The 72,089-nt window shown below is 46.3% G+C and overlaps 3 protein-coding genes across 3 annotated transcripts; 2 read left to right on the top strand and 1 right to left on the bottom strand.

Moving 5' to 3' along the window:
- The first annotated feature begins 28,860 nt into the window (after positions 1 to 28,860).
- On the top strand, positions 28,861 to 29,589 carry LOC140856037 (uncharacterized). Its single transcript, XM_073253218.1, has 3 exons — positions 28,861 to 29,009; positions 29,084 to 29,334; positions 29,449 to 29,589. The coding sequence occupies exons 1-3, from the start codon at positions 28,883 to 28,885 to the stop codon at positions 29,479 to 29,481; spliced, it is 411 nt and encodes a 136-aa protein (XP_073109319.1). The 5' UTR covers positions 28,861 to 28,882; the 3' UTR covers positions 29,482 to 29,589.
- Positions 29,590 to 45,814: 16,225 nt separating this feature from the next.
- Positions 45,815 to 46,602, top strand: LOC140856036 (uncharacterized). Its single transcript, XM_073253217.1, has 3 exons — positions 45,815 to 45,957; positions 46,032 to 46,282; positions 46,397 to 46,602. The coding sequence occupies exons 1-3, from the start codon at positions 45,831 to 45,833 to the stop codon at positions 46,427 to 46,429; spliced, it is 411 nt and encodes a 136-aa protein (XP_073109318.1). The 5' UTR covers positions 45,815 to 45,830; the 3' UTR covers positions 46,430 to 46,602.
- Positions 46,603 to 63,868: 17,266 nt separating this feature from the next.
- On the bottom strand, positions 63,869 to 64,778 carry LOC140856035 (uncharacterized). Its single transcript, XM_073253216.1, has 3 exons — positions 64,585 to 64,778; positions 64,207 to 64,490; positions 63,869 to 64,016 (listed from the first exon to the last, which is right to left on the bottom strand). The coding sequence occupies exons 1-3, from the start codon at positions 64,706 to 64,708 to the stop codon at positions 63,978 to 63,980; spliced, it is 447 nt and encodes a 148-aa protein (XP_073109317.1). The 5' UTR covers positions 64,709 to 64,778; the 3' UTR covers positions 63,869 to 63,977.
- Positions 64,779 to 72,089: the final 7,311 nt, after the last annotated feature.

Raw genomic sequence — 72,089 nt, 5'->3', positions numbered from 1 at the left:
TACATACATATATATATATATATATATATATATATATATATATATATATATATATATATATATATATATATATATATATATATATATATATACGTACATATATATATATATATACGTACATATATATATATACATACATATATATATATACATACATATATATATACATACATACATATATATATATATACATACATATATATATATATACATACATATATATATATATATATATATATATATATATATATATATATATATATATATATATATATATATATATATATATATAGCATTAAATAAATAGCATTGACTTATACAAAAGGAAGTAGAAAAATTATAGAGACACCCCTCTAAGTTTGGGCCATTTATACTTAGACTTCAAAAGTTTAAAAAGTGGAAAGTAGCCACCAAAACTTTAAACTCATTCTAACGTAGGCTTGGCAATCGATGCTTATTACAAAACTTTATCACGTGAGATTCACAAGATAATTTTTTTAATAAAATTTTAGAATTGTCCTTCTCACTAATCTTAGTAAAAAGCTCTTGTTTTGGGAGGAACTAAAAGAAAGGGGAGAGAGACTAGTGCTTTGAGATATGTGATAGTGGATGAATGATAAAGGACTGAATATTCTAAAATTTATATGGGCACATAAATAATAAAGAATGGAGTGCTTTGATATCTATACAGGAAGATTAATTAAAGTAAATATAGTACTTTGAAATTTATGCATTTGAATGGATGATAGAGTACTTTTAGATCTACATAGATGGATGAATGATAAAGAATAGAGTGCTTTAAAATCTGTACAAATAGATAGATGATAGAGGATAGATCACTTTGGAGCACTTTAAAATCTATGTAGGTGGATAAATAATAAAATGAAGTGCTTTAAGATCTATATAAGTAGATAAGTCATAAAGAATGAAATACTTTGAGATCTGCACTAACGAATGGATGATAGAAGATGGAGAGCTTTTGTGTAAATGGATGAATGATCGAGAATATAATGTTTTAAGATCTATTTAAATAGATGGATAACAAAGGATGGACCACTTTGAGATCTATGGAAGTATATGAATGATAAGGGACAATCTCTCTGAATCAAGGATATGTTTATTTTTTTTCTCACTTCTTTAATGATGTTATGATGTAGATAGATGGTTGTGCCATGTTGCAATAAATTTGAAGTTTAGGTAGCTAATTGATACTTTTTAACATTGGAGGACTAGTAAAGAGTCCAAATTTGAAGGCATGCCTCTGCAATTTTTTCTAAAAATTATATTTTTAAATTATATTTTCGACAAACTAATTTGTAAAAATATTTTTTTATCCACTTAATAGTAATATAACAAATTAATACCTTCAAATATCTTGGTTAATTGTTAGTTATTTCTAGTAATGAAGACAAATAATATTGTAACCTCCAATAGCATTACATTAAACCAATTAATGAATACCATGAAATGTTGCATTGATTAATGTGACGTGTATTTTTGGTACAGAATGTGACACACGTATGGTATACTTGATGTGTAACTATGCCAATACCAATCATCATGTCCATAGCAAATCTTGATTATCCATATTCATAAAGCTTATACACTTTGTTTGATCAGGAGTAAGCGTTTGATTTGACTTTAGTTATCAATATTCACACTGATCTATCAAATTAGTTGAACTCACTGAAAATTTTGGCTCTATCATGTACTACATGTACTAAAGTGGTTATGGCTCAATACACCATATTTATTTGCAGCTATGGTACCAAGATATGAAACATTAGACATTGCAATGCCAACATCAACTACACTTTGCATTAATCTCACTTGGCTTGTCCACTAATGATATTTCCTAGCATAAGTTCGGATCTAAAGAGGCATCTCCAAGCAGTCATCATTTCATGACCTGTCATACCACATGAAAATATGGAATAACTTACTACATATCATTGACATAGGAAGTCCGGTATCCACAGTAATGGAGAACTTATGGACTTCTTTGGAAAAACGAGTGATCCTAGAATAAAGTTCCATCATGCTTGGGATGCACTCGCACAAACTTGGATCTGATATCTTTAGAAGGATCAGAAGTATTTTTTTGCTATGAAGCCGAATACCAAATGTCATAACACTTTGCTTTTTTGGAGGGGACAAGCTTCCTTCCTACCTTTTCAAAACAATATAATGCAGCCGGTCTCGTCCATATCTAGCATCATTCCAAGGGCTGAAATTTAAACTCTTCAAACCCCTTAATTTCCCTCTCCAGCCTCCTATCTAGTCTTCATGTTTTCTAATTTCTGTCCCCATTTGTAAATTGCTTTGGTTCATTCGATAAAATATATATGGATCAATAGTTTTACCCTCTCTTTCTTCCAAAAGCCAAAAGAGGATCCCCTAATGACATATTAAATTAAGCTCCTTATCAGGGTTGGAAGCCGATCAAATATAATCCGACTATATCTATTTCTGAATCTAGTTTAGTTCGGATTCGAATATATAGCAATTGTAGTATCCGATGAGATCCAGATCTAGATTTGGATACGAGGTTATAAGTCTTGCTGGATTAGGATCCAAATTTGGATTTTGCAGATTTATCCAATTTGGATATGTATATTCGATAAATATAACTCTTGGCCACTAAGCTAAACTTGCTTTCTAGTTTCTGTCGGTGGCTTGTTTAACTTTTCATATGGACACTAAGTTTTGTATCCATTTAATATATTGCATCTGCATTTGTATTTGTTAAAAAAAAGATAAAAATGATGATATACTACTATTTGATCCGTTTTCAGCCTTACTCTGGATCTTTTACCATAAGCTGTCCTAGAGGTCCATATTGTTCATCTCATTGTTGTGTTATATCTATTCAGCTCATACATTAGTAACAAAAAATGAATTTAGAATAAGCGAAAGTAGAAAAGCTAAGAGCACTCTATTCCTCCACCTCTATCCAACCATGATGCACTAGTAGCCTTCCTCAGTGGCAACCTTCATTTACCATGGGGCCCATTGCTCTTCCCCAACCACTTCCCTCGGTTGTTCAATCTTGTGTTCCTATTCGTTGATGACCATACTATGTTTTCCTTTCACCTTATTGCTGCCGACACCCAACTCAACCATTCCGGCCTATTTGTAAACGGGCGAAAAAAAAAAATTCATGCCCAATTCATTATTTCATTGATGGTCCATCCCTATTACTATCTTAGTTGTTGGGTATAAAATATCCACAGCCGAAATCCTCAGCAGAACAGCTTCGCCCGGACTCCTACGGGAGCCGGGCTCCGCCATCGACAGCAGAGCAGCTTCGCCCGGACTCCTACGGGAGCCGGGCTCCGCCATCGACAGCAGAACAGCTTCGTCCGGACTCCTACGGGAGCCGGGCTCCGCCATCGACAGTAGAGCAGCTTCGCCCGGACTCCTACGGGAGCCGGGCTCCGCCATCGACAGCAGAACAGCTTCGCCCGGACTCCTACGGGAGCCGGGCTCCGCCATCGACAGCAGAGCAGCTTCGCCCGGACTCCTACGGGAGTCGGGCTCCGCCATTGACAGCAGAGCAGCTTCGCCCGGACTCCTACGGAAGCCGGGCTCCGCCATCGACAGTAGAGCAGCTTCGCCCGGACTCCTACGGGAGCCGGGCTCCGCCATCGACAGCAGAACAGCTTCGCTCGGACTCCTACGGGAGCCGGGCTCCGCCATCGACAGCATGACAACTTCGCCCGGACTCCTACGGGAGCCGGGCTCCGCCATCGACAGCAGGACGGCTCCGCCCGGACTCCTACGGGAGCCGGGTGCCGCCCTCAGTCTCCGACCTCAGTATCAGCTGCTGGAGCCGGACTCCACCCACGACCTCAACCGAAAGGAGGACCCCTCCCGGACTCCTACAAAGGCCAAACTCCGACCACTGCCGAGCCTCGATCAACAGATCCGCGCCCCTTGGCAGATCACAATAACAACCATGATCCTGTTCCACTTCCTGTAGCGGATTCCGTGCGGCTCCATCACCCCCTGCGGCAGACCTATTACTCTCTGACAGGCTGTGTCAACGGCCACGATGCTGCTCCATTCCCTGCGGCAGGTGCTGCACGATCCCACTACTCGCTGACAACTAGCGGCAACGGACGCCGCTCCACTACTTGCAACAGGTCCTACGTGGCGGGCTATGACGATAGCCACGGGTCTACCCCACTATCTTTCGCAATCAATTCTCCTGACCATGGGCGGCCCACTACCAGGCGGTTACAAACGTCGCCATCAATCCGTTGCCTCCTCCGCTTATAAAAGGGGGACCCAGATACGTTATTCTTTAAGCTCATTCTTCTTTATCTCAAAACTCTGCTAAATTCTACGTTCGAGCACTCTATTCTTGTTGAGGCAGAGAACTGACTTGAGCGTCGGAGGGTCTTGCCGGAGCAACCCCACCTCCGGTTTAGACTTCCCTTGCAGGTCCCGACGGCGACCGCGGCTTCCCCGACTCCAGCTTCTCCGGCACAAGCGGATTTTTGCACTAACAGGATTGACGCTAGAAGAAGGGCCTGAACCTTCGCAGCACCCTTATTCTTGAAGGAGCGCTCTACGGACCCGCTTCCGGCCATCTTTTCCGGCACCCAATCCTCTTTTCCCCGTCCGATGCCCTCTCGCGAGGTTTCTGCACGACTACCTCCAGCACTGGTCGCCGACAAAGGGTGGCCAGGCGACTAGTCCCAGCCGGATTCCGTCAATGTCATCTCGGGGGAATCCCGACAGGAGGCAATCAGCACATCAGCTGCGCCCCTCAAGCGGCAAAAAGTTGAAGAACCCATAGCCTTCACTGAAGAAGACGCCCAGGGAGTCCAATTCCCTCATAACGATGCGGTCGTAGTTTCTTTGAACATAGCAAATTATGACGTCCGTCGCATTCTTGTCGACAACGGAAGTTCGGCCGACATCTTATTTTACAGTGCCTTTTCGAGAATGGCCACTCTTGGCGATCATTTAAGGCCGATTTGCTCCCCCTTGATAGGGTTTACTGGTGACGCCATTCCAACGGAAGGAATGATAGCTTTAACTGTGACCGCGGGTCAGCATCCAAAGCAGTCCAGAGCCCTGATGAATTTCCTGGTGGTAAAGGCACCATCTGCCTACAATGCAATTCTTGGCCGACCCGGCCTCAATGCCCTCAGAGCCGTTGTTTCGACCTACCATTTGAAATTGAAGTTTCCCACCGACAAGGGGATCGGAGAAGTCCGGGGAGACCAAGCGCTGGCCAGGCACTGCTACAACATCGCCCTGCAAAGGAGCGATCTAGCGGACCTCTGTCCGGTCGACGGGTTGGATGCGCGCGATGACCTCACTGAAGAGAGGGGTGGTCCGATCGAGGACCTAATACCAATTCCTTTGAATGATGGGAATGCGGAGCATGTGGTGTTAATTGGCTCCAACCTGGAGGAGGGGGTGCGGACGCATCTCGTGGATTTTCTCTGAAGGAATGCGGACGTTTTTGCATGGGTCCCGACGGATATGCCGGGGATTGACACAGAGGTCATGGAACATCATCTGGCGGTCGACCCTAAACATCGACCGACAAAAGAAAAAATCTGGAGTCATGCCCCGGAGAGGCAGAGGGCAATAGCTGAGGAAGTAGATAAACTTCTCAAGGCCGGATTTATCAAGGAGGTCAATTATCCTGAGTGGATCTCCAATGTTGTCTTGGTCAAGAAAGCAAACGGCAGGTGGAGGATGTGCATCGACTTCAAAAAGCTGAATAAGGCTTGCCCAAAAGACAGCTACCCCCTTCCCAGGATCGACCAACTGGTGGACGCTACCTCGGGCCATGAGCTTCTTACTTTTATGGACGCGTTCTCCGGCTATAACCAGATTAGAATGGCATCGGAAGATGAAGAAAAGACAGCTTTTATCACTAATCGCGGCCTTTACTGCTACAGGGTTATGCCGTTCGGCCTCAAGAACGCGGGCGCAACCTATCAACGACTGGTGAACAAAATCTTCAAAGAGCAGATCGGCCGAAACATGGAGGTTTATGTGGACGATATGCTCGTAAAAAGCAGGTCTTCCGAAAATCATGTCGCCGACCTCGAGGAGACCTTTGGCGCTCTTCGAAAGTATAGAATGAAGCTGAACCCGACCAAATGCGCCTTTGGGATAACCTCAGGAAAGTTCCTGGGCTTCATGGTATCGGGGCGCGGGATCGAGGCCAATCCGGAGAAAATTCGCGCCATCCAAAATATGACTGCCCCAAGGTCGATCAAGGAGCTTCAGTGCCTCACAGGAAGAGTTGCGGCTCTTAATCGCTTTGTCGCGAGGTCGGCCGAACGATGTTTGCCCTTCTTTCAAACCCTCAAGCAACCGAAGAACTTCTGTTGGACCTCTGAATGCCAACAGGCATTCGAAGAATTAAAAAGCTACCTTAGCTCGCCCCCACTGTTGGCGAAGCCCGAGCCTAAGGAGAAACTATTTTTGTACCTGGCAGTCTCTCCCACAGCCCTTGCAGCTGTCCTTGTTAAAGAGGAAATGAAAGTCAGCGACCGGTCTACTACATTAGTCGCGTGTTGAGGGACGTCGAGACCAGGTATACTAAATTAGAAAAACTGACCTACGCCTTGTTGATTGCAGCTCGGAGACTCCGGCCTTACTTTCAAGGGCACACGGTGACGTTACTCACCGACCAACCGATCAAGGCGGTTTTACACCGAGCTGACACCTCTGGGAGAATGGCGAAATGGGCAATCGAGCTCACAGAATTCGACATCAACTACAAACCTAGATCGGCAATAAAGGCCCAAATATTGGCAGATTTCATAGTAGAATGCACCATCCCCGAGGAGGCCGAACCTGAGCAAAGCAAAATTGACGGCCTGAAGACTCAACCGAACTCCCCCGACGAAGAAGCCGGTTCCTCCGATAGCTTTTGGACCCTCCATGTGGACGGATCTTCCAACATGGCAGGCGCGGGCGCGGGCCTGATCTTGACCAGCCCGGAGGGAGTCGTCGCGGAATACGCTCTGCGTTTCGAATTCCCCGCAACAAACAATGGAGCGGAATATGAAGCTCTGATCGCAGGATTGAGGATCGCCAGGGAGCTTGGAATAGATCAACTCCGGGTGCACAGCGATTCCCAACTTGTGGTGGGGCAAGTCAGCGGGAGCTTCGAAGCGCGGGAGGACAGTATGGCCAAATATCTTGAGAAGGTGAAGGAGTTCACCCCTGCCTTTGGCAATTTCGACATCAGGCAAATTCCAAGATCGGAGAATACCAGAGCCGATCTTCTCTCCAAACTGGCGACATCGGCTCCGGTCGAATTACCCAAAGGCGTCCTCTTTGAAGTTTTAAAACAGCCGAGTACGAAAGAACCGCGGCTCATAATGGAGATCGACCACGAGCCCAGCTGGGTCGACCCGCTGATAACCTATCTGAGAGATGGGATTTTCCCCCAGGACGCGAAAGAAGCCTGGAAACTCCAAAATCAAGCCTCCCGGTACATCCTTTATGAGGGCAAATTGTACAAAAGATCGTACTCTTTGCCCCTCTTGAAATGCCTCCGACCCTCAGAAGCTGACTACGCTTTATGGGAAGTACACGAGGGAGCTTGCGGAAGCCATTTGGGTGTCAGGTCTCTATCCCACAAGCTACTCCGCCAAGGATATTACTGGCCAACAATGCATCGTGATTCAATCGAATATGTCAAAAAGTGTGATCGATGCCAGAGATACGCCAACGTCCAGAGACAACCAGCTACCGAGCTCACACCCTTGAGCACCCCATGGCCTTTTGCGCAATGGCGGATGGATATTCTTGGCCCCTTTCCCATGGCGTCTGGTCAAAGAAAATTTCTCCTTGTAGCAATTGACTACTTCACCAAATGGATCGAGGCCGAGCCACTAGCCAAAATCACAGAAGCGAAAGTGCAGGACTTCGTCTGGAAATCGATCGTGTGCAGGTTCGGTTTGCCCAGAACCCTAATCACTGATAACGGACGGCAATTCGCGGGAGCCAGATTTGCTGAATTCTGTGAAGATCTAAACATCTCCCACAACTTCACATCAGTGGCCCATCCTCAGGCGAACGGCGAAGCTGAGGTAACTAACAGAACCCTTTTGCAAGGGATTAAGACCAGGCTCGAAAAAGCAAAAGGAACTTGGGCGGACGAACTTTATCATGTGCTATGGGCGTATCGAACCACCCAGAGGTTGCCTACAGGGGAGACTCCCTTTGCTTTAGCCTTTGGTACGGAAGCCGTCATCCCGATCGAGCTTAAACTCCCGTCGGCACGAGTCGTGGCATTCGACGAACCCCAAAACGCGCAAAGTCTCAGAGCCAACCTCGACCTACTGGAAGAAAGGCGGGAGGTTGCTCAGGTTCGAATGGCGGCCTACAGACAGAAAGTTGCCCGATATTACAACGCCCGAGTCAAGAACAAGGCATTTAAAGCAGGGGACCTAGTGCTCCGACGAGCTGCTGTCTCACAACCACAGGGCCAGGGGAAGCTTGCCCCAAACTGGGAGGGACCTTATGAGGTCAAAGAAGTAGTCCGGTCTGGAACTTATTATCTTAAGGAGCTCGGAGGAGCCGACCTCCCGCGACCTTGGAGCTCAGAAAACTTACGGATGTACTACCAGTAATTTCGTCCTAATCAAAAAATGCGTGCCCATTTGTCTTAGGACAATTCAAGCAGACTGTATCAAAAACGAGAGGGCAACCTTATAAAAGTCGAAGGCCCGGTTCTTTTAGACCGGATGGGGGGAGAGGCCTTGCAACGCCCTAATGTGCCCCCACAGCCCTGTTAGGGACAGGAGGAGAACCTCGCCCTAACTTGAGCAAAGTCGAAGGCCCGGTTCTTTTAGACCGGATGGGGGGAGAGGCCTGGCAACGCCCTAATGTGCCCCCACAGCCCTGTTAGGGACAGGAGGAGAACCTCGCCCTAACTTGAGCAAAGTCGAAGGCCCGGTTCTTTTAGACCGGATGGGGGGAGAGGCCTTGCAACGCCCTAATGTGCCCCCACAGTCCTGTTAGGGACAGGAGGAGAACCTCGTCCTAACTTGAGCAAAGTCGAAGGCCCGGTTCTTTTAGACCGGATGGGGGGAGAGGTCTTGCAACGCCCTAATGTGCCCCCACAGCCCTGTTAGGGACAGGAGGAGAACCTCGCCCTAACTTGAGCAAAGTCGAAGGCCCGGTTCTTTTAGACCGGATGGGGGGAGAGGCCTGGCAACGTCCTAATGTGCCCCCACAGCCCTGTCAGGAACAGAAGGAGAACCTCGTCCTGACATGAGCAAAGTGGAAGGCCCGGACTCCTACGGGAGCCGGGTTTCTACGCCAAAGAAGACTTCATCCGGACTCCTACGGGAGCCGGGTTTCTACGCCAAAGAAGACTTCATCCGGACTCCCACGGGAGCCGGGTTTCTACGCCAAAGAAGACTCCATCCGGACTCCTACGGGAGTCGGGTTCCGCCGCCAAAGAAGACTTCATCCGGACTCCTACGGGAGCCGGGTTTCTACGCCAAAGAAGACTTCATCCGGACTCCTGCGGGAGCCGGGTTCCAACAACAAAAAAGACTTCGCTCGGACTCCTACGGGAGCCGGGCTCCATCGCCAACATCAGCTACAGGACAACTCCACCCGGACTTCTACGGAAGCCGGACTTTGCTTATGATTTCGATTGCAGAAAAACTTTGCCCTGACTCTTACGGGAACCGAGCTACCCCAACTTCAGGAGGGCTTCTCCGTTCGGATTATCAAGGGAGCCGAACTTAGCCCCGACTTCAGCGGAGAGAAATCCAAGCGCAAACCTGACAAGTGGGTATCTCCGAACGGCATAAAAGCCGAAAAGGAGCTCAGCGAATGACGACCCCACATGAACTGAAGAGGGCGCCGACGACCTTGGGACGACAAAACACAGACAAAGAGAAGGAAAGAAAAATGATGAAGTTCGACAGACAACTATTTAACACAAGATACAAACAAGGTACCAAAATCACTTTTTCATTTAACAGAAGTACACGTTACAAGACCTAGAGGGTCAGGAAAAAAGAAGATGAAAAAGAAGATACACGTCATCGCAAGTCTCGCGAGCACGGTTCGGGCAGGACGAACCGGAGGTCGCTCCGAGCTACGAACTCCGTCTCTATCCTTCTCAGTCGCATTCTCCAGTGCGTGTAACAACTCTCGCCCCATCTCGCCTCATTCTGTTCCCCAAAGTCCCAACCTTAGCGGGAAAGGGGTGGGATAGATCTCCGGAGGCGGTGAGGGCAACGACGGCAGTAGCGAAGACCTGTTTCAAGAAGAACCGTAGCCACTTCAGGAGCGATTGCGACACCAGAGATGTGCCTCATCTTCGAATGCACCACGACGGCCGCCACCCGAGACGCTCCGGCAAGGTCGGCATGCGTTACTTTCACCGCCCCCGCAACAAGTTCTACTGCCCCACCGTCGACGCCGACCGCCTCTGGTCTCTCGGCCCCGACGGCGTCAAGGATCCCGTCATGGCTTATGACGACTGCTCTGCCCTCTTGACCGGTATCACCCCGCCTTGCCACTCTGAAATTCGCGGGCAGAACTTCACCGACAGCCCCCGTTATTAAACCTCTGTTGTTGAATGAATTCTTCCTTGGGCTCCCTTTAGAACGACGGAGATTCTCACCGGCCGCCGTTCTCCTCCTCACCTTCCTCCAAGCCCTAAAAATTCCCTCAAGAACAGCCTCCCGAGTAGAGGACATGGTGCGAGGGAAGGAGACAAGGACTGGGGCGAGAGAAGCAAAACACTCAGACGGAAAGAAAGCGCCAGGATGAAGCCACGAAGGGACTGAGGGGTTTAAATAGCCGACGGATCCTGGCGCAGTTATGGCGGCGTGTATTCCCGGGCCAGCTGATGTGTGCCACGTGTCGCGCTTATCCCCTTCATCGCCATCGAGGGTTGACCGCTCACAAATTCCCGCAGCACGACGCTTGGGATCGCGTTTCAACGGAGATTCCAAAAAGACTCTTCAGATCGCCTTCACCGAAAAGCAGACTCTGACATGCGCGCATTAAATGTCAAAATATCTGGGGGCGGCAGTGCGCAGAATTCGAAGGGGCGATTCCGGCTGTGCGCATCTCTCTCTGTGCGTACTTTCTTCGCTTGAAATTCAAACTCGAAAGTAGGGGGACTGGTGTTGGGTATAAAATATCCACAGCCGAAATCCTCAGCAGAACAGCTTCGCCTGGACTCCTACGGGAGTCGGGCTCCACCATCGACAGCAGAGCAGCTTCGCCCGGACTCCTACGGGAGCCGGGCTCCGCCATCGACAGCAGAGCAGCTTCGCCCGAACTCCTACGGGAGCCGGGCTCCGCCATCGACAGCAGAGCAGCTTCGCCCGAACTCCTACGGGAGCCGGGCTCCACCATCGACAGCAGAACAGCTTCGCCCGGACTCCTACGGGAGCCGGGCTCCGCCATCGACAGCAGAGCAGCTTCGCCCGGACTCCTACGGGAGCCGGGCTCCGCCATCGACAGCAGAACAGCTTCGCCCGGACTCCTACGGGAGCCGGGCTCCGCCATCGACAGCAGAGCAGCTTCGCCCGGACTCCTACGGGAGCCAGGCTCCACCATCGACAACAGAACAGCTTCGCCCGGACTCCTACGGGAGCCGGGCTCCGCCATCGACAGCATGACAACTTCGCCCGGACTCCTACGGGAGCCGGGCTCTGCCATCGACAGCAGGACGGCTCCACCCGGACTCCTACGGGAGCCGGTGCCTTCCTCAGTCTCCGACCTCAGTATCAGCTGCTGGAGCCGGACTCCACCCACGACCTCAACCGAAAGGAGGACCCCTCCCAGACTCCTACAAAGGCCAAACTCCGACCAATGCCGAGCCTCGATCAACAGATCCGCGCCCCTTGGCATATCACAATAACAACCATGATTCTGTTCCACTTCCTGTAGCGGATTCCGTGCGGCTCCATCACCCCATGCGGCGGACCCATTACTCTCTGACAGGCTGTGTCAACGGCCACGATGCTGCTCCATTCCCTGCGGCAGGTGCTGCACGATCCCACTACTCGCTGACAACTAGCGGCAACGGATGCCGCTCCACTACTTGCAACAGGCCCTACGTGGCGGGCTATGACGATAGCCACGGGTCTACCCCACTATCTTTCGCAATCAATTCCCCTGACCATGGGCGGCCCACTACCAGGCGGTTACAAACGTCGCCATCAATCCGTTGCCTCCTCCGCTTATAAAAGGGGGACCCAGATACGTTATTCTTTAAGCTCATTCTTCTTTATCTCAAAACTCTGCTAAATTCTCCGTTCGAGCACTCCATTCTTGTTGAGGCAGAGAACTGACTTGAGCGTCGGAGGGTCTTGCCGGAGCAACCCCACCTCCGGTTTAGACTTCCCTTGCAGGTCCCGGCGGCGACCGCGGCTTCCCCGACTCCAGCTTCTCCGGCGCAAGCGGATTTTTGCACCAACATTAGTAAAGGGAAATATAATAGCGTGTAAAAAAGCATATACATTTGCAAAATAATAACCTCTCAATCATAGATAATTCATTGGCTATTAGGTTTTCCATTTTTATTGAAATATAGAATTTTTTTGCAACGCAAATTCTAATATTTATGACTTCGACTTTAAGCTGCTCCGTATTTCTATAAATTTGTAAACAATCGTTAAAAACTTATTTGGAACCATACATGCCCAGTTGCTTCCACTTTTCTCTTAAAAAAAATAATGTATGAATTTTTATATTTTAACATGCTTGATTTACCGGTGTCTAGGTTGCAGATCGCATGCATAATTCATCTATTAAATAGGGATGGCAATGAATTAGATATGAGTCAAGTCGGCCAATATCTGTTCCCATATTGTAATTAAAAATCATACCTATTTCTGCTCCATAACTGCTCTAGGTCAGGTACGGTCGGATAAAATAGGTTATACTGGTCGAGTAGAGAAGATGAGTTAGGTTAGGTCGAATTGGGTTGGGTAAAGAATTTATCATTCAAACATTCTAAAATAATCATACATTTGGATTGGGAGATTACAACTAAGATCATATTGGACCGAATCAGGATAAGGCACACCATTATCTGTACCTAATCTTAACTCGCTTCGAGTATTTTACGTGGAACCTATACCTATCTCGGGGTTTAAATGAGTCGGGTAAAATCTGCGCAAATTGGGTCAGATATCCCATCTATAATTGCCACCCATGTTGAGGGAGACTTTGTTTGGTTAGTACCTAAATATCAAAAGATAAGTTAAAAATACTGGAAGCTATTGCAAGTAGTGTCAACAATTTATAGAACTAGAGATTGTTTTGGACGTGATATAGATTAATGGTAAGAAGGATCCACACTGAGCTATACCACATTGCGGGCCAACCCAGCCCAACCAGACTTCTAAGCGGGTTATGTTGCGTCCTAAATTTCTGGCCTGATAAAATTGAACTGTGCATGGGCCGATATGTTGCGAGTCCACTTACCCAGCCCAATGGAGCCCGATGTTTGTAAAATGTTTCTATGCTTTTAGATATTGATATAACATTTATTGAATAAATACAATACTATGTCTAGCGTCTAAAAATATGTATGCATTAGCAATATTGCAGGAAGTATTCCTCAACTCACGTGCCTGTCATGTAATTTATGGAAACCGTCAAGAAGGTCAGAAGGAGAAGAGGGATTACTTAATTCATCTATGATTTGTTTATTGGGGCAGCCCAAGTCGAAATGTAGCTCATTGAGCTAAACTCGAGCCTCGTACGTCTTGCTAAGCCCAAACCTGGTTGAGTTTGTGACGTTTTATCCCACCCGACGTGCATCCCCAATGTGTAACACGTTGAAACAAGGAGTGCTCCCCATATATTGAAACAGGGGAAAGCAAAAGACCCCACCCAGATTTGAGGGGTGGAAGCCGGTCATCGTCCCTTCCCCTCCTCCCAGGGAGAATGACCAAAAATAGCGCCGTGTATGGATTGGAGTCAGCTCTCTGAATAATGAGCACTCCCCCTCTAACACCACCCTCCACAAGGACCCAACCCCATCCCCACCCCCATCCAACTCCCTAGACCAACTACGTGGTAACCTTCTTGACTACACCGATACTCTGTTTCTACTGCCCTGCACTAGCTATTCTTGTAGCAGCGCTCACGAGTGGCAGCTCAGGTATATCTTTACTACTGCTTAACGCCAAGGACCGAAACATCAAAACCTATTGTGGCCACTGGCATCGCGTCGGCACCGAAGATCTGTTAAGGGATGGCTACAAGCAGACAATCAGGTTTATTTCACAACAACATGGCCCCACGAATTGGGTCATGGTCGAGTACACCCTTTATCCCAATACGAGCGACAAAAATATGGTGAGAGAAGGAGTTCATGCATGACTTTTGTAAAAAGAACAATACCACATGAATTAGTTTATGATGCACATCCTAACTAATCTTCTAATGGTTGATGCTGCCTTTTCGTTTGGTTCCAATTGAGTGCAGAAGGCCATCTGCGCAATCCAAGAGGAGGGAAGCTCAAGGCACTAGGTCGCTTTGGCCGTTTGGGTTATGTTATTTGTGTCATGTAGTAACTTTGGGTTCAGCCATTAGATCTGGTCCAGGATGTGGTCGTAGTTTTTATTCTTTTTATTCCTTTTTTCCTTATGGTTGTATCCTCTATGGTTCTGCAGCAACATATTTGCAGTTCTATCTTCTATGTGCAACAGCTGTTGTTTTATTTCTTTAATTACATCGATTTCTAGTCCTGCTGCTCAGCAGCGCAATTCCATCTAATTAACCTCTTTAGAATAAGGGAGATCAAGAAAAGCACCAAAAAAAAATATATGATTTAACCTGTTATCTTGATTTCCGCCACAAGAGTTCTTTGGACATTAATTTTTTTTTGTATCCATTTAACATTGTATCCACATTTGTCTTCGAAAAAAAGGGATAAAAATAATAGCATACTAATATCCAATCCAACCCCACTCCCGATCTTTTACTGCAAACAGTCCTAGAGATCTGTATCATCCATTTCGTTCCTGTCTTATATCTATTCAACTTGTATATTTACAAAAAAAAAAAAAAAAAAAAAAGCTTAGAATAAACAAAAATAGAAAAACCTAAGAGCACTCTATTCCTTTATCTCTATCCAACTATGATGCACTAACTGGCCTTCCTCAACAACGATCTTCATTTATCATGGGGCCCATTGCTTTTCTCCAACCACTTCTCTCAGTTGTTCAATCTTACATTTCTATTCGTTGATAACCGGACATTGCTTTCCCTTCACCTTATTGCCGTACCAACACCCACCTCAACTATTCCGACCTATTTGTAACAAGGTTAAAAGGAAAAATTCAAGCCCAATTCATTATTTTAAGGATGATTTATACTTAATATCTACTTTCTTAATAAATAAAAATGCAAAATAATAACCTATAAATCATAGATAATTTGTGGGCATATTTGGTTACCTATTCCTATGGAAATACAGAATTTTGTTGCAATACAAATTCTATGATTTATGACTTCGACCCTGAGTTGCTCTATATTTTTATAAATTTCCAAACCTACAAAATCTTCTTTGGACACCGTGCATGCGCAGCTTGCTTCCTTTTTTCTCTTGAAAGAAAAAATGATGCACGAACTTTTATATTTTAACGTGCTTGGGGTAACGAATCTGTCTAAGACTTTTCTTGGTTGGATCCTATACTTTAACAAAAAAAAGTTAACAGTACCGGAAGCTTTACCAAGTAGTCTCTATGAACTATAGAACCAAAGATTGTTTTAGACTTGATATGGATTAATGGTAAGAAGGATGCACATTGAGCTAGACCAGCTTGCAGCCAGCTCGGCCAAGCCTGACTTTTAAGTTGGTTTGTCTTAGGTCATAAATTTATGGCCAGATAAAATTGGACTGTGGCTGCGCCAACGTGCTGTGAGTCCATTGACCCAACCCTATGTAGCAGATGTCTGTAAAATTTTTCTATGCATTTGGATATGGATATAATCGTTGTAGTATAAACATGATCTAGCCTCTAAATTATGTATGGATTAGCTATCATATTTTTGGGAAGTATTCTTCAAACTCATCCACTTATCAAGTTACTTATGGGCACTTTCAAGTACGGAGAAGAAGAGGGATTATATAATTCATCTATGATTTGCTTCATGGGGCTAGCCAAGTCAAAGCATAGCTCATTGTGCTGAACTTGAGCCCAAAGCAAAGTTTGTGATAAATTTATACAACCTAGGGCTGAAAGTATAAGATCGGATACGGATCGGATATCAGCATATCCATATTCATATTTGTTTTATCTAATGAATATAAATACGAGATATTATTCAGATGCAAAAATATATATCCATATTTATTTTAATCAGATTCAGATATAATTTTGATACCGAAAGTGTTGATATAATTCCGAAGATAAGTTACACAATTAAACTTCATGACTATAAGATCAAAAATATTACTAAACAAATGGTAAATCAAGTTAATAACATGTCTGTTGGGTGTAAAACCCCCCAGTCGAAGTTCGTGTCCGGAGTGACCCCTCGGGGATTCTACAGGAAAACTTCGTCTGGACTCCTATGGGAGCCGGACTCCGTCTCCAATTTCGGCTGCGAGCAAACTTCGTCCAGACTCCTACGGGAGCCGGACTCTATCTCCAATTTCGGCTACAGGCAAACTTCGGACTCCTACGGGAGCCGGACCTCGTCCCCGACTCCGGCTGCAGGCGGACTTCGCCCGGACTCCTACGGGAGCCGGGCTCCGCCCCCGACTTCACTTACAGGTAAACTTCGTCCGGACTCCTACGGGAGCCAGACTTCACCCACAACTCCAATTGCAGGAAGACTCATCCGGACTCCTACGGGAGCCGGACCTCGTCCCCGACCTCGACTGCGGGAAGGCTTCGTCCGGACCCCTACAGGAGCCGGGCTCCGTCCTCGACCCCGACTGCTGGTATACTTCATCCGGACCCCTAAGGGAGCCGGACTTCGCCCCTGACTTTGATTGTAGGTAGACTTCGCCCGGGCTCCTACGGGAGTCAGATCTCGTCTCCGGCTCCAGCTGCGGGAAGGCTTCGCCCGGACTCCTACGGGAGTCGGGCTCCGTCCTCGACCCTGACTGCTGGTAAATTTCGTCCGGGCTCCTAAGGGAGCCGGACTTCGCCCCTGACTTTGATTGCAGGTAAACTTCGTCCGGACTCCTACGGGAGCCGGACTTCACTCACAACTCCAATTGCAGGAAGACTCATCCGGACTCCTACGGGAGCCGGACCTCATCCCCGACCTCAACTGCGGGAAGGCCTCGCCCGGACTCCTACGGGAGCCGGACTCCGTCCCCGATTCCGACTGCAGGCGGACTTCGTCCGGACTCCTACGGGAGTCGGGCTCAGCCCCCGACTTCACTTACAGGTAAACTTCATCCGGACTCCTACGGGAGTCGGACTTCACCCACAACTCCAATTGCAGGAAGACTCATCCGGACTCCTACGGGAGCCGGACCTCATCCCCGACCTCGACTGCGGGAAGGCTTCGCCCGGACCCCTACGGGAGCCGGGCTCCGTCCTCGACCCCGACTGCTGGTAAACTTCGTCCGGACCCCTAAGGGAGCCGGACTTCGCCCCTGACTTTGATTGTAGGTAGACTTCGCCCGGGCTCCTACGGGAGTCAGATCTCGTCTCCGACTCCAGCTGCGGGAAGACTCCGTCCGGACTCCCACGGGAGCCGGACCTCATCCCCGACTTCAACTGAAGGAAGACTTCGTCCGAACTCCCACGAGGGCAGGACTCCGAGCCCCTCTCAGACGGGCAGCTAGCCACCCCTCTCCGCCAGGCACTCCAGCCGGACTTCGACCGATAAGTCTGGACCCCCTGGCAGGCCACAGTAACGGCCACGATTCTGCTTCACTCCCAGCGGCGGATCCTACGCGGCTCCATTACTCCCTAGCAGGCCGCAGTAACGGCCACGATTCTGCTCCACTCCCAGCGGCGGATCCTATGCGGCTCCATTACTCCCTGGCAGGCCGCAGTAACGGCCACGATTCTGCTCCACTCCCTGCGGCGGATCCTGTGCGGTTCCACCACTCCCTGACGAGTCACGACAACGAACGCCGCTCCACTCCCCGCAACTGATTCCACGTGGCGAGCCATGGTGGCAGCCACGACTCCACCCCATTACTCTTCATGATAAATTCCTCCTGGCCCTGTACGGCCCACGACGAGGCGATCATAAACAGTCGCTATCAATCCGCTGCTCCCCCTGTCTATAAAGGGGGACCCCAGATATGTTATTCTCTAAGCTCTATTTTCTATCCCAAAACTCTGCTAAAATTTTCGTTCGAGCACTCCATTCTTGTTGAGGTAGAGAACTGACTTGAGCGTCGGAGGATCTTGCCAGAGCAACCCCACCTTCGGTTTAGACTTCTTTTGCAGGTCCCGACGGCGACCGCGACTCCCACGACTCCAGCTTCTCCGGCACAGACAGATTTTTGCACCAACAGGATTGGTGCTAGAGGAAGGGGCTGAACCTTCGCGGTACCCTTATTCTTAAAGGAGCGCTCAACGGGACCGCCTCTGGTCATCTTCTCCGACATCTACTCCTCCTTCCTCCACTAGATCCTCGCCCGATGCCTTCTCGCGAAGCATCCACACGACGATCCACGGCCTCTGCGGCCAGATCTCAGGCTCCGGCCTCGCCTCCAGCTTCCCAGGCCCCGCATCCTCCGGCAACGACGGCTGGCATGGAGCGGTCGGACAATCGACCTCCGACGGATTTCGCCAACACCATCTCGGGAGGATCCCGGCAGGAAGCAACCAATGTACTAGCCGTACCCCCCAAGCGACAAAAGATTGAGGAGCCCATAACCTTTACTGAAGAAGATGCTCAGGGAGTCCAATTCCCTCATAACGATGCGGTTGTAGTTTCCTTGAATATAGCAAATTGTGACGTCCGCCGCATTCTCGTCGGTAATGAAAGTTCGGCCGATATTTTGTTCTACGACGCCTTCTCAAGAATGTCCATCCTTGACGGCCATTTGAGGCCGATTAGCTCCCCTCTAGTAGGGTTTACCGACGACGCTGTTCCGGTGGAGGGAACGATAACTTTGACTGTGGCCGCGGGTCGATATCCAAGGTAATCCCGGGCTCTGGTAAATTTTCTGGTGGTGAAGGCGCTGTCAGCCTACAACGCAATCCTCAGCCGACCTGACCTCAATGCTCTCCGAGCCGTCGTATCAACCTACCATTTGAAGTTGAAATTCCCTACCAACCAAGGGATCGGAGAGGTCAGAGGAGACCAAGCCCTGGCCAGACACTGCTACAATATAGCCTTGCAAAGAAGCGACCAATCCGACCCCTGTCCAATCGATGGGCTAGATGCTCGCGACGACCTCACTGAAGAGAGGGGCAGCCCAATTGAAGATCTGGTACCGATCCCCTTGAACGACGGAAATGCGGAGCATGTGGCGATGATCGGCTCCAACCTGGGAGAAGAGGTGCGGACGCATCTCATCGATTTTCTACGAAAGAATGCGGACGTTTTCACTTGGGTTCCAGCAGACATGCCGGGGATTGACACGAAAATCATGGAGCACCGCCTGACCGTCGATCCCAAGCATCGACCGACAAAAGAAAAAATTCGAGGTCATGCACCAGAGAGGCAGAAAGCGATAGCCGAGGAAGTGGACAAACTCCTTAAGGCCAGATTCATTAGGGAAGTCAATTACCCCGATTGGATTTCCAACGTTGTCCTAGTCAAAAAGGCAAATAACAAGTGGAGGATGTGCATAGACTTCAAAAAGCTAAATAAAGTCTGTCCAAAGGACAGCTACCCTCTGCCCAGAATTGATCAACTAGTGGACGCGACCTTGGGCCATGAGCTCCTCACTTTTATGGATGAATTCTCCGGCTATAATCAAATCAGGATGGCACCGGAAGACGAAGAAAAGACTGCTTTCATTACTAACCGTGGCCTTTACTGTTACAGGGTCATGCCTTTCGGCCTCAAAAATGCAGGCGTAACCTACCAGCGGTTGGTGAACAAAATCTTCAAGGAGCAGATCGGCCGCAACATGGAGGTCTACGTGGACGACATGCTCGTAAAAAGTAAATCTTCCATGAACCACGTCGCCGACCTCGAAGAGACCTTCGACGCCCTCCGAAAATATAAAATGAAGCTGAACCCAACTAAATGTGCTTTCGAAGTGACCTCAAGAAAGTTCCTGGGCTTCATGATATCGGGATGCGAAATTGAAGCCAATCCGGAGAAAATTCGTGCCATCCAGGAGATGGCCGCCCTAAAGTCGATAAAAGAGGTTCAGCGCCTTACAGGGAGGGTAGCAGCCCTGAATCGCTTCGTCGTGAGGTCGGCCGAACGATGCTTACCCTTTTTCCAAACCCTCAAGCAGCCGAAGAACTTCTGTTGGACCCCTGAGTGCCAACAGGCATTCGAAGAACTCAGGAGCTACCTCGGCTCACCTCCGCTGCTGGCGAAGCCAGAGCCTGGAGAGGAACTGTTTTTATACCTGGCGGTCTCTCCCATGGCTCTCGCAGTAGTCCTTGTCAAAGAAGAAGCAAAAGTCCAACGACCGATCTACTACGTCAGTCGTGCATTGAGAGACGCCGAGACCAGGTATACTAAATTGGAAAAACTGACTTACGCCCTGTTGATTGCAGCCCGGAGGCTCCGACCCTACTTTCAAGGGCACACCGTAACGCTGCTCACCGACCAACCGATCAAGGCGATTCTACACCGGGCGGATGCCTCCGGAAGGATGGCAAAATGGGCGATCGAGCTCACAGAATTCGACATCAACTATCGACCCAGGCCAGCAGTGAAGGTCCAGATATTGACGGATTTCATAGTGGAGTGTACTATCCCAGAGGAGGCCGAACCTGAACAAGGTGAAATTGACAGCCTGGAACCCCGACCGAACTCCCCCAAAGAAGAAGCAGATCCCTTTGATTGCTTTTGGGCCCTCTACGTGGATGGGTCTTCCAACATGTCGGGCGCAGGCGCGGGCCTGATCTTGATCAGTCCAGAAGGAATCATCGTGGAGTACGCTCTGCGCTTCGAGTTCCCCGCAATAAACAACAGAGTAGAATATGAAGCTCTGATCGCAGGACTGAGGATCCCCAAAGAGCTGGAAATAGATCGGCTCCAGGTCCACAGCGACTCTCAACTAGTAGTGGGACAAGTCAACGGAAACTACGAAGCGCGGGAGGACAGCATGGCTAAATATCTTGAAAAGGTAAAGGAGCTCGTCCCCGCCTTCAGCAGCTTCAACATCAGGCAGATTTCGAGGTTGAAAAATATCAGGGCCGACCTTCTCTCTAAGCTGGCAATGCTGGCTCCGATCGAACTACCCAAGGGTGTTCCCTTTGAAGTACTCAAGTGCCTGAGTACGGAAGAATCGCGGCCCGTGTTGGAAATTGACCACGAGCCCAGCTGGATCGACCAACTGATAACATATCTCAGAGACGGGGTTCTCCCACAGGACGCGAAAGAAGCTCGAAAGCTCCGAAATCAAACCTCCCGATACATCCTTTATGAGGGCAAGTTGTACAAGAGATCATACTCTTTGCCCCTTTTGAAATGTCTCCGGCCTTCGGAAGCTGACTACGCCTTGTGGGAGGTGCATGAAGGAATCTGCGGGCTAGATCTTTATCCCACAAGTTGCTCCGCCAGGGATATTACTGGCCGACGATGTATCATGACTCAATTGAATACGTCAGAAAGTGTGATCGATGCCAGAGATATGCCAACATCCAGAGACAACCCGCCACCGAGCTTACACCCTTGAGTGCCCCATGGCCTTTTGCGCAATGGGGGATGGACATCCTTGGACCCTTTCCCATGGCGTCGGGGCAGAGGAAGTTCTTCCTGGTAGCGATTGACTACTTCACCAAGTGGGTTGAAGCCGAACCACTGGCAAAAATCACAGAAGCAAAAGTACAAGATTTCGTCTGGAAGTCAATCGTATGCAGGTTCGGTCTGCCAAGGATCCTAATCACTGATAATGGGCGACAATTCACGGGAGCAAGATTCATCGAATTCTGTGAAGATCTAAACATCTCCCACAACATCACATCAGTAGTCCATCCTCAGGCGAACGGCGAAGCTGAAGTGACCAACAGAACCCTGCTGCAGGGGATCAAGACAAGGCTTGAAAAGGCGAAGGGAACTTGGGCAGACGAACTTTATCATGTGCTGTGGGCGTATCGAACTACCCAAAGACTGCCCACGGGGGAGACCCCCTTTGCTTTAGCCTTCGGAACGGAGGCCGTCATCCCAATTGAGCTTAAACTCCCGTCGGCACGAGTCGTGGCATTCAACGAACATCAAAATTCGCAAGGTCTTAAAGCCAACCTCGACTTGCTGGAAGAAAGGCGGGAGGTAGCTCAAGTTCGAATGGCAGCCTACAGACAGAAAGTCGCCCGCTATTACAACTTCCGGGTCAAGAATAAAGCTTTTAAAGCAGGAGATCTAGTGCTTCGACGAGCCGCTGTCTCGCAACCTCAGGATCGAGGGAAGCTCGCCCCAAACTGGGAATGCCCGTACGAGGTCAAAGAAGTAGTCCGGCCCAGAACTTATTACCTCAAGGAGCTCGGAGGAGCAGACCTCCCGCGACCATGGAGCTCGAAAAACTTACGAATGTATTACCGATAACTTTATTTTAAATAAAAGTTGCATATCTACATGTCTCCCCTCTTGGCACTAGCTTATATCGACAGGGCAGTCAAAACAAACTGTGTCGGAAGTAGGAGGGGAACTTCGTCTCGACAAAGTCGAAGGCCCGGTTCTCTTTAGACCGGATGGGGGGAGAGGTCCTGCAACGCCCATATACGCCCCCACAGCCCTGTTAGGGATAGGAGGAGAACCTCGTCCTAACTTGAGCAAAGTCGAAGGCCCGGTTCTCTTTAGACCGGATGGGGAGAGAGGCCCTGCAACGTCCATATGCGCCCCCCCACAGCCCTGTTAGGGACAGGAGGAGAACCTCGCCCTAACTTGAGCAAAGTCGAATGCCCGATTCTCTTTAGACCGGATGGGGGGAGAGACCCTGCAATGCCCATATGCGCCCCCACAGCCCTGTTAGGGACAGGAGGAGAACCTCGTCCTAACTTGAGCAAAGTCGAAGGCCCAGTTCTCTTTAGACCGGATGGGGGGAGAGGCCCTGCAACGCCCATATGCGCCCCCACAGCCCTGTTAGGGACAGGAGGAGAACCTAACCTCGTCCTAACTTGAGCAAAATTGAAGGCTCGGTTCTCTTTAGACCGGATGGGGGGAGAGGCCCTGCAACGCCCATATGCGCCCCCACAGCCCTGTTAGGGACAGGAGGAGAACCTCGTCCTAACTTGAGCAAAGTCGAAGGCCCGATTCTCTTTAGACCGGATGGAGGGAGAGGCTCTGCAACGCCTATATGCGCCCCCACGTCCCTGTTAGGGATATGAGGAGAATCTCGTCCTAACTTGAGCAAAGTCGAAGGCCCGGTTCTCTTTAGACCGGATGGGGGGAAGGGTCCAGCAACGCCCATATGTGCCCCTACAGCCGCGTTAGAGATAAAAGGAGAACCTCATCCTAATCAGAGCTGAAACCTGTTGCGACAGAAATAGGAAAAGAACCTCACCCCAACATCAATTAAGGTCTAGTCATTCAAGACCAGATGAGAAAAAGGGGGACCTTCCCCAGCGGCCCCTTCGCAATAAGACTCTGTCCCGACTCCTACGGGAGCCAGACTTCGCCCTCGACTTTGATCGCAAGAAGACTCCGTCCGGACTCCTACGGGAGCCGGAACTTCATCCCCGACTTCGACCGTTGGTAAGCTTCGTCTGGACTCCTACGGGAGCCAGATTTCGTCTCTGACTTCAATTGCAGGTAGACTCTGTCCAGACTCCCACGGGAGCCGGACTTCACCCCGACTTCACCTACGGGAGCCGGACTCCCGTAGCCCCACCAAGAGCGGAGAAAAAATCCCACTCGAAGAAGAAAAAGGGGGGAGGGGTTAAAAAGGAAAGCGATGGACTACGTCAGCGACGAATGGAAAACAAACAGCGTTAAAGATGCAGAGAACCCCGTCTCAGCAAGGATTGGGGTTCTTATCAAGAACCCCAGCTCTCAAAGAAGCTCTCAACGCAAGCCCGAGATGAGATGACTTCCTCAGGGTGACGGAAGCTCAGATCTCCGAGCCCGAGCCCTGATGGGGGGCACCGAACCCGAGCGGCCCCAAACAAATCTGCAGCCACGGACGAAAAGGATGGGTCGATACGATGACAATCGGGTACCTCCGAACGATGCAAAGGCCGAAAAGAAGCTCGGCAAGCGACAATTCAACATATGAGTAAAATAGGTAGCAGAAAATTCTCTTCTCATATTATTCATCAAATATACATTATAGAGCCATTAAGATTGAGGGAGAAGGATAACTGAAAGGCGAGCTGATGTGACAACAACCGGTAACCTACGGACGACGTCAAAAAAAAAAAAGAGAGAGAAGAAAAGAAGAGAAAAAGAGAGAAGAGAATACAACAATAACAATGGTAAAGGAAAGAAGTTCGGCAGACAACAATTCAACGCAAAGTATGGACGAAGTAACAAAATCTCTTTCTCATTTTTCGATTAACAAAATGTACGTTACAAGACCCGGAGGGCCAGAAAAAGAAAATATTATTACAAGACTCGAAAGGGATACACCGGAGGCCACTTCAAGCCATAGACTTCTCTTCCCGATTCTGTCCTTCCCAGCAGCATTTTCCAGTGCGTGTGATAAGCCTCTCGGCTCTCACCCTCCGCCTCGTTCCGCTCCATCTCCGAAATCCCAACCCTAGGGGGAAAAGGATGGGATAGAATTCAAGGGGCAGCAAAGGCAACGGCTGCGGCGACGACGACCTATTTCAAGAAGAACCGGAGTTACCCCAGAGGCAGCGATGGCACTGGAGATATGCGCCACCACCGGGTGCTCCACGACAACCACCGTCCTAGGTGTTCCGGCAAGGTCGGCATGCGCTACTTCCACCATCCCCGTAACAAGTTCTACTGCCCCACCGTCGGTGCCGACCGCTTCTGGTCCCTCGGCCGCGACGATATCAAGGATCCCGCCACGGTTTGTGACGACAGCTCTGCCCTCTTGACCGGTGTCGCCCCGTTCAGCTACTCCGAAATTCTCAGACGGAACGTCTTCACCGGTTGTCCCCATTATTAAACCCCTGTTGTTGAAGAAATTCTCCCTCGAGCCCCCTTTAAGGCGACGGGAACCCTCAGCGACAGTTTGACAACCGGAGAACTCGCAGACCGCTGTTCTCATCCTCTCACTCTTCCTAGTCCGTGGCATCCTCTTGAGGTTGGCCTCCGGGGCGGAGGCCCCGGTGGGAGAACCCCTCGGAGAGACTCGGGGGACTGCAGACGGCGGAGAGCCGACGGAGATGGCAAAGACCGGCCGAAGGACGCTCGGAGTCGGAAAGGGCACCGATGGAGTGGCTGAGTGGTTAAGCTCTCAGGCGGAAGAAAGGCGTTGACCCTCAGGCGTAGTGAAGCCCCTGGAGGAAAGGCGGGGGCTTAAATAGGCAACGGAGCCTGGTGCAGTTATGGTGGCAGATGTCCCTAGGCCAACCAGTGCCCACCACGTGTCCCACTCACTGCAGAACATGATTGACCGTTCGCAGACTTTTATGGCGTGACGCTTATGATCACGTCCTGGTGGGAGTTCCGAAAAGACTCTTCGGGTCGCCCTAATCGAAAAAAGGCTCCAACATGCGCGCATTAAATGTCAAGATTTCCGAGAGCGGTCGTGTGCAGAATTCAAGAAAACGACTTCGGTAGTGAAAATTTTCTGTATTTCCTCCGATCGAAACTCGAACTCGAAAGTAGGGGGACTGGTGTTGGGTGTAAAACCCCCCCAGCCGAAGTTCGTGTCCGGAGTGACCCCTCGGGGATTCTACAGGAAAACTTCGTCCGGACTCCGTCTCCAATTTCGGCTGCGGGCAAACTTCGTCCGAACTCCTACGGGAGCCGGACTCCGTCTCCAATTTCGGCTACAGGCAAACTTCGGACTCCTACGGGAGCCAAACCTCGTCCCGGACTCCGGCTGCAGGCGGACTTCGCCCGGACTCCTACGGGAGCCGGGCTCCACCCCCGACTTCACTTACAGGTAAACTTCATCCGGACTCCTACGGGAGCCGGACTTCACCCACAACTCCAATTGCAGGAAGACTCATCCGGACTCCTACGGGAGTCGGACCTCGTCCCTGACCTCAACTGCGGGAAGGCTTCGCCCGGACCCCTACGGGAGCCGGGCTCCGTCCTCGACCCCGACTGCTGGTAAACTTCGTCCGGACCCCTAAGGGAGCCGGACTTCGCCCCTGACTTTGATTGTAGGTAGACTTCGCCCGGGCTCCTACGGGAGTCAGATCTCGTCTCCGGCTCCAGCTGCGGGAAGGCTTCGCCCGGACTCCTACGGGAGCCGGGCTCCGTCCTCGACCCTGACTGCTGGTAAATTTCGTTCGGGCTCCTAAGGGAGCCGGACTTCACCCCTGACTTTGATTGCAGGTAAACTTCGTCCGGACTCCTACGGGAGCCGGACTTCACCCACAACTCCAATTACAGGAAGACTCATCCGGACTCCTACGGGAGCCGGACCTCGTCCCCGACCTCGACTGCGGGAAGGCCTCGCCCGGACTCCTACGGGAGCCGGGCTCCATCCCCGATTCCGGCTGCAGGCGGACTTCGCCCGGACTCCTACGAGAGCCGTGCTCCGCCCCCGACTTCACTTACAGGTAAACTTCGTCCGGACTCCTACGGGAGACGGACTTCACCCACAACTCCAATCGCAGGAAGACTCATTCGGACTCCTACGGGAGCCAGACCTCATCCCCGACCTCAACTGCGGGAAGGCTTCGCCCGGACCCCTACGGGAGCCGGGCTCCGTCCTCGACCCCGACTGCTGGTAAACTTCGTCCGGACCCCTAAGGGAGCCAGACGTCGCCCCTGACTTTGATTGTAGGTAGACTTCGCCCGGGCTCCTACGGGAGTCAGATCTCGTCTCCGACTCCAGCTGCGGGAAGACTCCGTCCGGACTCCCGCGGGAGCTGGACCTCGTCCCCGACTTCAACTGAAGGAAGACTTCATCCGAACTCCCACGAGGGCAGGACTCCGAGCCCCTCTCAGACGGGCAGCTAGCCACCCCTCTCCACCAGGCACTCCAGTCGGACTTCGGCCGACAAGTCTGGACCCCCTGGCAGGCCACAGTAACGGCCACGATTCTGCTCCACTCCCAGCGGCGGATCCTACGCGGCTCCATTACTCCCTGGCAGGCCGCAGTAACGGCCACGATTCTGCTCCACTCCCAGCGGCGGATCCTACGCGGCTCTATTACTCCCTGGCAAGCCGCAATAACGGCCACGATTCTGCTCCACTCCCTGTGGCGGATCCTGTGCGGTTCCACCACTTCCTGACGAGTCACGACAACGGATGCCGCTCCACTCCCCGCAACTGATTCCACGTGGCGAGCCATGGTGGCAGCCACGACTCCACCCCATTACTCTTCATGATAAATTCCTCCTGGCCCTGTGCGGCCCACGACGAGACGATCATAAACAGTCGCTATCAATCCGCTACTCCCTCCGTCTATAAAGGGGGACCCCAGATATGTTATTCTCTAAGCTCTATTTTCTATCCCAAAACTCTGCTAAAATTTTCGTTCGAGCACTCCATTCTTGTTGAGGCAGAGAACTGACTTGAGCGTCGGAGGGTCTTGTCGGAGCAACCCCACCACCGGTTTAGACTTCTTTTGCAGGTCCCGACGGCGACCGCGACTCCCACGACTCCAGCTTCTCCGGCGCAGACGGATTTTTGCACCAACAATGTCTATATAATTGTATATTTTTTTAAAAAATTAATATATATTATATAAAATTATATAGAATTACAGATAGATTCGGATATTGGGATGTGAATCGAATAGTTTTTTATTCATATCCACATCAATTTTTTTTTTTATGAATATGAATATGTATATGGATATTAATGGATCCTTCAATTTTTATGCATATATATAAATTGATTTAGATAGAAAAATAGATCCGAATATTATCGATATCATTTTCATCTTTAATGTAGTCTAACCACCGCATACACCATGCATCACGAGATGGACGGCTGTATATGTATGCATCGCACAGCTCGCATGTGCGTATGGCCGTCCACCGTGCGTTAGGTGCATATATGCACGATGCATGGTGCACCACTGAAGACCCGCGCTCGGATAAAAAATATATTAAAACGTGGGACCAGGGTCGGGATTATAAATAATGAGGGGTGGGACCCGGGCACACCTCCCCCCCCCACCCCGCCCCCCCGCCCCCAGGGAGAGCGGCGGAGAACAACCCCCACCCTCTTGCAAAATCCATCCCTGTTGTCTAAGGAATGGAGTCAGAGAACAACAGATGGGTGGGACCCGGTCATCGCCCCGCCCCCTCCCCCCGGGGAGAGCGCCAGAGAACAACCCCCACCCTCTTGCAAAATCCATCCCTATTGTCAAAGGAATGGAGTCAGAGAAACGAGCACGCCCCTCTAGCACCACTCTTCCCTCTCCTCAAGGACCCAACCCCTCTCCCTCCTTATCCCCACCCAACTCCCCAACTCCAAAGGAGGAGGCGAGACCCTTAATCCTCTCTCCCGACCTTGCTCCAACTCATCGCCAAATGGAGAAGGCCTGCCCTGTCTCTAACGACCTGCCCTGTCTCTAACGACCCTCATTCCATCTCCCCAGGGAGAGCAGACCTCCTTCCTCACTGGAGTTCCCTCTCCCCATGCGGAGCAAAGCCAAGAGGCTCTTTCTTCCCCTATTAAAAGCACCTCCGAGCCATGGCCTTCTCCATCTCTTCATCAACCATTGTAGCGATAGAAAAAGAAGCAGAGCATGTCCTTCAACGATCAACAGATTCTGAGGTTCCTCCTCGACTACACTGGTGGCCATGAGCTCTCCTCATTTGGAGCCATTGATCCAGTTTACGATCCTTACGACTGGGGGCCTCATCGACTTCCTTGTAATCTTCTCCACTCTATCGATACACTGTTGTTTCTGTTGCCCAGAAATCTTCCTCACTAGCTTTTCTTGCAGGGCATGGCAGCTCAGGTGTATCTTATTACTACACCAATAACGCCAACCGAAACAACGAAGTACGGCCAGTCCAGGATGGTAGTGGCTGCTGGCGGTGTTTCCGCGGAAAAATAGCGATCAGGGATGGACAGGGGAGCAATGCCGTTATGTATAAGAACATGTTCAAGTTTATTCCACTAGGAAATGGCGGCCGTAGGAATTGGATCATGACGGAGTACACCCTTCATCCCAACATGAGTGACGGAAATAAGGTGCGAGGGGTTCATGCATGATTTTTATAAACTGAACGTTGCCACATGAATTAGTTTACGATCCACATCCTAACTGCATCTGCTTTTTGGTTTGGCTCCAATTGAGTGCATCAGGGCATCTGCGCAATCCAAAAGGAGGGAAGCTGAAGGACGTAAATAACATCAGGGCAATTGTTGTTTACGTGGATTAACATATCATGTAAAACCTTGGGGTTCTATTGTTGGATCTGGTCGAAGATTTTGTTTAAGTTTGTGTATTTTTTTTTTTTGCATGGTTGTAACCACTGTCGTTTCGCAGTAATATATTTGCAGTTCTATCTTCTTTCTTGAATTACAATGATTTCTAGTCCTAATGTTCCAAAACGAGAACATATCCATCTAATCAACCAGCAGCTTCAGTTCGGGTGCTGGATCGAATAGGGGCCAAATCAAGCAAAGTTATAATAATACATTGCCATTTACGTCGAGCATGCTAGTCCCAAAAAAAAAAAAAAAATTTATCAATTGAAGGGGAGGAGGAATAGAAGAGGAATGCTGGAGCTAGAACTGCGTCTAGTCTAGAGCAAAGTGGCGGCAAGACCATTCCAAGTCCTAGTTGGTAGGGAGAGAGAAATAAGGACCTCGCCCCTCCTAGTGGAGAGGGAATCATAGGGAGCAGGGAACACGACCACCTCTTTAGAAAGTGGGGTGAACTAGGAAAAATCCAAAGATTCAGTCCCCACCTTGGGAAAACCTATGACTTCGTATGTCATCTTGATTCCTGCCCCAAGAGTTCTTTGGTGGCGACCGGTTGGGGGGTGGGGGGTTGCGGCTGCGGTGGAGGTCGAGTGGTCCTGTCACCCATGCGTACCGTCCGTGGGGTGGGCCATATCCTCGTTTTTTTTTGGTACAAGCCATATCCTCGTTGACCCGCATACAAGTCGAGAGCAACTGGTGAATTTGTTGTTTGCTGACTTAATTAAACTGCCAAAAAGAATTTTCTAAAATAATAGATTGTCCTTTTACTTCCTTTTCCGGTTCCGAACATCTAAATAGTTTTGTTACTGTGGATACTACAGAACAGACGTCTCAGCATGTCAATCAGATACAGGGCAAAAGCACTTGCACGATTGTACTTTTGATAATTAAGATTAGAAAACTTGATTGTAATGAACATATAAATTATATTAACAAGATAATTAACTGCATAAAATTAGGTGTGATCAAAAGTACGTAGATTCGTTAGATATAAGAATAATTATAGAAAATGACATAGTAGTCATAAGATAATTTCAAATTTGGCCACATTATCTGGTGATCTTTATGCAATCGCATCTCAAATCAATTATAAAGACTAGCCAATCCAATTGGATCGGACCATGTCTAGCCAGCTGAGACGAGAGGGTTGACCCTCCTCTAATATTGAAATTAGGGGTGCTTAATTGCAAACAAGAGGAGAGTAAAGCAACGCTCCCATCCTTCTGGCTCCCAAGCTTACCAGCAAATTTGGTTTTAGCATATCTAGCCAAACAAAGCTCAGAAAGAGAGAGCCTCAGCTACACTTTCTAACTCCCCCACCCCTAGTCGAAAGTTGTCAATGAATCTGTTTACCCACCAACTCTCCCTATCCCTAGTTCTATCTAATCAGATGAAGCTCTGGAGGCCATAAATAATTCAACTTCAAACATCATTTCAGTTTCATCCTAAATTATGTTCTTTAATGATTCACTTGATTCTCTTTACCCAAAAAAAAAAATCACTTGATTCTTAAAAGTATATTTTATATGCTAAACATCATTGTCAAAAATGTTGAATATACTATTTTTCTTTCTAAGAAAGGAATATACTGAATATTACTAAACAACATAATTATTATAAACTAGGTCAAAAACAACTTATGCAAATGAGGTTATAACTGAATGTGAATGTTAAACTAATCTATAAAAAATAATATGACCAACCTAGAGATTTTAAGATAATTTTCCTAACACCCACAAAAATTGCCCTTTTAAGGCTATAATATCTTGCGAAAATTTGGAGGGCACAAAGCTATCCCTTTGTGTAATTATAACCTAGCATGGTGGTTGCATCCTTAAAAACTTGCAAAATAACGGCGGCCTCAAGTGTCTGCCTTTTCTGTTGGCAATACTAATAACCATCACCCTGTAACCAGATGATGGACCAATAACATGGTTGTCTTACCTACAATGGCCGGTAAGACAAAATTTAAGCATAACCTGCAATTGCAAGGGAAAGAAAAAAAGGTTCACAAAAATTTTATCCTGAGGCCACCAGCGACTCTGCCGGATTGCCCCCACAAATATGTTCCTCTTTCTTCCCCTATGTTCTACCACCACCGTGCCAAGCCGCCAACTCCAAGCTGAAGCTCCATTGCGGGCCTCGATAAAGCTATAGACTCTCTTGTCGGCCAAGCTTTTTTCCCGTCATTGCAACCAGATCTTGCCACCACTATTTCTGAACAATTGGTAGTGTTGGGGATTACCGACCGACCCCACTCATGCCGATTGAACATCGGGCCTACATGACCGACCGATCGATTTTGCCGACCGACCGACCAACGGATGCCGTTACCGACCGATCGACGGCAATCGACCAATCGAGGATACATCGGTCGGGCAGACCTTTTCCGCTCTCCCGACCGACTGCACCAGGGAGTCCGATGCCCGACTCCCGCGACGGGCCCGACCGACTGTCGGAGGAGTCCGAACTTCCACCCGACGCCCCTCAGCTGGCCACCGACCTATGGTCGGTCGGCTCTTCCAACCGCTTAGGTCGGTCGGCTCTTCCAACCGCCGTACTACTGCCAAAGACTGTCAGTCCTGACAACAGCATGCGGCCCTGCCGCTAGGGGCATTATCCTACCTAAGACATGGGTCAACCCTAGCGATTGGACAGTCCCACGGCGATTTGACACCTTTACGGCGACTCTGACAGTCTTCAGTGAGTTAACAATTCTTCAATTGTCCGCGCCATTAATGACGGCGCCATACCACGCTCCACTATATATATCGGGGAAGGCAACAGTGCTAGAGGTCCCTTCGAAACTCTTGGGCTTGCTCTCTCTCTCTCCCTCTCTCGCTGAGCTCCTTATTTTTTTCTCGCTGTTGCCTAGTCTCCTCGCTGACTTGACCGTTGGAGGGTCCCCACCGGAGCCATCTCCGGTCAGTGTGGACTTTCTTTTGCAGGCGCTCGTTCTCGGCGACCAGGCGATGAGGGGATTGGCCGCAACAGGTAGTTTAGCCAAAGATGCATGTACATGCTCACCTGTATAATTGCTGATATTTTTTGTATGTAAGTATGTGTGTGTACCGTGTGTGTGCATTACACACTAATGAATGAGATAAATAATTTTTTAGGTTCCTCGTGCACTATCATATTAATCCCATAGAATTCTATCCAAAGCGCTACCGGCTCCACAAATTCCCAACCGAGGACCCATCATCTCACTGAAGCCTTGGATACCATCGGCCGAACCCAGCAGCCAATTTGCATTGCTGGGCCCATCTGGCCTCGACAAATCATTCAAAGATAGTAAGACTTGCACCTAAATGTTATCACGCTAAACAATGGAGCCCCAACATCTGATTAGAAGGATTTCAGATCTCAATGGAAGTGGCTCAAAATAGATTCGGCGAGAAAAATATAAGAGAGCAAACAAAGCATGACAACGAACAAATAGACTTGCGCTAAAACAATTTAAAACAAAATTAAAGATGAGCAACACACAACTGAAAGACAATGGCCTTGAAAAATTCATGATCAGGACGCAACGATGTACAGTGTATCAATTAGTTTTCTGATCGCCCCAATCATTCACACTCCGAAGGTGACTAATTTTCTAATCTCTACCATTTGTTCTAATCTCCACAATCATTCACTCCAAAAAACAGAATGGATGAGCTCCCCCGGGGCTAGGGGCTTTCTTTTTACTTGTCCCACCATGCCAGCCAGAATAATTGACTGGGGATATTTCAGCTTTACGCAAACCCTACCATCATCCAACACAATTAACGACTCAAATTAGACACACATACAATGCCTCATTTCCTGTTAAGGACCACAATAATAGGGACAATTCCCAGCTCAATTTTTTGTCATATTTCTCATGATTAAAGAGAACTGAACAGAGACAGGCATTCATTACACCAAAGAAGGCATCTTATCATGCTAATCCTAAAATAATAGCGGAATAATTATTCAATAATTTAAATCCAAAACATAATGACCTAAATTTTTTTTTCTTTAATATCTCAATAAATTCAACAACAATTCAAAGGATTTGCATCAAATTCAATAAGCCTTTCAACCTAAAATAAAAGTATGAAGATACTGCTTCTGATCACTCTTCCATTCATATCTTATATCATCTTAATTCCTCAACATCCGTAAAAACAGTAAAATAAGAGGTAATGAGCTAGACAGCCCAGTAAGCAATGATCACTTCTCAACAGATTTCATCAGGCATATAAGTAAATAATCATTTATAGAAAATAAGCATATAGAGTTCATCAATTCAAAATCAATTTCAATTATGCAATATAATTCATGCCAAATTCATTTCTTTTCCGAAAATTCAAGTTTCTTTCGAGATTTCAATTTCTTTTGTTCTTCAATTTCTTTTCGTCAACCATGAGCTATGACCATATTTTTCCTGTGGCAGGGTCATAATACCGCGTATCTGCTTGCGGTAAGCTGCGAATCATCTGGCAGCAAAGTCCTTCGGAACCGCTGGTCTCTCTGGCGGTTTGTCGCTGGTCTCTCTGGCGACATGTCGCTGGTCTCGCTGGCGACATAAACCCTCAGGACAATCAATTGCCAATGTATATGCCCCAATTGACAGGGTCCTTAACATAGTCAGATTGTTAATTCTTATTGTTTCTTATATCATAATTCTTCATAAATCACGTTTTATATTCTAATTTCGATAATAAAACATATAATCATGTAGTATCGAAATCAATCAATATAATGCATCATGAAATCAATATGTTCAATCATGCTTCATCATAACATTTCAAATAAGATATTTTCATAGCAAAATACCATTCATCCAATTCATGCATCGTTTCACAAATCATGTCAGAAAAATACATTATAATTTATCGATAAATCTAGAAAAAGTGAAATATTACTTACCTCGAACGCATTCCAATAAATCCACATAATTCTATAAATTTTCTTTCAAAAATTTTGTTCGTAGATCATATCGCGATGTTCCATGATCAAACATCCACAATCCTATACAGAATCAATTTCAATAATTAGAAAGAATACGAATACCATATTTCAACGGTTTAGATTGGGTCCGATCATCTAATTTCATCTAATCAAAATCTAATTAGGACCTAAACGATCCAAAGTTTGACTATCAGATCAAATCGGATTCGAATTGATAGGATCGAGATTTCTTCATCGATTTCATAAAATCAAGTGGAGAGAGAAAATTAGAAGAGAGAGAATTCATGAGGTACAATTCGAATTGATCAGGTGATACAATCCAATATTACGATTGGTCCAATATCTTGATTGGTGAAATCAACATGATCAAATCAAGTCATGGCTAGATCGAAATCATGGATAATCAAATCTAAAGATTCATGGTCTGATTAAGGTGGGTGCCAGTATGCTGTCTGACAATCATTGATCAGAATTCTTCATTAGAATCAGATCAGGACTATAGAAAGAATTTCCTAATTGATAAATCGATCAAGAGAGAGAAATCGATCGAGAGAGAGAAATGACTTTAGAGAGAAAAAATTCTAAAGAGAAAAAATTTTAGAGAGAGAAAACTCATCTTGAACTCCTCAAACGATATGATTCAACAAATTCGATCGATCAGATCAAATCATGCTAAGATTATCATATGGATAATTCAATAAGATCATGAGAAATAAAATCTAAAAATACTTGATCTGATCAAAGTGGATGTCGGTGTACCGTCCGACGATCACGGATCAAAAATCCATCACGAGGATCATTTAAATTCATCATCATTCTTCTCAAAATTTTAAAAATCTTAGGAGAGAGAAATAATCTAGAGAGAGAATTCTAGAGAGAGAAAGTAGAGAGAGAAAGTCTAATTCTAGAGAGAGAAAATATTAGTTCAGGCTGAAGAGAGAGAGGAAAGAGAGAGAAACTCTCTTTCTCATATTTTATTATTTATATCATTATTTATTAATTAATTTAATAATTTTTCTTTTCTTTTCTTTTCTCTCTCTGTTTTTTTTTTTTCTTCACAGAAGAAAGAGGAGAAAATCCTATTTATTATTATTATATTATAATCATTTTATTTTTCTTCTTTCTTTTTTTTTTTCCTTTTCTTTTTTCTTTTCTTTTTCTTCTTTTTCTTTTCTTTTCCTTCTTCTTTTCTTCTTCTTTTTCTTTTCCTTCTTCTTCTTTTTCTTTTCTTCTTCCCGTGGACTTGTTTTGGGCTGAAACAGGAGACCTTGAGGTCCCCTCGTTGGGTGGCCGGCCGGCGACGCAGCCGGCGTGAGGCGGCCATCGGCAGGAGGGGGTGACTCGCCGATAAGAAGAGGGCCAAACCGGTGGTCGGCGGTGACCATCGGCGACGGCAAAACGGCAAAAAAAGAAAATTCTTCCGCAATAAAATTCGGCGACTCCGGTCGCCGGCGAGCATGCACATCGGCACGGAAAGGAAGGAGGAGAAGAGAAGAAGAGGAGGAGGCTTACCTCCGTCGCCGGCGAAGCTTTTCCGGCGAGAAATTGGACGGCACGGCGACGGGTCTCCGTGATGAATTTCTGGTGATTGCCACCGTTTTGCCCCGGAATTTCTCGATGAGAGAAGAGAGGAGGGTTCTCCTCCTTAAATAGAGCCGGTGGAAACTTATTTCCGACTCTGATTAGGAGCCGGTGAACGGAGGAAGAAGACTCCCTTTGGGAGTCTTCTCCCCTGTTATCTGTTTTTTTTTTTTTTTTTGGGCTGGTTGGGTTATCACAACTGCTTAACGCCAAGGACCGAAACATCAAAACCTATTGTGGCCACTGGCATCGTCGGCACCGAAGATCTGTTAAGGGATGGCTACAAGCAGACAATCAGGTTTATTTCACAACAACATGGCCCCACGAATTGGGTCATGGTCGAGTACACCCTTTATCCCAATACGAGCGACAAAAATATGGTGAGAGAAGGAGTTCATGCATGACTTTTGTAAAAAGAAAAATACCACATGAATTAGTTTATGATGCACATCCTAACTAATCTTCTAATGGTTGATGCTGCCTTTTCGTTTGGTTTCGATTGAGTGCAGAAGGCCATCAGCGCAATCCAAGAGGAGGGAAGCTCAAGGCACTAGGTCGCTTTGGCCGTTTGGGTTATGTTATTTGTGTCATGTAATAACTTTGGGTTCACCCATTAGATCTGGTCCAGGATGTGGTCGTAGTTTTTATTCTTTTTATTCCTTTTTTCCTTATGGTTGTATCCTCTATGGTTCTGCAGCAACATATTTGCAGTTCTATCTTCTATGTGCAACAGCTGTTGTTTTATTTCTTTAATTACATCGATTTCTAGTCCTGCTGCTCAGCAGCGCAATTCCATCTAATTAACCTCTTTAGAATAAGGGAGATCAAGAAAAGCACCAAAAAAAAATATATGATTTAACCTGTTATCTTGATTTCCGCCACAAGAGTTCTTTGGACATTAATTTTTTTTTTGTATCCATTTAACATTGTATCCACATTTGTCTTCGAAAAAAAAGGATAAAAATAATAGCATACTAATATCCAATCCGTTTTCAACCCCACTCCCGATCTTTTACTGCAAACAGTCCTAGAGATCTGTATCATCCATTTCGTTCCTGTCTTATATCTATTCAACTTGTATATTTACAAAAAAAAAAAAAAAAAAAAAAAGCTTAGAATAAGCAAAAATAGAAAAACCTAAGAGCACTCTATTCCTTTATCTCTATCCAACTATGATGCACTAACTGGCCTTCCTCAACAACGATCTTCATTTATCATGGGGCCCATTGCTTTTCTCCAACCACTTCTCTCAGTTGTTCAATCTTACATTTCTATTCGTTGATAACCGGACATTGCTTTCCCTTCACCTTATTGCCGTACCAACACCCACCTCAACTATTCCGACCTATTTGTAACAAGGTTAAAAGGAAAAATTCAAGTCCAATTCATTATTTTATTGATGATTTATACTTAATATCTACTTTCTTAATAAATAAAAATGCAAAATAATAACCTATAAATCATAGATAATTTGTGGGCATATTTGGTTACCTATTCCTATGGAAATACAGAATTTTGTTGCAATACAAATTCTATGATTTATGACTTCGACCCTGAGTTGCTCTATATTTTTATAAATTTCCAAACCTACAAAATCTTCTTTGGACACCGTGCATGCGCAGCTTGCTTCCTTTTTTCTCTTGAAAGAAAAAATGATGCACGAACTTTTATATTTTAACGTGCTTGGGGTAACGAATCTGTCTAAGACTTTTCTTGGTTGGATCCTATACTTTAACAAAAAAAAGTTAACAGTACCGGAAGCTTTACCAAGTAGTCTCTATGAACTATAGAACCAAAGATTGTTTTAGACTTGATATGGATTTGTTGCGGCTAATCGCCTCGTCGCCCGATCGTCGGAGAGCGTGTACCTGCAAAAAGAAGTCCGCACTGACCGGAGGCGGTTTCGACGGGACCCTCCGACGGTCAAGTCAGAGAGGTGACTGGGCAACAGTGAAATGTAGACAGAGAGCTCTGAGAGAGAGAGAGAGGGAGGGAGGAGCGAGCCTGTGCTTGTGGAGAGACGGGGCGGATCGATCCCTTGCACTGTTGCCTTCCCCGGTTTATATAGTGGAGCACGGTATGGCACCGTCATTAATGGCGCGGACAAGTGAGGAACTGTCAACTCACTGTAAACTGTCAGAGTCGCCGTGAAAACGTCATGTCGCCGTGTGGCTGTCCAATCACCAGGGTTGACTATGCCCTGTGCGAGACAATGCCCCTAGGTAGCCGTGCCGCATGTCCGCGTCAGAGCTGACAAGGTCTGGCGGCTGTACGGCGATCGGAGGAGCCGGCCGACCCTAGGTTGGTGGCCAGCAGAGTGGCGTCGGGTTCCTCCGTCGGTCGGCGAACATCATGTGAGTCGGCCATCAGTCCACTGGGTTCAGTCGGTCGGGATGGATATGCCCGACATACCCCCAGTCGGCGATGGGCCGTCGAATGGCCGGTAGCCAGCCGCTGATGGCATCCGTCAGTCGGGCGCCCCGACCGACGATCGGTCGGTATATCGGCCAGTCGGAGTCATCCGTCGGAGTCGGTCGGGCCGCCAGTCGGTCGGTCGGGCCGTCGGTCGGTCGGTCCGCCGTCGGTCGGTCGGACCCTCCGACAGTCGGTCGATCGGTCGGTGGGTATCCCCCAATAGTTGCCCCCCTCCACTCCTAAGTCGGGTGATGAGCTGGCCGATGCATCCATTCGGACAGCAATCCCGGACGATTGGGAGTGGATTTGTCGCATGTGTAGATCCGACCGTACCGTCGGATGATCCGATGTCAGATGCCTCATGAATGCCAAGCGATCCGGACGTCTAGTCGATGTCAGAAGTCACGTCGGCGTCAGGTGTCAGACGCCACGTCCCATCGTCGTCAGATGTTACGTCGGTGTCAGAAGATCGGGCGTCGGACGATACGACGTCAGACGATCGGATATTCGACGCCGATCACGGGAGAGCGGGCCGCTGTCAGGCGTCCCATCGGGAATGCGAACCAGCGCGGGCGCATGAATGCGGAGCCGCGCCCCGCGTGCCGCGTGTCAAGGTGGTTGGCCGGCGCCCCCTCCGGCATTTAACGTGGGCGGTGCGGCCGTCCCGGGACGGGGCGCGCCGAATCCTCCGCCAACCGGCGGGCGCCACGCGTCGCGCATCTGCAGGTCTTCGGTCGGCGCGGAAGCATCTCGACCGTCGGTCGGCCCTATATATAGGACCTCCCGGACCCCTGACCCACACTTGCCATTCTACTGGGGAAACTCTGTCCGGACGATTTCTCAGTCGTCGCGGGCAGAGCTCTTCTTCGCTTCCGGAGGGTCCATCTGGTTCGTGGCCCCTTCTTCTCCTTCTTCTTCCTTCTCTTCTCTTTCTTTTCCTTCGGTTCCGGCATAATGACCAGGAATCCGACCCAGGGAGCTCGGTCGGGGAACCCGACCGACGACTCCCGATCGGCTCCGGAAGATGAGGCCTCCTCGCTTTCGGGGCCGAACGTCGATCGGCTTCGGGAGCACTATCGCATCCCGAAGCAGTTTCGGCTCTCTGCTCCAGGGGCCGGCGGTCGGGTCAACAACCCCCCGCCTGGCGATCTAGCGCTGTACGTCAAAGACCTTCGCGCGGGTCTTCGGCTTCCGATTCCGGAGTTCGTCCGGAATCTACTTGATTACTACGGACTCTGTCCGGCGCAACTGGCGCCGAACTCTGTTCGTTTAATCATTTCTTTCGCGCTGTTGTGTCAGCTCTTGCCGACCAACCCCCGCGTTTCACTCTTCCGGGCATTCTTTGTGCTCCGACCCCACCCTAAAGCTCGAGGGTGGTGGCTCTTCACCCCCCGGAAGGGTCTTGCCTTCATCACCGGTCTTCCATCGTCCATTCATGGATGGAAGAACCAATTCTTTTTTGTTTCCTCCTCCTCTCCCTGGGGCTTTCCTTCTCGCTGGGGTGTGCCCCGAACCGAGGCCAACGACAACAGTCGGGTGGAGGCGGACGACCGGGAGGACTTCCACCGACTGAAAGATATGTCGGTCCCGAAGTAGAGGGAGCTTGTTACCGAACAAGCTCTCTATGATGCCGGCTTGAGTCTGGTCCCCCGAATAGGTATCGCCCGATCCCCCGGCTTTTCTTTTTGTTCGGCTCTTGGTCCGGCTTTTAACATTTTTGTCGGTATTGCAGGGACACCACCAAGGATGAGGCCGACGGACGCCGAGATTCGGCAGTTCGCGACGAGGAAGAGGCCAGCGTCGGGGGCTGGCCCTTCACGCCCTCCAAAGAAACCAGCTTCGCCGACCGTCGAGGCATCGGCGACCGACCAGTCGGAGCCGGTCATAGCCCTCGCGGCTCCGACGGTCCAAGTAGAGGAGAGGCCGACTGAGGAGGCGGCCGAGGGAACATCAGCGGCTTCGCCGGTGCGGGTGGAGCCGGATGACGTTCGGGAAACCGAACATCGTCCGGCGGCGTCCATTGGCGCAACGGGGGGCGCCGGGTAGAACTCCAGCGTCCCGTCGCTGCCGGTCCCGTCGGTCGGGGCAGCTGATCGGGGGAAAGCCCCGATGGAGCCCGCGGAGGAGGATAGGTCGGGGAGCCGCTCAATGCCTCCCAGCGCATACTACCCCGAGGGTGCGTCGGCGTTGGCCGACCACAATCTTGCGAGGAGGTTGTGCCAAGGGATCCTCCTCCCAGCCGACGTAGAGTCGCTGCGATCTCGGCAGGTGACCGAGATGCTGTCGCGGTTCTACCCGACGATGGTTGAGGTAAGCTTCGCATCACTTCTCCTTTAACTTAGAAATTTTTCTTGTTATGCGATTCTGACGAGGTTTTTTCCATCGGCAGCTGATCTTCACAATGTCCGAACTGGAGGCCGGGTACCGAAGGTTCGGCAACGTTCGAGCAGCCTTCAAGGAGAAGTCGACGGCGGTCGAGGCTGAGAGGGCAATGTTGGCCGACCAACTCCAGCAGTCGGCCGATCGGGAGGCCAAGTTAGTCGATGAGGTCTCCCGGCTCGGGTCCGAACTCCGGTCGGCCAAGAAGGAGGCCAAGCACAAAGGTCGGGCCGTGCGTCGCCTTCGACGCGAACGGGATGGTGCCACCGCTGAACTCCAAGGGGAACGCGAGCAACTTCGGGTCAGCCTGGAGAAGCTCGCCGAAGCCGAAGAGGAGTTGTCCATTGCCCAGATCGACGCCGAAATGGCGAGGGTCGAGGCGGAGTCGGCGAGGCAGGAGCTCGCCCGTGCTGAGGACGAGGCAAGGTCGGCGAGGGAGTCGGCCGATCGGACGGTGGAGGATTTCCGGTCGTCCGACCAATATCGGGAGGAGATGCTCGAATCGGGCTTCGCCTCATACCGGGTCGGGTTCGAGGACGGTCGGGACGCCGTCCATGCCTTGTACCCGGAGTTGGACGTCAGCCGCGTCGTCCCGCCGTTAGCCGAGGAGGAAGGAGCCGAAGGAGAAGGAACCGAGGAGATGGCCGACCAGCCGTCGGGAGGCGTCATCGTGGCGGAGGAAGCCATCCCGGAGCAGGTGCCGACCGAAGTCCCCTTGCCAACTGAAGCCCATCCTTCGGCCGCCGCCAACCCAGCGCCACTCATGGCCAAGACGCCGATCATCCCCGATCCTCCGTCGGTCGAAGAGATCGACTAGGACGGATGATCGGGCCCTGCCGACTACCTTTACTTCTTGTTTTCTGAAAATACATGTAATCGGGCTTCGACCCGACTTTGTAATTTCTTTTCATCAATGAATGAAACTTCTTTCTTTCTCATTTGTTTGCAATGCCGATCATTGCTGCAATGTTGACGCCAATCTGTTGCGACCGACCGACTGTCGGAGGGCCCGACCGACCGACGGCGGACCGACCGATCGACGGCCCGACCGACCGACTGGCGGCCCGACCGACTCCGACGGACGATTCCGACTGGCCGATATACCGACCGATCGTCGGTCGGGGCGCCCGATTGACAGATGCCATCAGCGGCTGGCTACCGGCCATTCGACGGCCCATCGCCGACTGGGGGTATGTCGGGCGTATCCATCTCGACCGACTGAACCCAGTGGACTGATGGCCGACTCACATGATGTTCGCCGACCAACGAAGGAACCCGATGCCACTCTGCTGGCCACCGACCTAGGGTCGGCCGGCTCCTCCGATCGCCGTACAGCCGCTAGACCTTGTCAGCTCTGACGCGGACATGCGGCACGGCTACCTAGGGGCATTGTCCCGCACAGGGCATAGTCAACCCTGGTGATTGGACAGCCACACGGCGACATGACGTTTTCACGGCGACTCTGACAGTTTACAGTGAGTTGACAGTTCCTCACTTGTCCGCGCCATTAATGACGGCGCCATACCGTGCTCCACTATATAAACCGGGGAAGGCAACAGTGCAAGGGATCGATCCGCCCCGTCTCTCCACAAGCGCAGGCTCGCTCCTCCCTCCCTCTCTCTCTCTCAGAGCTCTCTGTCTACATTTCACTGTTGTCCAGTCACCTCTCTGACTTGACCGTCGGAGGGTCCCCGCCGGAGCCGCCTCCAGTCAGTGCGGACTTCCTTTTGCAGGTGCACGCTCCCCGGCGATCGGGCGACGAGGTGATTGGCCGCAACAGGATTAATGGTAAGAAGGATGCACATTGAGCTAGACCAGCTTGCAGCCAGCTCGGCCAAGCCTGACTTTTAAGTTGGTTTGTCTTAGGTCATAAATTTATGGCCAGATAAAATTGGACTGTGGCTGCGCCAACGTGCTGTGAGTCCATTGACCCAACCCTATGTAGCAGATGTCTGTAAAATTTTTCTATGCATTTGGATATGGATATAATCGTTGTAGTATAAACATGATCTAGCCTCTAAATTATGTATGGATTAGCTATCATATTTTTGGGAAGTATTCTTCAAACTCATCCACTTATCAAGTTACTTATGGGCACTTTCAAGTACGGAGAAGAAGAGGGATTATATAATTCATCTATGATTTGCTTCATGGGGCTAGCCAAGTCAAAGCATAGCTCATTGTGCTGAACTTGAGCCCAAAGCAAAGTTTGTGATAAATTTATACAACCTAGGGCTGAAAGTATAAGATCGGATACGGATCGGATATCAGCATATCCATATTCATATTTGTTTTATCTAATGAATATAAATACGAGATATTATTCAGATGCAAAAATATATATTCATATTTATTTTAATCAGATTCAGATATAATTTTGATACCGAAAGTGTTGATATAATTCCGAAGATAAGTTACACAATTAAACTTCATGACTATAAGATCAAAAATATTACTAAACAAATGGTAAATCAAGTTAATAACATGTCTGTTGGGTGTAAAACCCCCCCCAGTCGAAGTTCGTGTCCGGAGTGACCCCTCGGGGATTCTACAGGAAAACTTCGTCTGGACTCCTATGGGAGCCGGACTCCGTCTCCAATTTCGGCTGCGAGCAAACTTCGTCCGGACTCCTACGGGAGCCGGACTCTATCTCTTAGGAGTCCGGACTCTATCTCCAATTTCGGCTACAGACAAACTTCGGACTCCTACGGGAGCCGGACCTCGTCCCCGACTCCGGCTGCAGGCGGACTTCGCCCGGACTCCTACGGGAGCCGGGCTCCGCCCCCGACTTCACTTACAGGTAAACTTTATCCGGACTCCTACGGGAGCCAGACTTCACCCACAACTCCAATTGCAGGAAGACTCATCCGGACTCCTACGGGAGCCGGACCTCATCCCCGACCTCGACTGCAGGAAGGCTTCGCCCGGACCCCTACAGGAGCCGGGCTCCGTCCTCGACCCCGACTGTTGGTATACTTCATCCAGACCCCTAAGGGAGCCGGACTTCGCCCCTGACTTTGATTGTAGGTAGATTTCGCCCGGGCTCCTACGAGAGTCAGATCTCGTCTCCGGCTCCAGCTGCGGGAAGGCTTCGCCCGGACTCCTACGGGAGCCGGACCTCGTCCCCGACTTCAACTGAAGGAAGACTTCGTCCGAACTCCCACGAGGGCAGGACTCCGAGCCCCTCTCAGACGGGCAGCTAGCCACCCCTCTCCGCCAGGCACTCCAGCCGGACTTCGGCCGACAAGTCTGGACCCCCTGGCAGGCCACAGTAACGGCCACGATTCTGCTCCACTCCCAGCGGCAGATCCTACGCGGCTCCATTACTCCCTAGCAGGCCGCAGTAACGGCCACGATTCTGCTCCACTCCCAGCGGCGGATCCTACGCGGCTCTATTACTCCCTGGCAAGCCGCAGTAACGGCCACGATTCTGCTCCACTCCCTGTGGCGGATCCTGTGCGGTTCCACCACTTCCTGACGAGTCACGACAATGGATGCCGCTCCACTCCCTGCAACTGATTCCACGTGGCGAGCCATGGTGACAGCCACGACTCCACCCCATTACTCTTCATGATAAATTCCTCCTGGTCCTGTGCGGCCCACGACGAGGCGATCATAAACAGTCGCTATCAATCCGCTACTCCCTCCGTCTATAAAGGGGGACCCCAGATATGTTATTCTCTAAGCTCTATTTTCTATCCCAAAACTTTGCTAAAATTTTCGTTCGAGCACTCCATTCTTGTTGAGGCAGAGAACTGACTTAAGCGTCGGAGGGTCTTGTCGGAGCAACCCCACCTCCGGTTTAGACTTCTTTTGCAGGTCCCGACGGTGACCGTGACTCCCACGACTCCAGCTTCTCCGGCGCAGACGGATTTTTGCACCAACAATGTCTATATAATTGTATATTTTTTTAAAAAATTAATATATATTATATAAAATTATATAGAATTACAGATAGATTCGGATATTGGGATGTGAATCGAATAGTTTTTTATTCATATCCACATCAATTTTTTTTTTTATGAATATGAATATGCATATGGATATTAATGGATCCTTCAATTTTTATCAATATATATAAATTGATTTAGATAGAAAAATAAATCCGAATATTATCGATATCATTTTCATCTTTACTGTAGTCTAACCACCGCATACACCATGCATCACGAGATGGACGGCTGTATATGTATGCATCGCACAGCTCGCATGTGCGTATGGCCGTCCACCGTGCGTTAGGTGCATATATGCACGATGCATGGTGCACCACTGAAGACCCGCGCTCGGATAAAAAATATATTAAAACGTGGGACCAGGGTCGGGATTATAAATAATGAGGGGTGGGACCCGGGCACACCTCCCCCCCCACCCCGCCCCCCCGCCCCCAGGGAGAGCGGCGGAGAACAACCCCCACCCTCTTGCAAAATCCATCCCTGTTGTCTAAGGAATGGAGTCAGAGAACAACAGATGGGTGGGACCCGGTCATCGCCCCGCCCCCTCCCCCCGGGGAGAGCGCCAGAGAACAACCCCCACCCTCTTGCAAAATCCATCCCTATTGTCAAAGGAATGGAGTCAGAGAAACGAGCACGCCCCTCTAGCACCACTCTTCCCTCTCCTCAAGGACCCAACCCCTCTCCCTCCTTATCCCCACCCAACTCCCCAACTCCAAAGGAGGAGGCGAGACCCTTAATCCTCTCTCCCGACCTTGCTCCAACTCATCGCCAAATGGAGAAGGCCTGCCCTGTCTCTAACGACCTGCCCTGTCTCTAACGACCCTCATTCCATCTCCCCAGGGAGAGCAGACCTCCTTCCTCACTGGAGTTCCCTCTCCCCATGCGGAGCAAAGCCAAGAGGCTCTTTCTTCCCCTATTAAAAGCACCTCCGAGCAATGGCCTTCTCCATCTCTTCATCAACCATTGTAGCGATAGAAAAAGAAGCAGAGCATGTCCTTCAACGATCAACAGATTCTGAGGTTCCTCCTCGACTACACTGGTGGCCATGAGCTCTCCTCATTTGGAGCCATTGATCCAGTTTACGATCCTTACGACTGGGGGCCTCATCGACTTCCTTGTAATCTTCTCCACTCTATCGATACACTGTTGTTTCTGTTGCCCAGAAATCTTCCTCACTAGCTTTTCTTGCAGGGCATGGCAGCTCAGGTGTATCTTATTACTACACCAATAACGCCAACCGAAACAACGAAGTACGGCCAGTCCAGGATGGTAGTGGCTGCTGGCGGTGTTTCCGCGGAAAAATAGCGATCAGGGATGGACAGGGGAGCAATGCCGTTATGTATAAGAACATGTTCAAGTTTATTCCACTAGGAAATGGCGGCCGTAGGAATTGGATCATGACGGAGTACACCCTTCATCCCAACATGAGTGACGGAAATAAGGTGCGAGGGGTTCATGCATGATTTTTATAAACTGAACGTTGCCACATGAATTAGTTTACGATCCACATCCTAACTGCATCTGCTTTTTGGTTTGGCTCCAATTGAGTGCATCAGGGCATCTGCGCAATCCAAAAGGAGGGAAGCTGAAGGACGTAAATAACATCAGGGCAATTGTTGTTTACGTGGATTAACATATCATGTAAAACCTTGGGGTTCTATTGTTGGATCTGGTCGAAGATTTTGTTTAAGTTTGTGTTTTTTTTTTTTTTTGCATGGTTGTAACCACTGTCGTTTCGCAGTAATATATTTGCAGTTCTATCTTCTTTCTTGAATTACAATGATTTCTAGTCCTAATGTTCCAAAACGAGAACATATCCATCTATTCAACCAGCAGCTTCAGTTCGGGTGCTGGATCGAATAGGGGCCAAATCAAGCAAAGTTATAATAATACATTGCCATTTACGTCGAGCATGCTAGTCCCAAAAAAAAAAAAAAAATTTATCAATTGAAGGGGAGGAGGAATAGAAGAGGAGTGCTGGAGCTAGAACTGCGTCTAGTCTAGAGCAAAGTGGCGGCAAGACCATTCCAAGTCCTAGTTGGTAGGGAGAGAGAAATAAGGACCTCGCCCCTCCTAGTGGAGAGGGAATCATAGGGAGCAGGGAACACGACCACCTCTTTAGAAAGTGGGGTGAACTGGGAAAAATCCAAAGATTCAGTCCCCACCTTGGGAAAACCTATGACTTTGTATGTCATCTTGATTCCTGCCCCAAAAGTTCTTTGGTGGCGACCGGTTGGGGGTGGGGGGTTGCGGCTGCGGTGGAGGTCGAGTGGTCCTGTCACCCATGCGTACCGTCCGTGGGGTGGGCCATATCCTCGTTTTTTTTTGGTACAAGCCATAATCTGGTTGACCCGCATACAAGTCGAGAGCAACTGGTGACTTTGTTGTTTGCTGACTTAATTAAACTGCCAAAAAGAATTTTCTAAAATAATAGATTGCCCTTTTACTTCCTTTTCCGGTTCCGAACATCTAAATGGTTTTGTTATTGCGGACACTACAGAACAGACGTCTCAGGATGTCAATCAGATACAGAGCAAAAGCACTTGCACGTTTGTACCTCTAATATTAAGATTAGAAAGCTTGATTGTAATGAACATATAAATTACATCAACAAGATAATTAACTGTATAAAATTAGGTGTGACCAAAAATATATAGATTTGTTAGATACAAAGATAATTATAGAAAATGGCATAGTAGTTGTTGCGGCCAATCGCCTCGTCGCCTGATCGCCGGGAAGCATGCACCTGCAAAAGGAAGTCCGCACTGACCGGAGGCGGCTCCGGCGGGGACCCTCCGACGGTCAAGTCAGAGAGGTGACTGGGCAACAGTGAAATATAGACAAAGAGCTCCGAGAGAGAGAGAGGGAGAGAGGAGCGAGCCTGAGTTTTTTGGGAGGGACGGAGCGGATCGATCCCTTGCACTGTTGCCTTCCCCGATTTATATAGTGGAGCGCGGTATGGCGCCGTCATTAATGGCGCGGACAAGTGAGGAACTGTCAACTCACTGTGGACTGTCAGAGTCGCCGTGAAAATGTCATGTCGCCGTGTGGCCGTCTAATCACCAGGATTGACCTCGCTCTTGGCGGGACAATGCCCCTAGGTAACCGCGCCGCATGTCCGTGTCAGAGTTGACAAGGTCTGGCGGCTATACGGCGATCGGAGGAGTCGGCCGACCCTTGGTCGGTGGCCAGCAGAGTGGCGTCGGGTTCCTCCGTCGGTCGGCGAGTTTCATGTGAGTCGGCCATCAGACCTCTGGCTTCAGTCGGTCGGGATGGATACGCCCGTCATACCCTCAGTCGGTGATGGGCCGTTGAATGGCCGGTAGTTAGCCGCTGATGGTGTCCGTCAGTCGGTCGCCCCGACCGACGATCGGTCGGTCTATCGGCCAGTCGGAGTCGTCCGTTGGACCGTTAGTCGGTCGGGCCGTCGGTCGGTCGGGCCGCCAGTCGGTCGGTCGGGCCGCCAGTCGGTCGGGCCGTCGGTCGGTCGGTCGGGCCGCCAGTTGGTCGGGCCACCGTTAGTCGGTTGGGCTGCCAGTCGGTCGGTCGGTCGGTGGGTATCCCCCAACAGTTGCCCCCCCCACTCCTGAGCCCGATGTCGTGTTGGCTCGCGTGAACACGTGGGCGACTGCTTCGGACGAAAGGAGTGGTTTTTCGTCTTTTCTTGCCCCGACTCTGGCGATCACATCAACGAACGATCCAATATCGGTCGTCCCGACTGTAGGTCGAGCATGCACGTTGGGTCGGAGGTCGGTCAACCTCTGAACGTTGCTCGTCGACACGATCATTCCGCAGAATTTGATAGTCGAGTAGCATCCGACGTATTCGGATAGGATAACGATGGCAAGTCGAATATCCGTTGTCCGGCCCTTGGTCGGACGTATGCGTTGGGATGTATGATAAACGGTGGCAAGCCGAATATCCTTCGATCGATCGTGACCAGATCGGTATGTCGGGAATACGACTGCGGTCGTCTTGGCATTTTGCCTTTCTTAGTCGAAGCTAAGTCGGCAAGTTAGCCAGCCGCATTAGTCGAAGCCCTTTTGCCTTCAGAGGCCGAGGCCGTCGGTTCGGCGATCGATGATCGAGCCGTTGATTCGGCGATCGACGATCGGCCATGTTGGTCGGGGCCTTTTGCCTTCAGAGGCCGAGGCCGTCGGTTCGGCGATCGATTATCGAGCCGTTGATTCGGCGATCGACGATCGGCCGTGTTGGTCGGGGCCTTTTGCCTTCAGAGGCCGAGGCCGTCGGTTCGACGATCGATGATCGAGCCGTTGATTCGGCGATCGACGATCGGCCGTGTTGGTCAGAGCCTTTTGCCTTCAGAGGCCGAGGTCGTTAGTTTGGCGATCGATGATCGAGCCGTTGATTCGGCGATCGACGATCGGCCGTGTTGGTCGGAGCCTTTTGCCTTCAGAGGCCGAGGCCGTCGGTTCGGTGATCGATGATCGAGCCGTTGATTCGGCGATCGACGATCGGCCGTGTTGGTCGGGGCCTTTTGCCTTCAGAGGCCGAGGCCATCGGTTCGACGATCGGTGATCGAGCCGTTGATTCGGCGATCGACGATCGGCCGTGTTGGTCGGGGCCTTTTGCCTCCAGAGGCCGAGGCCGTCGGTTCGGCGATCGGTGATCAAGCCGTTGATTCGGCGATCGACGATCGGCCGTGTTGGTCGGGGCCTTTTGCCTTCAGAGGCCGAGGCCGTCGGTTCGGCGATCGGTGATCGAGCCGTTGATTCGGCGATCGACGATCGGCCGTGTTGGTCGGGGCCTTTTGCCTTCAGAGGCCGAGGCCGTCGGTTCGGCGATCGGTGATCGAGCCGTTGATTCGGCGATCGACGATCGACCGTGTTGGTCGGAGCCTTTTGCCTTCAGAGGCCGAGGCCGTCGGTTCGGCGATTGGTGATCGAGCCGTTGATTCGGCGATCGACGATCGACCGTATTGGTCGGGGCCTTTTGCCTTCAGAGGCCGAGGCCGTCGGTTTGGCGATCGATGATCGAGCCGTTGATTCGGCGATCGACGATCGGCCGTGTTGGTCGGAGCCTTTTGCCTTCAGAGGCCGAGGCCGTTAGTTTGGCGATCGATGATCGAGCCGTTGATTCAGCGATCGATGATCGGCCATGTTGGTCGGAGCCTTTTGCCTTCAGAGGCCGAGGCCGTCGGTTCGGCGATCGATGATCGAGCCATTGATTCGGCGATCGATGATCGGCGGTGTTGGTCGGAGCCTTTTGCCTTCAGAGGCCGAGGCTGTTAGTTTGGCGATCGATGATCGAGCCGTTGATTCGGCGATCGACGATCAGCCGTGTTGGTCGGAGCCTTTTGCCTTCAAAGGCCGAGGCCGTCAGTTCGACGATCGATGATCGAGCCGTTGATTCGGCGATCGACGATCGGCCGTGTTGGTCGGAGCCTTTTGCCTTCAGAGGCCGAGGTCGTTAGTTTGGCGATCGATGATCGAGCCGTTGATTCGACGATCGACGATCGATCGTGTTGGTTGGAGCCTTTTGCCCTCAGAGGCCGAGGCCGTCGGTTCGGCGATCGATGATCGAGCCGTTGATTCGGCGATCGACGATCGGCCGTGTTGGTCGGGGCCTTTTGCCTTCAGAGGCCGAGGCCGTCAGTTCGGCGATCGGTGATCGAGCCGTTGATTCGGCGATCGATGATCGGCCGTGTTGGTCGGGGCCTTTTGCCTTCAGAGGCCGAGGCCGTCGTAGATTCTTCGCTCCTTCGATCTCTATCAGGATCTGCGCACGAGGAGCGGAGAGAGGGGTGTAGGAGTCATACCTGCGATGCGTCGGTCTCGGACTCCATTATCGGGGCCAGACCCATCTATCGGTGGAGGGCCGTCGTATGTCTCCACGTTCGGCATTTTGAACCGACTGGGAATCGGTTCGTCGAGGACCAGTCGGGAGAGAGGTTGGGCGGTCTGGAAGTCGACGTCGTTCGAAGACTTCTGGCCGTCCATCTGCAGCTGGGCGAGCCGGCGGTCGATTTCCTCGAACCGACGCTCGTAGTCGTCCGCTCGTCGATGCTGGGAGACCCCAGGAGTGGAGTCTCCGGAAGATTCTGAGAGGGAGGCCGACGGTGTGCGCGGCCGCTTCTCCTTCCTTGCCCGTTCCAACGGGGAGGGAGAGGGCCGCTGGGACCGTCGGTCGTCGCGCCATGGTCGTCCCTCCTCTTCTCCGTGGGAGCGCTGTTGGGGGTGCTCGCATGGAGGCGACAGGGATCGGTGCGGTCGTCGGCGGCTGCTCCTGGAAGGCACGGGTCAGGCCGCCGGTTGCTGCTGGAGGCTCTTGACCGCGTCGGTCAGTACGGTCATCTGCCGTACGATGGCCACAATCTGGGCCTCCGTGGTCACTGCAGGGCACGGAGAGCTAGGCTCCGCCGCCGGCGGGGGCGGGGAGGCCTCTTCCTGGCAGGAAGAGCGCCTGGCCGACCCAGTGACTCTCGATCGTTGAGCTCTTGTCTTTGTCATGCTGTCCCCTTCCTGGCGCGCCAATCTGTTGCGGCCAATCGCCTCGTCGCCCGATCGTCGGGAAGCGTGCACCTGCAAAAGGAAGTCCGCACTGACCGGAGGCGGCTCCGGCGGGGACCCTCCGACGGTCAAGTCAGAGAGGTGATTGGGCAACAGTGAAATGTAGACAAAGAGCTCCGAGAGAGAGAGAGGGAGAGAGGAGCGAGCCTGAGTTTTTTGGGAGGGACGGAGCGGATCGATCCCTTGCACTGTTGCCTTCCCCGGTTTATATAGTGGAGCGCGGTATGGCGCCGTCATTAATGGCGCGGATAAGTGAGGAACTGTCAACTCACTGTGGACTGTCAGAGTCGCCGTGAAAATATCATGTCGCCGTGTGGCCGTCTAATCACCAGGGTTGACCTCGCTCTTGGCGGGACAATGCCCCTAGGTAACCGCGCCGCATATCCGTGTCAGAGCTGACAAGGTCTGGCGGCTGTACGGCGATCGGAGGAGTCGGCCGACCCTTGGTCGGTGGCCAGCAGAGTGGCGTCGGGTTCCTCCGTCGGTCGGCGAGTTTCATGTGAGTCGGCCATCAGACCTCTGGGTTCAGTCGGTCGGGATGGATACGCCCGTCATACCCCCAGTCGGCGATGGGCCGTTGAATGGCCGGTAGTTAGCCGCTGATGGTGTCCGTCAGTCGGTCGCCCTGACCGACGATCGGTCGGTCTATCGGCCAGTCGGAGTCGTCCGTTGGACCGTTAGTCGGTCGGGCCGTCGGTCGGTCGGTCGGGCCGTCGGTCGGTCAGTCGGACCGCCAGTCGGTCGGGCCGTCGGTCGGTCGGTCGGGCCGCCGGTTGGTCGGGCCATCGTTAGTCGGTTGGGCCGCCAGTCGGTCGGTCGATCGGTGGGTATCCCCCAACAGTAGTCATAAGACACTTTCAAATCTGGTCACATTATCTGATGATCTATATGCAATCACATCTCAAGTAATTTATAATGATCAGCTGGTCCAATTGGATCGGATCATGTCTGGCCAGCTGAGATGAGAGGATTGGCCCTCCTCCAACATTGAAATTTCTGGTTTTTAACTGTGAACAAAAAAAGAATAGAGCAATTTCCCCACCCTTTCGACCCCCAAGCCTACCAGCAAATCTGATCTTAGCATGTCTAGCCAAACAAAGCTCAGAAAGAGAGAGCCTCAGCTGCACTCTCTAACTCCCCCACTCCCTGGAAGAGAGAGTCGAAAGTTGTCAATAAACCTCTTTACCCACCAACTCTCCCTACCCACAGTTCTTTCTAATCAGATGGAGCTATAGAGGCCATAAATAATTCAACTTCAAACATCATTTTAGTTTCATCCTAAATTATATTCTTTAATGATTCACTTGATTCTTAAAAGTACATTTTATATGCGAAACATCATTGTCAAAAATGTTGAATATACTATTTTTCTTTTGAAGAAAGGAATATGCTGAATATTAATGAACAACATAATTATTATAAACTTGGGTGATATGTAGGAGCCCCTCCCATAAGAAAGATCAATCGAAGTTCAATAAGAAGCCCCTTCCATCTCTCTCATGTGCTCTGCTTTCCCATAGATCTCCGAAGATGAAGAGGAATGAAATTAAAAAAAAAATGAGAAAAGGAACATGATCAATCCATTTAGGAAAATTAGGTATTACTCAAAGTCTCAATCATATAGGAGGCTTAAAGCTCGATCAAAACTTCTCCAAATCCCACAAATATCATGCTTCTATCAAGATTAAGATCTCAAAACCTAAAGAGACCAACTCACACTGCCACAACTCCCACAAAATCCCATATGCTAGAAGAAAAAAACTTAAATGGGAACCTAAGAAACCCCTCCCATCTCCCTCGGGTGCTCTCCTTTCCTAGGGATTTCTGATGAAAGAGAAAACAACTAAAAAAATGATTAATACACATGGAAAAAATTCTTACCTCTCTATTTTTTATTTGTCCTTTATTTTTTAGCTAATTTTCATCGGTCTTCCCTCTATTTTTCATCGATTTCTCCTATATTTTCTCTATCTAAGAGTCTCAATCGAGTGAAGCTTGCAGCGACTGAATAGGGAAGCTCGGATGCTAGGGTTTTCATGAGGAATGCAAAAGGGTTTCATCGAGTGGAGGCTTAAGCAACTGAAGAGAATAATCAAAGAAAATCATGGTGAAATTGGATGCACGAGGTCCAAGTGAATCGGGGCAAATCTTGGAGCACATGCATGCCAAATAGCATGCAATCCAGAATCGATAAAATACAATGGTTAACATGGCCTGTTATCCACCCTGGGATTTGGCACAGTCCAGTTACATCTGGTGCATACAATATGTAGACCATATTTTTTGAAGGGATGGAAAATAGCATGATTTTTTTTCAAAAATAAGTGGTGGACATGAGAATAAGCATTAATCAGATGGATCAAAAAAATATAATCAATTTTTATATGAGAAATGGGCTCAAATCCAAATTAAATTATTTCAAATATTATGTTCAATCAGATTCAAATCTCCTATAGAGATATTACTAAAATTAAATAGTGCTAGCTCCGCCCAACAAGATGAAAATACCTCAATTAACTCTATAATATAAATGCAAGACACCTCTACATGAGCCATATTGAAATTGAGAAGATGAATCTGACCAAGCTTAAGTAAGGACATATCTTATCCTTATGAATATAACTATATAACTTAATTACAAATGAACCATAAAATTAAAGAGAATATAAAAATTTTATTTTTATCAATTTTTGTATCTTTTTCTCTCTTCCTAATTGGATCATAAGATTCCTTTAGCAAAGGGTTAAATACCTCATTTGCTCTATATCTTATATAAATTTAAGTTATGATAGTGGATTAAATGCCTCAATTTTTTTTATAGAGGCAGAATATAATTTTTTCAATAGTGGATTAAAATTACACTATAGAGGTAAAATATAATTTTTTTTATTTTTTCTGAATATGATATAATTTTAAAATTTAAAGTCCATCTTCATCTTTCACTATCTAAATAATTATCATTAGAGTATCATCATAAAAGATCACCTCGATCTGATAGTCCTAGATATGTCGATCGTTAAAATTTGATTTCGATGATCACGATTGATCATATAATGATCTGATAGATAGAGATCACTGATGGATCCAAAAATTTATAACTATAATCTCGATGATATTTATATTATACTATTAAAATTTTACTTTAATTACATCATTATCATGATCAATTTAGCATGGGATGATTTGGATCGTTAAATAAAAAATTAGTGATCAAAAGGTCAAACGACATCTGATTATAAGATAATTTTTTAGATAAATAATTTTTACTACTACTTTAATCATTTGTATAGTGATGATCATAAAATTCAAACCGCACATATATGAACGATCCAAAATTATATATCTCTTGATTCACATTCTTAAAGTCTTTAAGTAATTATACTTGTGCTTTTGTAAGATCTGTTTAATATGAATGATTCATATATGTGTGGTTTGAATTTTATGATCATCACTGTATAAATGATCAAAATAGTAACAAAGATCATTTATCTAAAAAATCACCTTAATTGGATGGTGTTTGGCATTTTGATCATTCATTTTTTATTTAATAGCTGAAATCATTTTGTACTAAATTGATCATGATAGTAATATCCGATTGAAATAAAATTTTGATAGTATGATATAAATATCATTGAGATCATCGTTATAAATTTTTAGATTCATCGATGGTCTCTATCTTTCAGATCATCACATAGTCATTCGTGACTGTCGAAATTAAATTGTATTGATCGACATAGTTAGGGCTACCAGATCAAGATGATTTTTTGTGACGATACTCTAATGATAATTATTTAGATAATGAACGGTGAAGGTAGGTTTTAAATTTTAAAATTATACTATAAAGATAGAATATAATTTTTTTTATTTTTTTTAAATATGATATAATTTTAGAATTTAAAGCTCATATTCATCATTCATTATCTAAATAATTATCATTAGAGTATCGTCATAAAAGATCGTCTCGATCCGACAGCTTTAGATATGTCGATCATTAAAATTTGATTTTGACGGTCACGAAAGGTCGTATGATCATCCTTATTTGCTTTGTATCTTATATAAATGCATGTTACGATAGTGGATTAAATGCCTCAATTTTTTATATTATCACTATTATATCATCACTAATACTCTTAATTCTTATAGTGCCTACAAGTGATATTTGCTTGATACTAAATTTCAATATCACTAAGGGATTTCTAAGAAAAAATCTCTCTCTAATATAATCTTTTAATTTTAAAAAAATCTTAATAGTACCAAGGGATTCATCCCTTGGTAAATCTCTAAGGGAGACAACTTTTCTTATAAATTTTTTAGTGAAAATTATTGAAGTAATCACTTACTGATCTCTTGCAGATTACAGATTACTGAGGGATTTCCAAAAAAATTACTGAGGGCAATAAATCCCTCACAAATCGCTTAAGATTCCTCAATAAAACTAGATTTTAAAAGTAACTTAATATCTCTTGAAAAAATTTTTTTAATCCCTCAATGATTTTTCAAGGAATAGATCTCTTGGTGATATCCCTCACTGAAAGGCTGATTTTTGGTAATGAACCACCTCTTCAGAATATGAGAGAACTAGAAAAACATGAAAGATGTAGTCCTCCACCTTGTGGAAGCCTATGATATTGTCTTTTATCTTGATTCTTGCCACAAGAGTTCTTTGGATTTGAGATGCGGATAACTGACTCTGGGTACAAAGAGAGTGGATTTTGTTTTAGATCAGAGATGCCAGTGTTTTAATTTCTCACGCTCCTCGTTGACCCATATACACGTCCAAAGCAACTTCTGATGCTGTAGTATACTAATTTAATTTAACCATCCAAACTATTTTTTCAAAAGAAAAGAGTTTATTTTTACAATTCCTTTCCTAAATTCCCAGCATTTATATGATTTTGTAATTATAGGCATGAAAGAACAAAGTTTTCAATATATCAATCAGATACAACGCCAAGCACTTGGACAGTAGTAGCTCAGAGATGGGTGTTTGATTCTAATAATTGATGTTGGAAAGCGTGATTGTATTGCACATCTAAATGATATTGACAAAATACTTAACTAATAAAAGGTGTGATCAGAAGTACATAAATTTATTAGGTACAAGGAGAATTATAAAAAATAATATATTAGTCATAAAATACTTTCAGGAGGTGCTTGTTTCGTGATCGAAATTCGAATTTCAATAAAAATCAAAATGGCTTAGAATCAGAATCGAAATGGCCAAATCCTCCGAAGTGCTTGATTCGTGACCGAAATCAGAATCAAAATAAAAATTTGAATCCATAGAGGAGAGTAGGGATTGAGTTATATATAGATTAAGCTATTTTCATTCCACTCTAGAATTAGAATCGGAATGGAACTTCTCTCAACCAAATGGTTGAAATGGGATCATCGATTTCGATTTCGATTTCAAACCCTTACTCCCCCTAACCAAATACCTCCTCAATTCAAATCATATTATTTTTGTGATTTATAAATGTAATCGCATCTCAAGTAAATTATAATGATTGGTTGATGCAATCGCATCAGACTGGTCAGCTGAGGAGGGAGGACTGGCCCTCCTTTACCATGAAATTTATGGGTGCCTGACCTTGAATAAGAGAGGAGCAAAGCAACACCCCTACCCTATGAAACACAAGTACTCTTATTTCAGGCATGTACCAGCATTGGGTTTTATGTAGATGCATTTTCGGTACCGCAGTGATACTCCTATCTCTGCATTTTTGAAATTGCAAGTTTGTCCCTTGATGAACTAGTTGTGGAGAAGAAGCTTTTTGCTGATGATGTAGAGAATGAAGCAGCTGAAACTACTATCACTTAATTATCAAGACTTACTATTTTAATTTTTTTTACTTATTTAGACTGTTCATTTTTTTTCGTTAATTGCAAGTGTTTATTTATTTTTTATGATGATGTTTATAAATTTAATCGAGATTTGAGAATTTAATTTTATTAATATTCAAATATTATATATATGATTTTATTTTTTTATATAATTTTATTAATATTAAAATATTATATATATATATAAATATTAATAAAAATATAAAATATCTAGCCATACTTCTATCGTGATTTTTTCAAATTTTGCTATATCGATGTATCTGTACCATACAATATCTGTATCACATACTAGTATCCATGCTTCCTAGCCCCTGCCATTCCTATCCCTAATCCAGCCAGTAATCATGGTCATGGCTTGTCCAGCCAAACAACACTCGATAAGGGATTTCTATGGCTCAACTCTCAATCTTCTCCCTCTCCAAGTCGAGGCCGTCAATGAACCTCTTTCCACACCAACTCTCCCCACTGTCAGTTCCATCTAATCAGATGAAGCTTCAAAGAACATAAATAAAACTCAAAATGATATTATAATTGCCAAACACCAGCTATATTGGATTGACAATTGTTTGGGCACTCCTCATTGATATGATTTTTATTAAGATTGGAGGAATCCACCCTATTTTGGATAAACTTATATACATGCTGATCATGAGAAGGACTTCTATTCTACCACATGGGATATCATAATACCATGTTTTGGACTGATACTTGCAACTCTAACTTTCCTATAGCAGCAGTTGGTGGCTTTTGCATCTTTCCACCGAGGTTCAGAAGACTTTCTTAGAATAAGTTTCAGTTGTTGACAGGTAGTTGTCTCGAATACTAAGGTTGGTATATTTGAACTAATATCGTTGTGTTTTAGAATGTGCATGGAACTTTGGTTCTAGAATTTACTATGTTTTTCAAAAAATATATTTGGTTATATTGTTTGTGGTGACAGAAGTGGATATTTAATTGTTCATGGTTCATGGTCTTTCATTTTATATTTTCTTTCTAGAACATTCTATTTCTATATTTCTTCCTAGGTCTTCCATTTTAGAGGTTTGTACTCTCTCTTTGGATTCACGTGTTGAGATTTATTGCCTAGTCCTAATCTAATTAAAATTCTAATTTATGCTAAATTAGGTTGAGCCTTAGCCTCAATATATGTTAATTTTATTTTTAACTAATAATGATGTTTTTATCTTTTTGTGGGAGGGAGAGTTTGTAGTTTTATTAAGAGGGGAGAGAATTACTTAAAGTGGAGGAAGATATTTTTGTTGTTTTGGTGGACATCTTTGTGAAAGGGAGTAGAACTATTCATTATTTTAACATTTCTTTTCTTTTGAGTAATTTATTTCTTTGAGCAAAATTTTTCTTCCACTATTTTTATTTAATTTAATTGTATTTGTTTCTACATCCTAGGTGGGCTTGTTCGATCTATTTTAAGTAGCATGTTGTTATATACCCTATTAAAGCTATAGACTTGGAAATTGATTTTTCCTATATATTTACAGTTTGACATAATTAAAGAGTTTCCCCTATATTATTGTACAGTGAGAAAGCATCTATAAGTTCTCAAGATCCTACCTAATATTTGAGTTCCTTGGTCCTATATGAGTACTAAAGATCTACCAAGTACATAGCTGATGTGGGACTAAATATATGCCTGCATAGATCCTCAAATTTTCTCTCTTTTTAATCTCTAATGTCCTCATCAGGCTAAGAATCAAAATCTTATAAATAGAATCACAAACATCGCGATCAGTTTATGGTCAGTTTATATGACCCTTACTATTGTGTCCCCTCTTTCATATAGGCCATAGACTGAGTATATACTCTGATATCATTTGTAACAACTTAGGATCACATCTAAAAAAGACTAGCCTAAAGGTATTATTTGAGTTCTTGGTTCGATATAAATCCTCCTTATCAATTTGCGGCTCCAAATCCATACAAAATCAATCAAAAATATCATAAATCCAATCACAAATACTATGATCGCTCCATGATTATCTTTAATCAGTGTCCCTCAGTCAGGTCATGGGTTTTATCTACTTTGATATTATTTATAACAACATAGGACCTCATCCAAAAAGCTAATCGGAAGAAACTACTTAGATTTCTTGATCTAATATAAGTATTCAAGATTTATCCAATATATATCCAATATGAAACTAAATATATATCCATATTGGTTCTTTTATATGCTTCCTATTTAAGCTCTAGCATCCTCACTAAGCTAAGGGTTCGAATCTCATAAATCAAATCAGAAACATCACCATCAGCTCGTGATCAGCTTAATTGGGCTGGTGCTATAGTATTCTCTATTTTATATGGAACATGAGTCATATCCACTTTGATACTATTTGTAACAATATAGGACTTCATCTAAAAGGACTGGTCAAATGATATTATTTAAATTTTTTATTTTTTATATATATCTAAAAATTATTAATTGTATAGTAGATATGGTATTAATATATCTCCATTTGTGTCTTGGCGAAGGGCACTGCTATAATATAGAAAATTATGATAGAATTTATCTAGTTTTAAAATTTACTTGATTTTAGATACGAGTTGAAGGAGAGTTTCATACTGTGATGGTATCCACATAGTGAGCTTCCAGAATTGGCAACATAAAATACTTTAAGGAGCATGCCTATGACTATGAATCTATTTGCGTGTTTGAAAAGTTGTCCTAGCCGGGATTCTCTCTCTGAGCTCTTCAAGCGATGCAGTATGTCGACGGTATATAGAAACATCATGCCTTTATGGGATATCATTTGTCTGACATGAAAATCGGACAGCCTTGAAGATTTTATTTTCCACTCAATATTCTAAGCCTTTCATTTTTTTTTTTGATAGGGTTTCAGCCTCCTAAATATATGAAGTTACATAAATACTCTCACAAAGCTCCTATTTGCATGTGTCTTCTTCTAAAAATTTCTTTTGCATATTTATTTATTAAAAATATGTAATTTATTTAAATTTTAAATCATTAATTTTTTTTTTTACAGCATTAGATGCTGCAGATACATATGTAAAAGAAAAAAAAATGAAACATATATATATTTGTAAATATTAATTTTGAAAAAATATTAATACTAAATTTTAATATTTAGAAAGATATGTATATGTATATATATGCTGCTTTACGATTGGATTGATCTATCGATTCAGTGGATCCGATCCAACTAGAATTTGCACTTAGGGGACAAGAGACATTGCTTGGCTGCTAGGTTCTCATTTCATAATTTCTTTATTTTTATATTTCTTTCGAGTTCTTCCATCTTAGAGATTTTTATTCTCCCTTCTGGATTTGCATGTTGAGATTTATTGCGAGGTCTTAATCTTTTTAGGATTATGGTCTATGTTACATTAAGTTAGGCTTAGTTACAATATACATTAGTTTCATTTTTATTAATTAAAGTGGGATGATGATATTTTTGCCTTTTAGTGGAAGGGAGAATTTGTGGTTTTATTAAGAGGGGGAGAGAGTTACTTAAAGTGGAGAAAGAACTTTTTTTTTTTTTTGGGTAAACATCTTTGTGAAAAGGAGTAGAATTATTATTTTAACACTTCATTTCTTTTGATTAATTTATTTCTCTCTATAAAATTTTTTCTTCCACTAATTTTGTTTAATTTAATTGGTATTTGTTCTACATCCTAGGTAGGCTTGTTCGATCTACTCTAAATAGCGTGTCGTTATATAGCCTATTAAAGTCATAGACTCGAAAATTGATTGTTCATATATATGTAGTTCGACGTAACTAAAGAGCCTCTCATAGCTTATTGTACAGCGAGCAAACATATGTATAAGTTCTCAAGATCTTACAAAGTCCTCACTCAAAAAGTTTAGTCAGAAGATAATATTTAGGTTTTATGGCCCTAGATGAATATTAAAGATCTATCAAGTGCATAGCCAATATGGGACTAAATATATACCGAAATAGATCCTTATATTATCTCTCTTTTTAATCCCTAGCATCCTCACTAGGTTAAGGATCCAAATATCACAAACAAAATTGCAAACGCTATGATAAGCCCGTGGTCAGCTTAATTGGGCCCTTGCTACAGTGCCCCTTATTTCATATAGGATATGGATTGGGTGCATTAAGAGACCATTATAGCAACCCAGGATCTCATTCAAAAAAGATTAGTCTGAAGGTATTATTTGGATCCTTAACCCTATATAAGTCTTCTACATCAAGTTGAGGCTCTAAATCCATTTAAAATAAATCAAAAGTATCAAAAATCCAATCATAAATACTACGATCGATCTATGATTAACCTCAATTAGTATCTTCTAGTCCACATGGGTCATAAGTTGGATTGACTTTGATATTAATTGTAACAACTTAGAACCACATCCAAAATAGCTAGCTGAAAGTTATTATTTAGGTTCGTTGATCCAATATAAGTGCCCAAAACTAATCCAATATTGCATAGTCGATGTGAAACTAAATACATATCTGTACTAGCCCTCACATACTCTCCCTATTTAAGCTTTAGCATCCTCATCAGGCTGCAGGTCTAAATTAAATCCAATAAATCAAATCACAACACCACAATCAACCTGTGATTAGCTTAATTAAGCATGTGCTATGGTATTCTCTATTCTGCATGAACTATGAGTTGGATCTACTGTAATATCATTTGTAATAACTTATGACCTCGTTCAAAAAGACTAATTGAAAAAAATTATTTGAACTCCTTGTTCTTTATATATAATTAAGATCTACTCAATGCATAGCCAATATGGCAATAACATACCTCCATACGTAACTTGATAAAGGGCACTACTACAATGTACGAAATCCTAAAGGAATTTATCTAGTTTTCTAAATTTACTTGGCTTTAGATATAAGTTGGAGAGTTTCACACTAGGATGGGATCCACATAGTGAGTAGACCTATTTATCGATGAGCCAGACCAAGTTCAAGTGGCTCAGCTAAGGGGATGATAGTGATTTTTTAAGCCTGAATCTAGCCCAGCCTAGTCTTCGGGCCTCCTTCCCAAGCCCAAGCCTAAGCCTGATCCATATCAGGCTTTGGGCTTTCAGGCTGGGCCACAGCTTCACAAGTTTTTTTTTTCTTTTTGCTTCAATCACTATTGCTTGTTAGAGGAGAAGGTCGGGAGGAGAGGAGGTGAGAAGGAGGCAGCAGGGCAATGGGAAGGAGGTGGTAGGGAGGTAGGGAGGAGGCAAGAAGGATAGGAGATGGGGAGGACTCAAGAAGGAAGTGGGGATGTAGGAAGGCTACTAGGAGGAGGTGGCAGGGAGGGGATGAGGAGGTGAGAAGGCCGACAGATGGGAGAACTTGAGAAGGATGTGGGGAGGTAGGGATGTCGCGAGGAGGAGGCGGCGAGGTGGTACAGAGGAGGCAGTGGGGAGGGGGCGAGAAGGCTAGGAGATGTGGAGGAGGCGATGAGGCTGGGAAGTAAAGAGGAGAAAATCATGATTGATTGGGGATTGTGGAAGAAGTATAGGAAAGTAACTGTTATGGTGGTACTGTGAGTACCTCAGATCCACATATTATCGAGAGATACCTCAGGCTATCGAGCTATCGTAGTAGCTGTCGATCTAAGAACAGAGCTGAGGTATGCAGAGTCAAGCTACTAACTTCTATCTGCCGCGTAGTCTGCCTAGTAAGTAAGCCTCTGTTACTTTGGCCGACTCATTTTCTAACATGTGCAACAGCTATCCACCCCGAGTGGATAGGCTCGGAGGTAACCATCTCCCCTAATTTCGTGAGAGCGACTAAGGACTAAATTTTTTTGTCTATAATAGCATGTTTAACGGCTCTGCAATCTCGGGATCGCACGATCTCAGAGCTGTTCAACCAATCGTTCGACGATATTCTATATAAACAATCAAAATCCCGAGAACCAAGGTAAGTAATCCCTCTCAGAGAATTCGCTGCTGCTCTCTTTATTTTCTGAATTTGACTTGAGTATCGAAGAGTCCTCGTAGGAGCGAAAATCTTCTGTCCAAACTTCTTTTGCAGATTTCTCCAGCACTCCGTACATAAGGACCAGGCGTCTGCCTTCCAGTCTAGCCGAAACGAGTAGCAACAGTAACTATGGAATTATTGAAGGATATAAAATTATATATTATATAGTATATTTATTAATTTAAAATTTTATAATTGGATTCGGACATGGTAGATATAAATCTGAGTTTAGAAAACGGACTTAATTTTTAGGTCTGGTCCAATCCATAGAATTGAAAAATGACGCCCAAACGCGTTTAAGGGTGCTAGGATCGGATGGGCTGAAAGTGGAAGACTTTGGAAATTATTTTCCGCTCAATATTTCGAGCCGAAATCATTGCTTTGAGTTGGACAAGCAATAGCACATCGCCATGTGTTGTCAGACATATTAATTCTTACCCCTTCCCCCAACGACTTTGGAGCAGGCAACGTTAATCATAATCCAGTAAACAAACAGTGGCAGTACTCACAAAAAGACCGGAAAAAGGAAAAAAATTAACTGTCACAAGAACAACCAAACAGGAGGCATGGAAATCCACAAATAGAAAATCAGCGAAGGCTACTTGTGATAGGAAAAGGAGAAATTTATTCTCAAGCAACCCTACATCCACAAATAGAACAATTGCCGATACTGCAAGGAAATCCAAGTCTGGAGCAAAAGCTTCACATCATCTATCGCAAAATAAGGACAAAAAGACGAAAAAAAAACAAAAAAGTACATGAACTTTTCCAAACGTACAACGAAACATATGACAATAATCTCCAGACTTGCATTAGGCGGTCCCTCGGCCTTAGACTTCTCTTGTCTTCCACAGCACGCATACAGCTATCTGCGCTCATGGGAAAAATTTTTTTTTTAAAAAAAAATCAGCACTAATCTATATTTGTGTTCGGCTCAAATAATATGACAGTCTCATGTATCACAGGATAATATATTGTTTCCAAACAAAAATAAAAATGAAAATATAAAACACAGAAAAATAAATATGGAACCAGAGCAGAGCGGGCAACTATTTTCACCTTGTTGTCGTAGCTGTTGTTGGGTTTAAGGGTGTACTCAGCCATGGCCCAATTTGTTGGGCCTCCTCGTCCATGTTGTCCGGGTTCCAGTCGATGAAATTTGAAACGCCGCTTGTACCCCACAATCTGGCCATTCTCACCACGAACGGGACTTTCTCCATGAGTACATCTCCAGTGGCCCCTCCCATCGAGGGTGCGCCGATCACGTGTGAATGGACCGCCCGACACTTCCGGCTTGAAGCAGCAAACTACGTAGCAGTACGCTTTTCCCGAATTGGGAAGGTCTACAGGAGCCACATCGACCAAAATTTAGTCATTTGCATGCGAATCAAATGAATAGTAGGGTGAATGCTACCTCTGTATGGAATTTACACTTACCTGGAGGTTGCTCTATCCGAAAGTTGTTGACCAAATCGAAATCCACAATGAACCCACCCGGAAGAGGCTCGTCATTGTCATCATAATAGCGGAGGCAGAACAGTATATCTTTATCCTCCATCATTTCTCCCCTACAAGAGTTTTTAGATCTTTTTTTTATGATGGAAGGGGAAGAGGGGGGAATGTAGGCTTTATGAGAGCTTATTTGTGGTATCAAGGGCTTACAGCTTCGTTGATCATGGATGCATGTATATATAAACCCAACAAGGGCCTCCCCGTTCCTTGTTGAAGGGCAGTGAGGAGTTGGACTTCCATTCTCTTAAAGGAATGGGAATGGGGATGACTGGGGTTGTATAAACGCTTGACTTTTCGCATCTCCCTCTTCCCTCCATGGGGAAGAGGGGAGCTGGTCTCACTGTTGGTAGGAGACGAATTATGATAAGGGCTTCAAAGATGATGGGTTTTATTTGAGAGTAGGCCTGTGTATACCCTTCTTCCCACTCTCACTGAGGAGTGGGGAAGCGGTCCAATTATGGCCAATCCCTGTGTGCGCCTAACTCTGATTGTGAGCTATCTGCAAAACGAAGTCCATTGGCCAAAATGTGAGCTATCTGCAAAACGAAGTCCATTGGCCAAAATTTCGCCTGACGAAGATCCCTCGATGTTTAAGTTAGTAGAGAGTAGTCAGATAAAAAGTTGAGAGTAGAACTCGATAGAGTTTTAGCTCTATGATTTTGCTTATCGTCGCTGTTCCCTTACCATCTTTTTATAGGCAAATTATCAGTAACCATTTGTAACAATTAGGTACGTAGGGTCCCGCTTGTCCTGGCACTATGTAATCATGGGGTGGACGGTTAATGCCCATTAATAATCATGTTATGTAGCCATTACATGCTCTTTATGCTGATGGTTTTCGATATGCCGACCAGAGATCAGCAACTCTCATATGCCGATCAGTGGTCGGTGGTGCTGATATACCAACCAAATATCGATTTCTCACATTTCATGTCGGAATCATTGATAGTATCGTTGATAGCACGATAGATACCGACTGGGTGTCATATTGATAGTCGATCATTCTTCGATTTCTGAATCGTCAAGAGGTTGTCGGTGTGATGAATCGTGGGGCTCCCTCGATCAATTGGTACATTCAGAGACTGATTGAGCCATTCGGTCGATATTGGCTACTGATACTGGGTTGGGTACCGATGTTAAATCGGGAGACATCATGAGCTAAGTGTGAATTGAGAGTAGTAGAGTTAGTTGTCCTAACAGTTGCCCTTCACTCTTAAGTTCAAGATGACTTAATGCATTGGACGAAGGGACTTCGCATATCTTTTATCATAATTTCGTGCTTGGATTTCATGGTCCTTTTGGTTGCAAATATTAATGATTTTCTCGAAAACAGTATTTTTGGCCATTTTATCACTTCGATGATCATACAGTCTCCGACCGTTTTGTCATTTCGATGATCATGTGATCATCATTAGGTTGTTGAATTGAGAAGATGGTTATTAATGATACAGTCAGCCAGACAGTGGAACGATCTAACTGATTTGACTTTGATCTACCAAGGACTGCCATGTGTTTGACGATTGTTGGTCCTTGACTATTCATGCAGATAGTGCCGACGTATTTCGATCAGGCGGTAGGTATATTGAAAGGTCTGAACGATGGTTGTTCCAGATGTTACCATGTGTCAGAATCTGAGACAATCTTGATTTGAACAAGCTTATCCCAGCCGTCGATGGGTTCTATATATATAAGGCTGCTTTCTTCCTTTTGGGTCTTCTGTTACAACTTTATTTGCAATCATTCTACAACTGAGAGTTTTCTCATGGCTGTCGAAAGCTTCAGGGAAGGGGGAATCATCTTTCTTCTTCACATCACCGGAATCCTTTGTGTCTAGGTTGGCCTTCCCCTTTCCTTCCCTTCGTTGTTTCTTTTCCTTATTTCCTTTGTTGCTTCTTTGTTGATTTTTTCCACCATTATTCATGGCTAGTAGCAGTAGAAAGGGCAAGGATAAAGTTAGGGAAGATGAACCCTCTCAAATAATTAACCGGATAATCTGGTTGACGATTCTCTTTCGGATCCAGATGTGGAAGTTTCTTCCTTGTCCGAATTCAATGCTCTTCGACTCCAGGAACAATATCGCATCTCAGAGTAATTTCAGCTTTATGCATCTGGTTCAGATGGTCGGATGAATTTTTCTCTTCTAGGCCAGTTAGCAATCTATGTAGAGGATCTTTGGACCGTTCTTCACTTCTTGATTCTAGAGTATGTTTAGAATTTTCTTAATTATTATAGGATCTGTCATGTCTAGCTAGCCCTAAACTCCATTCGGCTTATTATCAACTTTGTTTTGTTGTGTCACATGATTCCAACCAATCCCAAACCATCTCTCTTTCATGTTTTCTTCGTTCTTCACCCACACCTCAAGGCCAAATGTTGGTGGTTCTTTGGTCTGAGACAGGATCTGCATCTTGTATCTGACCTTCTTTTTTTCATCCACGGATGGAAGAATTAGTTCTTTTTTATTTCTTCTTCTTTGGCTTAGGATTTTCCATCTTCTTGGGGTGCACCTAGATTGGGTCTGAATGATAACAACTGAGTCAATATCATCAATCAGAAAGGCTTCCTGCATCTGAAAGATATGGAAGTCCCTCCTCAATAGAAGCTATTGAAGGAGCATAACCTATACGACGTCGGATTTAGTTCAACACCTTCCATAGGTATAGCATAATGTGCTTCAGCTTTTTTTTTTACTTGACTTCAAAACTTTACAGCTAAGTCATTATCATCTTTTTTGTTGGCATGAGACCGTCGGTGGATAAGATTCGATGGAGCGCCATAGGGAAGAGGCCTGCTAGTATGGATCCATCTCAAGGTCTGAAAAAGGCCCACACGACACACCTTCAGTGGGAACTTCAGAAGCTTGCGAAGACCCTGTCGTTGCACTGCCGGCCCCAAAAGTTTCACCAATAGTTGAAACTCCTTTGGGCGCTCAAGACAATGTGACGATCGTCGAACCATCACCAACCAGTGGAGCACCACCAGTCAGTGTGACATTGATGGTATCTCGGATGCCATCATCACCTCGGTGATCTTTGACTCTCGACTGGATGGTGGTGCCAGTCGGTCAGCCATCCATCCAAGATCGTGGAAAAGTGCCACAAATTTCAAATGGTGCAATTGGCGATGATGCTCTGGAAGGCTTCAGGAGCATTAACGACATTCGGATATCCACTGGAGGATCGGCCTTAGATGATCAGAAACTGGCCAAAAAGCTCCTAGAGGTCGCACTCCTTTCGGTAGACCGAAAAAATAGGAGTCGGACTGTGTCCAATTTGTTCTCATCATTTTATCTGACAATCCTCAGTGTAACTCGGTATTCCATTTTTCGCTTGCCTTTCTTCTATTTGCTTTTTCTAAAATATTTTCTTCCTCTTTTTAGCTAGTGCACGACATGTCGGCATTAGTGAGAGGATATTGGGTGACCACAGATCTCTGTTGGATATAGTCTGAGAAGGTTGTAGCCACAAACACCGACAAAGCTGTTGCCATAGGATGTCTTCAAGCGGCAATGGAGTGGGAAGAGAAGTATCAGAAAGAGATTTTCCATATGAAAGTCGAGTTGGAGTTGGCTCGGGTCGAGTTGGAATCGGTTCAGCAATTTATCAAGTCCCAAAAGGCCCAAATCTAGGAGAAGAATGTAATTAACCATCTATGGGGGGAATGCGACGACTACTTCCGTGAGTTGGAACTTATGCAGGAGTAGCACTGGACGGCCGAAACACAGCTAGCATTGACTGATGCTGGGTCAACTACTGCAAAAAAAGTGGCAAAGACTGCTAAGGAGGCTCTTAGTCTGGCCATCGAGGATTACAAACAGTCTGAAGATTTCAAACAAGAAGTCCTTGAGGGCAGCGATGAGGCCTACTAGGTCAGATATGAAGATTGCAGAGATGCCATTGCCGCACTGTATCTGGACTTGGATTTGAGTAGCATCGTCATCCCGACTTCGAAAAAGAGGGCAGTAAGGACAGTATTGACTATCAAAGAAGCTGCGCCACTCACTGAAGAAGTCACACCAGCATCTGCCAAAGTAGAGCTGGCTGTTGAATATATATATATATATATTATTTTGATTGAATATTAATCGATAATATATTGATAAAAATATTTACCTTTTAGTCAGACATTCACCAACTAAACTTCGGACATAATTTATGTAACTGGATATTAATCGATTTACTTTACATAATTGATAAATAAATTTTAATCGAATATCCTTCAATCGATCGGAGTCAGGTTAGTATATTTTGATCCGATCATTGTCAAAATATTTTTAACAAATCAAAGTCAGGATTTGACTGATCGAAGTCAGTGTTTGATCGATCGGAGTCAGTATATTTTTTACTAATCAAAGTCGGCATGTTTTGACCATGATCGGAGTCCAGTTGGTAGATAACTTGTAAATAACCGAATACTCAGCAAAAATATTGAAAACCAAACATGTTATTTCAAATATTTGTTAAAGACATTTCTACTGATAATTCATACATAAATTGTCAGTATTTTATATTCGAAGGATGGTTTCCCGTCAAGGTTCTCTAGCCGATATGCGCTTGGGCGTAGGGTCTCAGTTATTCTATATAGACCTTCCCAATTAGAAGAGAGCTTGCCTTGATCTATGGGTTTTGAGACCTCTACTTAGGACCAAGTCTCAAGGATGAAAGACCTTCGATTTGATCCTTGTGTTGTAGTATCGTGCTATCCTTTGTCAGTATGCAGCCATCTTTATCTGATCGAGCTTGTTGCCAAGTCTTCAGGAGTAGAACTAAGTCGGCTCTTTGACATTCGAAATTACTTGATTCTACATATTGTTCGACTCTCATCGAAGGGAGCCCGATCTCCAATGGGATCATCGCTTCCATTCGTAGGCAAGATTGAATGGTGATTCTCTCATTGGGATATGAGGAGTTATTCGATATGCCCATAAGATCGAATGTAGTTCTTTTACCCATAGAAATTTGGCTTCATTTAATCTGGTCTTGAGACCATATAGAATCATTCGATTTGTCACTTTCTCTTCTCCATTTGATTGTGGATGACCGACTGAGATGAATTTGTGAGTGATGTAAAATTTTATACAAAACTATTTGAACTTCTGATTGTCAAATTATCGATCATTATCGATGATGATGGTATGTGATAATCTGAATCGATATATGATGGACTTTTGAATAAAATTTTTAATTTTTTTCTCAGTAATTTGTGTTAAGGGTTCGACCTCTACCCATTTGGTGAAGTAATCCATGGCAACGATCAAAAATTTTTTCTAACCAGTTGTCAGAGAAAAAGAGTCGAGTATGTCGATTCTCCATTGTGCGAAGGATCATGGTACAATGATTGACGTTAACTAGCTGATCGATTGATGTTGAAGGTTGGTATACTTCTGACATGCTCTGTACTTTCAAACTAGCTCGACTACATCCTTCTTCATGGTGGGTCAGTAGTACCCTTGTCGTAAGACTTTGATTTACCCCCCAAGTGATTTTCATAAATTCTTTTATGAATTTCTCAGAGAGCATAATCTGCTTCGGTTGGTCTCAAATACTTGAGCAATGGAAGAGAAAATAACCTCTTATAGAGTTGTCTGTTCGTCAACACATATTGTGAAGCCATCCATCTCAATCATTTGGCTTCTGATGAATCTCTAGGTAGAGTTTCGTCGGTCAAATATTGAATGATCAGATCCATCTAGCTTGTCTCGTTGTTTATTTGCTGTACTTTGTCGACTTTGTCGATGCTCGACTGTTCAAGATATTTGATAAACATTCAACCGAATAAATTAGAAGTAGTCACCAGTTGAGAAAGTATATTGGCATGCATATTTTCAATTCTAGGGATGTGAGAGATCTCAAAATTCTTGAAAGTTTGAGTGAGATCCCTCACCTTCTGAAGGTACTTCACCATGATCGGATAACGGGCCTCAAATCTGCCCTCAACTTGTCCATGATCAACTACAAGTCGGTGAAGACCTTCAAGTTGGCCACATCAAGCTCTTTTACCATCTTTAAGCTGACCAACAAGGCTTCATATTTGGCTTGATTATTTGAGACTTTACAGTTGAACCAAAGGGCGTATTCGATCACAGTCCCTTCGGAGTTGGTGAGCATGAGACCAGCTCCACTTCTTTGAGAGTTGGATGCTCCATCAACATACAACACCCAAATCGATTCTGGTTCGATCTCTGAACCTTCACTTTGCTCAGATCTATTATCATACTTATCATCAGTCAAGTGTACTCAACGATAAAGTCAGCCAAGACTTGAGCCTTCATTGACGATCACGGACGATACTGTATATCAAATTTGCTAAGTTTGATCATCCACTTCACCATCCGATCGGAGGTATCTGATCGATGTAAGATTTCTTTCAAAGGTTGGTCTGTTAAAATGACCACTAAGTATACTTGAAAGTATGGTTAAAGTCATTGGATTGATATCATTACAGAGTAGACTATCTTTTTCACCTTTGAGCATCAGAGCTCAGCATCATGGAGTACTTTGCTGGTACAATAAATAGATCGTTGAACTCAATTTTTATCTTCTCTAATCAGGATCAAGCTTACTGCTTTTGAAGAAGTTGTCAGATAGAGATACAACACTTCTCCCTTCTTCGATTTTGTAAGTAGCAGAGGAGATGCCAAGTACTTTTTCAGGCCTTCAAAGGCCTATTGGCATTTGTCCAATCAAATAGAGTCCTTCGTTTGCTGCAAGGTCTTGAAGAAGGGTAGATATCTTTCTGCCGACCTTGAGATGAATCGGCTAAGTACAGTGATTCTTCCATTTAGCTGCTGTATCTCTTTTTTGGAGCTGGGAAGCTTCATATCAAGAATGACCTTTATCTTCTCTGGGTTAGCTTTGATTCTCTATTTTGCTATGAAAAAACTGAGAAACTTTTCGGCTGTTACATCGAAAGTATATTTAGTCGGATTTAGCTTCATCTGGTGTCACCGAAGTGTGCTGAAGGCTTCCTCCAAGTCTTGGACATGATCATGGGTCTTGGCACTTTTCATAAGCATGTCGTCAATGGAGACTTTAATGTTCCACCCGATTTATTGTTTAAATACTTTATTGACCAGTCGTTGGTCAGTTGCTCCGACATTCTTTAAGTCGAACGGCATCATTTTGTGAAAACAGTATTCTCTTTATCTTCGGGCATCATTCGGATCTAATCGTATCTTGAGAAGGCATCCATAAAGCTCAAAAATTTGTGTCCCAATGTTGCATCGACTAGTTGATTAATCTTTGGTAGAAAAAAGCTATCTTTTGAACATGCTTCATTTAGATTGGTATAGTCGATGCAGATTCATCATTTTTTATTAACTTTTTTCACCATCACGAAATTAGCCAACCAATCCAAATAGTAGGCTTCCATGATGAAGTCGGCTGTAAGAAACTTGTCTACTTCTTGGTCGATGGCTCTTTGCCTCTTAG

Source organism: Elaeis guineensis, chromosome 3 (genome assembly GCF_000442705.2).
Source record: "Elaeis guineensis isolate ETL-2024a chromosome 3, EG11, whole genome shotgun sequence".
NCBI lineage: Eukaryota > Viridiplantae > Streptophyta > Magnoliopsida > Arecales > Arecaceae > Elaeis > Elaeis guineensis.
This window is presented reverse-complemented; position numbering and strand designations above follow the sequence as displayed.

Excerpts from the sequence above, each read along its gene's own strand:
- LOC140856037 (XM_073253218.1), top strand. The coding sequence starts at position 28,883 with ATGTCCTTCAACGATCAACAGATTCTGAGGTTCCTCCTCGACTACACT. Across the intron at positions 29,010-29,083 it reads GGGGCCTCATCGACTTCCTT|GGCATGGCAGCTCAGGTGTA; the intron begins GTAATCTTCTCC and ends CTTTTCTTGCAG. Across the intron at positions 29,335-29,448 it reads ACATGAGTGACGGAAATAAG|GGCATCTGCGCAATCCAAAA; the intron begins GTGCGAGGGGTT and ends TGAGTGCATCAG.
- LOC140856036 (XM_073253217.1), top strand. The coding sequence starts at position 45,831 with ATGTCCTTCAACGATCAACAGATTCTGAGGTTCCTCCTCGACTACACT. Across the intron at positions 45,958-46,031 it reads GGGGCCTCATCGACTTCCTT|GGCATGGCAGCTCAGGTGTA; the intron begins GTAATCTTCTCC and ends CTTTTCTTGCAG. Across the intron at positions 46,283-46,396 it reads ACATGAGTGACGGAAATAAG|GGCATCTGCGCAATCCAAAA; the intron begins GTGCGAGGGGTT and ends TGAGTGCATCAG.
- LOC140856035 (XM_073253216.1), bottom strand. The coding sequence starts at position 64,708 with ATGATGGAGGATAAAGATATACTGTTCTGCCTCCGCTATTATGATGAC. Across the intron at positions 64,491-64,584 it reads TCGGATAGAGCAACCTCCAG|ACCTTCCCAATTCGGGAAAA; the intron begins GTAAGTGTAAAT and ends TGGCTCCTGTAG. Across the intron at positions 64,017-64,206 it reads ACAACAGCTACGACAACAAG|ATAGCTGTATGCGTGCTGTG; the intron begins GTGAAAATAGTT and ends CCATGAGCGCAG.